Source organism: Lathyrus oleraceus, chromosome 7, assembly GCF_024323335.1.
Source record: "Lathyrus oleraceus cultivar Zhongwan6 chromosome 7, CAAS_Psat_ZW6_1.0, whole genome shotgun sequence".
Taxonomy (NCBI): Eukaryota; Viridiplantae; Streptophyta; class Magnoliopsida; order Fabales; family Fabaceae; genus Lathyrus; species Lathyrus oleraceus.
In genome coordinates this window covers 34,170,441-34,242,529 of record NC_066585.1, presented here as the reverse complement: position 1 = coordinate 34,242,529, position 72,089 = coordinate 34,170,441, and the positions used below count along the sequence as shown (strand labels likewise).

Here is a 72,089-nt window from a genome sequence, read left to right as displayed (position 1 = left end):
AGCCTCGATTCTATGGTGATGGATCGGGTGCGAGTAGCTAATTATTATTATGAGGGATTAGTGAAGCGTTACATATGTCGATGGTAACGATTTTTGGTGAGCCTCGATCCCGTGGTGATGGATCGAGTGCGAGTAGCTAATTCCTATTATGGGGGATTAGTGAAGCGTTATCTATGGTGATGGTAGCGATTTTGGTGTGCTCCGGTTCCAAGAGGGAATCGATCCTATGATGGGGATCATGGAGTGAGATGAACCTGAGTGTTCATTTTGGTACCATGTGCATGTTGAGTCGGTGTTAAGTACATTGCATAAGTGTTGCATTTGTATTGGTTGTTATTGATGTGTTGTTGGATGAGATGTTGTTGCATATGATGTTAATGATAAATGAGATATGGTTTTGTATGATGTTGTTGATAATTGAGAAGTTATCGTATATGATGCTGATTATGATTTGGATGTAAGAATGTCATATATTGTTGTACATGATTGTGTAGATGTTGTACTCTATTATTCATTCTATATCATTATTATTGAAATGAATTCTCACCCCTTCTGTTTGAATGTTGCCTTTACATGGGCATCGTGCAGACACTCAAGAGTAGTATTGCTGAAGTAAGTGGAAAGTAGCTCTGGATTACTTCTTTATTTTGTCGCTTTTACTAGAAGTACCTTGCTCTGATCATGTAACATCGTGTCATACCCCAAAAATTACCCATCACTTTTCCTAAAAAAAAAAAAAAAAAAAAAATAATTAATTAATTAAATAATTAAAATAAATATATAAATAAAATATAACAAATTATTTTGGACTTGGGTCTCCCTCATTCCAAGCCCATTACCCACGAAATTAGTCTATAAATACTGAAGTTTCAGTAGGGGAGTTAGACTTGGAGTTTACACTGGGAGATTCACTGGAGAAAGAAGGAAGAGAAGCAAAACACTCTGAGGTTTCCTTGGAACAAAACCTTGAGGAAAAAGAAAGAGAGAGAACATAGAAGGACGGATAGAAACTTTGGCATAGGAACCCTGCCTACCCGGAGAATTCAGAGTAAAGAAACCCTGAAGGCAGCCCATCTGCACCGAAGCCATCGCCGTCCAATTCCCGCTGCCTAACTTATTCCGATACTACAAGTGGTCAATCCCTTCAACCTTGAATTGGCAAACAGGTTTGCGTATCTCTATTGTTTATACTTTCAATTGGCCATATCTACATATATAATGCATCATGATTAAATGTTGATATATATAATTTGCTTTCGTATGGGAATTTAAATATGCCTGAATACCCTGAATGTTTGATCATGTTATTCCTGTGATAAAATGCCATAAAATTCAAAGTTCCTAACGTGGGGCTGTTTTCAAATTCAAAATCCGTGGCCTTCGCTAGGCGAGGCAGAGGCGAACGAGATAGTACCTGATTCTTCTAGTCTGTTTTTTTATGTTTTTATCATAGCCGTGCATTATTCATCCTATCCTATTTATTGTTGTGATATTTCTCCGGTGTAATCTTCGATTGCACCCTGATTTGGTGTTCTGACATGTTTCTTTTTTTGAGTTTCATAAAGGTTCACATATCCCAGGAAAAGGTTATTGGCTAGGTATTCCACTTTATTTGTGGGATACCCTTGTGGAGTTTCACCCTAAATTAATTTTTTAATGTATTAATTTCTAATGTATTAATTTTTTTAATATATTATTTTTAATAATTTTAATGTGGAGTTTCATCCTAATTATATAATTAATTGTAAAACTTTGCCTTTGAATAAGTGATCTTGGACCTCTCTTTGTTGCCTTACGATTACGATATTACGGTCATGTCCCGCGAACGTGGGGATACCCTTAGCAAAGACCCTTCGGTTAAATCATCATAAAATAAATTATAGTCCCTCGGATGTTGCCTTCGAATATACAACTTTGTCCCTCGATGACCCTCCGATGTTGCCTACGGTTAAATGATGATAGTCCCTTCGAATGCTAAGGTATCCTCATAACTGTTGCCTTCAATGACCAATCGATGACCCTACGATGACCCTTTTACATCCAAAGGATAAAACTACTTATTTCTCAATAATAAGGACAGTTTTACCCTCATAAGGATAGGAAATGCCCGTAAAGACCTTGGGTCGGTATAACTCTTAATTGCTGGCTCACAACTTAAAACATTTTTTTTGCACCTCACACCTTTCAAAATGCCTTTAGAAAATCACCACTTGGTATACATTCATACTAGAATCATTACCGAGTTATATTTTTCTAAACAATTTTCAAAACTAAAACGGGATAACCACTTTGTATACATTCATACAAGAATCGTTACAAAGTTAAATTCTCTTTTCAAAACAATTTTCCAAACAATTCACAAACACTTTTTTAGACAAAAATAATATAAGTGATCGAGCAATTAAGAGCCCATGGATAACCATGGATACAAAGGGTGCTAACACCTTCCCTTTGTATAATGTACCTCCCGAACCCAAAATCTAAATTAAGGTCTTTCCTGTTCTTTTCCACCTTTCCTTATTGGATAAAAGAAAAGTCGGTGGCGACTCTTGCTAACCGCGACATTGCGATTAAAACCACAAAAAGTCCAGTTCACCGTATGACAGAACTGGCGACTCTGCTGGGGAACCTAAATATTTAAAAAGAGAGGTTACCTTAAAAACAAGATCACTTATTCAATTTGTCTGATTTATTTTTAAGGGATTGCTTGGGTATGTTATGCTTGAGTGAAAGATCCTACACCCGGATCTAGTGTACCTTAGGTAAGTAGCAAGAGATCATCGCGACTGACCGGCGTATACTGGAATGGTCAAAATGATGGCTACGGTTAATGTGGCACTTTGGATGTCCTGATGTTCCTCATGTTAGTTAAGGAAATATTTGGCATTCGCGTGGTGTCATAAAAGCATTAACCAGACCTTTAGAACCCTAATTGACTCATCCTGGCCATTAGAAAGTAGTGAGATAACTGGCTTCGGTTCCGACTGGAGTTGGTTGAGACTCGATACTACACTCTTTGAGATTGGACTTTAGGGAAGCTTCGGTCAACCACTTGGTGTTGCACTGAAGTGGACTTAAGGAAAGGTCAATGATTTGAGATCCTTCTAGAACCCGGTTACTATTCTAAGACAGGTTGAACCAACCAAACTTCAGTGGGGAGGGTATTTACCTATGGAACTCACGCAAGCCTTAAAACCTAGGAATGATTGTTGTGTGACTTGCTTGTGCCTGTTATTTATCTAACAACATGACATCATAACAACATAACATCATAACATCATGGCATTGTACTAACCATTTCAAGGATTTAGGGATTTAACTCTGCTAAAAAAAAAAACAGAAAAAACAAAAACAAAAGCAAAAACAAAAGAGAAAAGAAAAAAAAAGCTCTTTTTGTTAGTTTATGCAAAGTTAAATCCCGAAAGTCCTTGAAAACATTTCATACATTGCATTGCATCGCATAACAGGTATTCTAAAGGATCAGTGTTCTCACGATTTTCCTATCAAACAGATTCCAGCAGATTCAAACAGATTGAACAATGGCTCTCGAACAAACTGTCAAAGATCTCCAGGCCCAGAATGCTCAATTCCAGGAAATGATGCTGAGCTTATCTAAGGGGCAGGAAGAACTGAAAGCTCTTTTGATGGAGAAGAAGAAGGACCAGATACCTGTGGGTTACATCAACCCGGGGAGAAGGCTTAAGGGACAGGTTACAGGAGTCAAGATTAGAATTCCGAAGGATTCAGAAGAAGAGACCGAGAATGATTCGGAAGATGAGAATCCTAATCTCGTCAATTCTGAGGACGACGATGAAGATTATGAACATGAACAGTACTCTCCGAAGGATGATAAGTACAAGTTGCTGGAAGAACGTATGCTAGCTATGGAGGGGCAGAAAGTGCCCGGTCTGGATTTCGAAAACTTGGGTCTGGTCTCTGATGTGGTCATTCCCCGCAAATTCAAGGTTCCCATTTTCACTAAGTATGATGGTGCCTCTTGTCCTCAGATGCATCTAAGGGCTTATGTGAGAAAGATTCAGCCGCACACTACTGATAAGAAACTGTGGATCCATTTCTTCCAAGAGAGTCTGTCTGGCACACAGTTAGAGTGGTATTATCAGCTTGAGAGCTCTAACATCCGCACATGGACTGATTTAGCAACAGCTTTCTACAAGCACTACCAGTATAATTCTGAGTTAGCGCCTACTCGGCTACAGCTACAAAATATGACTATGGGCTCTAAAGAAAGTTTCAAAGAATATGCTCAAAAGTGGAGAGATTTGGCTGGCAGAGTCAAACCCCCTATGACTGATCGAGAGTTAGTGGACATGTTCATGGGTACACTGACTGGCCCATTCTACAGCCATCTACTGGGAAGTTCCTCGTCAGGTTTCACTGAACTTATCTTGACAGGTGAACGGGTTGAAAGCGGCATTCGAAGTGGAAAGATACAGGCAGCTACTTCTGCAAGCACCAAAAAGTCCTATCAGGGAAAGAATGAATCAAATGCTGTGTACAGTGAGAGGAAGCATAACAAGAAGAATCGTGACCATACTGTTGGGGCAGTTACAATTGCCGCACCGCCATCTCAGAACTTCCAACACAGACAAGACAGGTCGAGAAGACAGTTTACCAAGATCAATATGACTTTAACCCAAGCACTGCAGAGTATGTTAAAGGCCAATTTGATTACCCTCAGAGGCCCTCCTGCAAATCCCAACACTACTTCTCCTCGTTATAATCCCAACGCCAGGTGTGCCTATCACTCCAATAGCCCCGGGCATGATACGAATGATTGCTGGTTGTTGAAGAACAAGATTCAGGATATGATCGACGCTGGAGAAATTGAATTTGATCCTCCGGCGACCCCCAATGTCATCACAGCACCTATGCCTAATCATGACCAGAATGTTAATGTTGTGGACGACAATTCTCACGTTACTGACGTTGCTGATTTAGCATCTCCTCTCCTGATCGTTAAGAAGAATTTATTGCAAGCTGGTTTATTTCCAGGTTGTGCTGAAGATTGCGATCTCTGTGTACTCCGACCCAATGATTGTTTGAAGTTGAAGAACGGCATTCAACGGCTGATGGATGATCGTACAATTCTATTTGAAAGGGTTCCTAAGGTGGACAATTCTATTGAAGAGATATATGTGATTGCTAGGTCCAAAGCTCCAGTGAAGATTACCGCTACTAGAGTGCCTGTGAAGATTACCGCTGAGCCCAAAGTGGCTCCCCTGATTATTACCGCACCTGGCCCCGTGCCATATTCCTCCAGCAAAGCTATTCCGTGGAACTATGGAGGCGACGTTTACATCCATGGCATAAAGCAAGTTGGTAGTTCTGCTAATCCTAATGATATTGTGGGGACTAGTAAAGTTACTCGAAGTGGAAGGATCTACTCCCCAGAAATCTCACCTCCCGCTCCCGAAATTCGAGGAAAAAGACCAGTCAATCCTCCTCAGTCAGAGACATCGGTCGAAGTTACTTCTGAAGATGTTGCCAAACAGGAAATGGAAGAGATGCTGAAAATCATCCGTAAGAGCGATTTTGATGTAGTGGAACAATTGGGGCATACTCCGTCCAAAATCTCAATGTTGTCCTTGTTGTTATCCTCTGAATCCCATGCCAATGCATTGATGAAATTCTTGAAGACCGCTCATGTGCCTCAAGAAACATCCGTCGATCAATTCGAACATTATGTTGCTAATTTGACTGTTGACAATGGCCTAGGCTTTTCCGATGCTGACCTGACGCCAGCAGGAAAGAATCACAATAAAGCTCTGCATATCTCCATCGAGTGTGAGGGGATCACCCTGGCTCACGTGTTGATCGACAACGGCTCTTCCTTGAATGTGCTCCCGAAAGCTGTACTCGATAAATTTGACTACAAAGGCATTGAACTGAAACCTAGTGATGTTGTGGTGCGTGCTTACGATGGTGCGAAGAGTGTTGTCTATGGTGAAGTGGTTCTCCCTATCAAGATAGGACCTCAAGTCTTCAACACTACCTTTCACGTGATGGACATTCGTCCCGCCTACTCCTGCTTGTTGGGGCGCCCTTGGATCCATGGGGCAGGTGCGGTAGCTTCGTCGCTTCATCAAAAGCTGAAGTATCCAATAGCAGGCATGGTTGTCACTGTATGTGGAGAAGAAGAGTATATTGTCAGTAGTGTGCAAGCCTTCAAATACGTCGAGATGGATGGTGAATTCTTTGTGACTCCTTCTCAGTCATTTGAAGTGGTTCCTCCACCCAGTCCTGTCCTTAAGCCAACTCCCCTTGTGCCCAAGGTTGTTCGTGCTCCCCCTGTCATGATCTCTCTCAAAGATGCTCAAGCCGCGATTGAAAATGGTGATTGTGCTGGTTGGGGTCAACTGATCAATGTACCGTACAAGTCTGATAAAGCTGGCCTGGGGTTTAACTCTGGAAAGATAGTCAAAAATCAGATTAATGCTGTAGAAGATGCTGATAGCAATTGTGACTTGGATAGCTGGATTTCCCCAACAATTGGTGACGGACCCAATAATTGGAAGGCTGAAGACACTATCCCGATTACCTTTAGTCAGGAGTAATTGTTATTGCTATTTTAGTGTTTCAAAGCATTGTGTCTAGGCCCGGGGCATAATAGCTAATTTTTCAAGGGTTTTGTCATTTTCATAAGCATATTTACATTCAATAAATCAATGGACCTTTTGCATTCAAATATTGCGCTCTTTATCTCTCCTGTCATTTTTCCAAACAAGCTATGTTTTCTTGCACACACTCACGTAACAAATCGCGTATCCATATTCACTCTGGATCCTGTTGGTAATAACTCTGCTACTGTTCATTATGACTTTGAAAATCCGATCTACCGAGCCGAAGATGGAAGTGAGGAAGATTGTGAAGTACCTGAAGAACTTGCCAGACTGTTACTGCAAGAAGAAAGGACTATACAGCCGCATGAGGAGTCAGTTGAGACTGTAAATCTGGGTACCGAGGTGGACAAGAAAGAAGTCAAAATAGGAGCAGGCTTGGAAAGCAGTGTCAAAGGAAGATTGATCCAAATGCTACATGACTATGTGGAGATTTTTGCTTGGTCTTACGAAGACATGCCAGGGCTGGATACCGATATAGTAGTGCATCGTTTGCCGACGAAGGAAGATTGTCGTCCTGTTAAGCAAAAGGTTCGTCGCATGCGTCCTGAAATGTCCGAAAAAATCAAGGCCGAAGTCATGAAACAATTCGATGCTGGTTTTCTGGCGGTTACTTCTTATCCTCAATGGGTTGCTAATGTGGTACCAGTGCCAAAGAAGGATGGTAAGGTGCGAATGTGTGTGGATTACAGAGATTTGAATAGAGCGAGTCCCAAGGATGATTTCCCACTGCCACACATTGATGTTCTGGTAGACAACACCGCTCAACACAAGGTATTCTCCTTCATGGATGGATTCTCGGGTTATAACCAGATCAAAATGGCACCTGAGGACATGGAGAAGACTACGTTTGTGACGCAATGGGGCACCTTCTGTTATAAAGTAATGCCGTTTGGTTTAAAGAACGCAGGAGCAACGTACCAGCGTGCTATGGTGGTTTTGTTCCATGACATGATCCATCATGAAATAGAAGTATATGTGGACGATATGATAGCCAGGTCTCATACTGAAGAAGAACATCTCGATCATTTATACAAACTGTTTGAGAGGCTGAAGAAATACAAGTTGAGATTGAACCCGAACAAATGCACCTTTGGAGTAAGATCTGGTAAACTCTTGGGCTTTATTGTCAGTGGTAAAGGTATTGAGGTCGACCCAGCCAAGGTGAGAGCTATTCAAGAGATGCCAGTTCCCCGTACGGATAAAGAAGTCAGAGGTTTCTTGGGACGTTTGAATTACATTGCCCGATTTATTTCCCATTTGACCGCTACTTGCAAACCCATCTTCAAGTTACTGAGAAAAAATCAAGAGATGATATGGAATGATGAATGTCAAGAAGCTTTCGACAAAATCAAGAAGTACCTCCAAGAACCTCCAATTCTGGTGCCACCAGTTGAGGGAAGACCTCTAATCATGTATTTAACCGTTTTAGAAAACTCAATGGGGTGCGTGTTGGGACAACATGACGAGTCCGGTCGAAAAGAGTATGCCATATACTACCTTAGCAAAAAGTTTACCGACTGTGAAACAAGATACTCACTGCTCGAGAAAACTTGCTGTGCTTTGGCCTGGGCTGCTCGCCGACTAAGACAGTATATGTTGAATCACACCACTTTGTTGATTTCTAAGATGGATCCTATCAAATACATATTTGAGAAACCCGCCCTCTCCGGAAGAATAGCAAGATGGCAGATGATTTTAACAGAGTATGATATCCAGTATACCACCCAAAAAGCAATCAAAGGAAGCGTGCTAGCTGATCATTTGGCTCATCAGGCCGTGAATGATTATCAGTCTATGAATTTTGAGTTCCCAGATGAGGATGTCATGCTTGTTACTGATTATGAAGAACCTGGACCGAATGAAGGACCCGAAGTGGGATCCCGATGGACTATGGTTTTTGATGGATCGTCTAACGCATTGGGCAACGGTATTGGCGTCGTGATCATTTCCCCCAAGGGTGGCCATACGCCTTTCACCGCTAGACTATGTTTTGAGTGTACCAACAATATGGCTGAGTATGAAGCATGTATTTTGGGACTCAGAGCTGCTATAGACCTGAGAATCAAGTTTTTAAGGGTGTATGGAGACTCAGCCTTAGTAATCAGTCAGGTCAAAGGAGAATGGGACACTAAACATCCGAACCTCATCCCCTATCGAGAGCAGGTGTTGACATTAATCCCATACTTTGAAGAGATCACATTCGAACATATTCCCCGAGAGGAGAACCAGTTGGCAGACGCATTGGCTACCATGTCATCTATGTTCAGAGTCAGATGGGACAATGAAGCTCCCCGGATTACCATTGAACGACTAGACGGACCAGCATATTGTTATGAACTTAACGCTGATGAAGTAGAAGAGAAGCCTTGGTACCACGAGATAAAAAGATATTTAGAAGCTCAGGAATACCCTGAAGGGACATCCATCAATGATAGGAAATTTCTGAGGAAGTTCTCCGCTAAATTCTTTTTGAGTAATGGAATATTGTACAAACGTAACCATGATTCGACTTTGCTTCGCTGTGTGGATAGAAAGGAATCAGAGAAGATTATGGAAGACATGCACGACGGTATCTTTGGGACTCATTCTAGTGGACATACAATGGCCAAGAAGATTCTGAGGTCAGGGTATTATTGGTCTACCATGGAAACTGATTGCCACCATCACTCCAGAACTTGTCATAAGTGCCAGATCTATGCGGATAAAGTACATGTGCCTCCTGCTCCATTAAACGTGTTGACCGCGCCGTGGCCCTTTGCAATGTGGGGCATTGATATGATTGGCGAGATTAAACCTACCGCCTCTAATGGACATCGTTTCATCCTTGTTGCTATTGATTACTTCACAAAGTGGGTGGAGACAGCCTCATTTGCTTCTGTTACTAAGAATGTGGTGGCACGATTCATCAAGAACAGCCTCATCTGCCGATACGGCGTCCCTGAGAGAATTATCACTGACAATGGCACTAATTTGAACAACAAGATGATTACTGAACTCTGCACGCAGTTCAAAATAAAACACCATAACTCTTCTCCGTACCGGCCAAAGATGAACGGCGCTGTAGAAGCGGCTAATAAGAATATTAAGAAGATTATACAAAAGATGACGGTAACATACAAAGACTGGCATGAGATGTTACCATTTGCTCTTCATGGTTATCGTACTTCCGTGCGAACTTCGACAGGGGCAACTCCTTTCTCTTTAGTCTACGGAATGGAAGCCGTTTTACCAGTGGAAGTTCAGATTCCCTCTCTAAGGATCATGAAAGAGGCGGGCTTAGACGAGGACGAATGGATTCAGACTCGACTCGATCAGATAAATTTGATGGATGAGAAGAGACTTGCGGCTGTATGTCACGGGCAGATATATCAGAAGCGCATGACCAGGGCATTCAACAAAAAGGTCAAGAGACAAGTGTATCAAATTGGCGACTTGGTAATCAAACGCATCATCCTACCACAAACTGACCCCAGAGGCAAATGGACTCCCACATACGAAGGGCCATTTGTAGTTAAGAAGGTATTCTCAGGTGGAGCCATGATACTCGCTACAATGGATGGCGAAGATTTCCCGCATCCCGTGAACGCGGACATAGTTAAAAAATACTACGCATGAAAGAGACCCGCTAGATCGACGTATCTAGGCAAAAGTAAGGGCATCCCGGCGAACCAAAAGGGTTCGGGCAAAAATTAGGGATATATATAAAAAAATGTACACCCGGCAAGTCGAAAACCTGAAAAGGCGGCTTGGGCAAAAAAGGGTATCCTGGTGGACTGAAAACATGAAAAGGCGGTCCAGGCAAAAATTAGGGATTAAAGCGTATGACTATGTCCCGTTCTCAGTCAACTTTCATCCAAGTTCGAGGGACTGACCAAGCCAATCACTTCTATCCGACAGCAAGGGATGAGATGCTCGAAGACATAATGACAGTAGTAGGCTTAAAATCAATAGGACTTCTTCCACATAGCTTTCTCTTTGTTTTCGACAATTTCCTCTTACTAGGATTTCTGTCTCCTTGTACACAAATTGCCTGTTTATAGGCCTCCTTTCAAAATCAATACAACCCTCTTTCAAAAAAAAGATGCTTTTGTTTTTACTTTTCTGTTTTGGTTGCGTAAATGTCCATTGATTTAATTTGAATTAATATGTGCATTTGAATATGACTGATGTTTACCAAAAATGCATGCATAGAATAGCAATAGCAATTACTACCCGACTTCAAGATCAAGGAAAAGGTCTAATCATGCTTCCAATGAATCCGCTACCAATTCTCTTCCCCAGCAAGCCTTTTTTTTTCCTCAGAAAATGGCAGTATCCCCAGGCACAGCCAGTTACTCCCCAACAGAGGTCGGCGTCACCAGACAGATTGATCATCTCATCCATCCCCAGCCAGGCTCTGTTGAATATTTCCACCATCAGACAGAAATCAAGCATCCCCAGCCGAGAAAGGGTCATCGACACAAATGTCTCAAATCAGTAGATGGGGATTTATTTTCCCCAATAGAGTCCCCAAGCAGAACTTCTCATACGCATAACTCATTCATTACATCCTTTCACAGCATACGCATGCATACAACATTCACATTTATTTTAGCATAACACGAAACATCTCATGCATCATGACATAGCATGAAGCTAACTTTTTCTTTGCAGGTTAATTATCCTCCTGATATAGTCAAAGTAGAAGGTTTATTCAGACAGACACCTTTATCAATCACATTCAAGATTCAGATACATATTTCAAATACAGTTCATGGGAACATTCATTCTGACAACACTTCGATATCCTCCTAACGATGGCATCTTTAAGCCCATCCCAGACATTTATTGCAAGTACAACATATACAGGTTATCAGATACAGCCTAACGTACGGTTCATTCTGATTCAGCCCAACATATGACTTCTTCAGCAACTCCAATGCGGTCTAACGTACGACCCATTTGGACCTTCAAATCCTCAGATGCTGCCTAGCGTACGGTACATTCAGGGGTGTAGTCTAGCGTACGACTACTTTCTTCTTCGGATACAGCCTAACGTACGGCTCATTCTGCAACTCAGATACGATCTAGCGTACGATCCATTCTGAACTCCAGCAACTCCAACGCGGTCTAACGTACGACCCGTTTGGATCTTACAACCCTCAGATGCTACCTAACATACGGTACATTTCTGAACTGTAGTCTGGCGTACGACTACCGCTTTCATCATCAGATGCGGCCTAACAGACGACTCATTCTGCGACGGTCTAACGTACGACCCGTTCGGATGTCCATCCCCTCAGATGCTACCTAACATACGGTACATTTCTGAAGTGTAGTCTAACGTACGACTACCCCTTTCATCATCAGATCCTACCTAACATACGGTACATTTCTGAAGTGTAGTCTAACGTACGACTACCCCTTTCGTCATCAGATTCAGCCTAACGTACGGCTCATTCTGCAACTCAGATACGATCTAGCGTATGGTCCATTCTGATCCTTTATCCCCAACAGCATATGACACACTCCGACTCCCCAGCGAAGTCGACAGCCTAATGGATGACTCATTATTCGGTCTAATGTACGACCCAGTGTGGCACCCATGTCTTCAAATTGGCCTAATGTACGGCTCGATCTGAAGCTTTCGTCATCAAACCTCCCGGATGGCATCTTTAAGCCCATCTCCATCAAGACCAACTGTCGATTCTCAAGTGCAAATTTTTGGGGCATTCTAGTGTTCAATAATCTTCCACCTCCAGACCACGAATGGCATACACGCCATCCTAACTCTCTCGGTTCAAGAATATTGAACAGGGGCAGCTGTCATACCCCAAAAATTACCCATCATTTTTCCTAAAAAAAAAAAAAAAAAAAAAAAAAACGAAAAAAAAAAAAAAACGAAAAAAAAAAAAAATTTAATTAATTAATTAATTAATTAAATAATTAAAATAAATATATAAATAAATATAACAAATTATTTTGGACTTGGGTCTCCCTCATTCCAAGCCCATTACCCACGAAATTAGTCTAAAATTACTGAAGTTTCAGTAGGGGAGTTAGACTTGGAGTTTACACTGGGAGATTCACTGGAGAAAGAAGGAAGAGAAGCAAAACACTCTGAGGTTTCCTTGGAACAAAACCTTGAGGAAAAAGAAAGAGAGAGAACAGAGAAGGACGGATAGAAACTTTGGCATAGGAACCCTGCCTACCCGGAGAATTCAGAGTAAAGAAACCCTGAAGGCAGCCCATCTGCACCGAAGCCATCGCCGTCCAATTCCCGCTGCCTAACTTATTCCGATACTACAAGTGGTCAATCCCTTCAACCTTGAATTGGCAAACAGGTTTGCGTATCTCTATTGTTTATACTTTCAATTGGCCATATCTACATATATAATGCATCATGATTAAATGTTGATATATAATTTGCTTTCGTATGGGAATTTAAATATGCCTGAATACCCTGAATGTTTGATCATGTTATTCCTGTGATAAAATGCCATAAAATTCAAAGTTCCTAACGTGGGGCTGTTTTCAAATTCAAAATCCGTGGCCTTCGCTAGGCGAGGCAGAGGCGAACGAGATAGTACCTGATTCTTCTAGTCTGTTTTTTTATGTTTTTATCATAGCCGTGCATTATTCATCCTATCCTATTTATTGTTGTGATATTTCTCCGGTGTAATCTTCGATTGCACCCTGATTTGGTGTTCTGACATGTTTCTTTTTTTGAGTTTCGTAAAGGTTCACATATCCCAGGAAAAGGTTATTGGCTAGGTATTCCACTTTATTTGTGGGATACCCTTGTGGAGTTTCACCCTAAATTAATTTTTAATGTATTAATTTCTAATGTATTAATTTTTTTAATATATTATTTTTAATAATTTTAATGTGGAGTTTCATCCTAATTATATAATTAATTGTAAAACTTTGCCTTTGAATAAGTGATCTTGGACCTCTCTTTGTTGCCTTACGATTACGATATTACGGTCATGTCCCGCGAACGTGGGGATACCCTTAGCAAAGACCCTTCGGTTAAATCATCATAAAATAAATTATAGTCCCTCGGATGTTGCCTTCGAATATACAACTTTGTCCCTCGATGACCCTCCGATGTTGCCTACGGTTAAATGATGATAGTCCCTTCGAATGCTAAGGTATCCTCATAACTGTTGCCTTCAATGACCAATCGATGACCCTACGATGACCCTTTTACATCCAAAGGATAAAACTACTTATTTCTCAATAATAAGGATAGTTTTACCCTCATAAGGATAGGAAATGCCCGTAAAGACCTTGGGTCGGTATAACTCTTAATTGCTGGCTCACAACTTAAAACATTTTTTTTGCACCTCACACCTTTCAAAATGCCTTTAGAAAATCACCACTTGGTATACATTCATACTAGAATCATTACCGAGTTATATTTTTCTAAACAATTTTCAAAACTAAAACGGGATAACCACTTTGTATACATTCATACAAGAATCGTTACAAAGTTAAATTCTCTTTTCAAAACAATTTTCCAAACAATTCACAAACACTTTTTTAGACAAAAATAATATAAGTGATCGAGCAATTAAGAGCCCATGGATAACCATGGATACAAAGGGTGCTAACACCTTCCCTTTGTATAATGTACCTCCCGAACCCAAAATCTAAATTAAGGTCTTTCCTGTTCTTTTCCACCTTTCCTTATTGGATAAAAGAAAAGTCGGTGGCGACTCTTGCTAACCGCGACATTGCGATTAAAACCACAAAAAGTCCAGTTCACCGTATGACACATCGGGTTAGGTTTGTTTACTGTGGAAATTGGTAAACAACCGATGGTCCTCCCTAGGCCTTAAAACTAAGGGTTACTTGCAGAATCGACTAGTTGATCCTAAGACATGTGCTAGTGCAAATGAGACTTGTCCAATTCGACGAGATAACTTTGTGAGGAACGGCTCCTAACAAAGTGTTGAACAAGCGCAGGATTTTCCACACGAATGGTTTAAACGATGCTACAGCCTATAGGTGACTCGTGACCGAGAGTGCTACATCGTTCAAAAGATGTACACGACGAACACGCTTTTGGTAAACTCTATTATCGTAATAGAATCAGTGTCGACAACGTAAACAACAACATAAAATGATAACTCAAAAGTAAATGAAATTAAGATAAAATGTTCAACGGGAACAATTGAAAATTAAGGAAGTTGCATTAAAATAAATGTGGTGATTCACGTACATAGCACTCTCAAAAACTCTTGCTTCCTCGTGCTGGGAATGGGAAGTTTCTTACAAGTGGTTTGTTATTACAATGTGAACACCCCGAGCCCCTCGTGGGACATTCTATTTATAATAAACTAAAGGAACTTCTCATAAGCTAAAACTCCTAGAAATTAGCAGATGTTATGTCACACGATCTGCAAACCCCTACACCCACGTCTTGCTAACTGCTCCAGATTCTGGCGCTCTTATTCTTCTTGTAACCGCTGGTTATTTTTAAATTTCAAATTTCTCCCGCCCGGACGTTTAGGGTGACGCTATCTTCTACGCATTTGGCATAAAAGAAAATTCTTTAAGTCTCAGACTTCACTTCAGTCGACGGAATCCTGTCGACCAAGCAAGCTTCTCTTGTCGGCTTCATCCCTTGACTTGTGTTTTTTACACTCTTGCTTGCCTCAAACACCTCTTCATCCTTCGATGAGGTATAACCCCCAAATTCACAGAACTCTATCACTAACCATGCTTTCAGCATGCCTTAGAGATTTTTCGTGGTAACAAAATGCCACCCAGAGATGCCATTTTCGACTGTCGAAGTTGGTAAGATGATGGCATCTTTGAAATGTCGACCTACCCCTTACTGCTTCCACTTCTACTTAGTGGGACCTCTGTTTACCCCATGCTGATGACGTCATATAATCATGACGGACGTTTCCTTTTTCCCTCGAGACGCACAAAATCACATCCCCATCACTTCACGTCTTTATGACTGAAACGTGTTTGCTATCACGCTTGCCTTCTCTCCTCCACGTGTCTGCAAACATGGGAACGTGGGCATACATGTCGAAGGTGGAAGATCAAACGCTCAGTCTTCTCTGCTCAGGGTTTAACCCCTATGAAACCCTCATTCTTTCTTCTTCTCCCCTTTTTTCGCCCTTTTGCTTCAGCATACACTCATCTCTTGTGCTCTGCGAAAACTCTTCTTCTCCAAAACAAAATCTTCCATCTTCTCCATGGAAAGCTCCAACAAACCCTCTGCTGCTAAACTCACACATCCCATCACCATTGATGGTAGGAATATGTTCATGAGCCTCCGTTTGCAGAAGAGAATGCAAAAATCAGGCGTTCTCAGGTATTGATTCCTCTTTCTTTGGTTGATGAACCATTAGCGTTCTTAGGTCCTCTTCCAGAAAACCGACACCCGAAGATTACCAAAACAAATTGTTCCCTTTTCCCCTCTAGTCACATCTCTGAACCCATGATTTCTGCTCAAAAACCCTTTTCCCTTCGCTATATCGACAGGAACTTCAGGACTGCTCCTCCCAAAAACTGTCCTAAGTTTTGTGCTTGGATGGATCGGTTGGAATCAGAGAAAATCGACCATTGGAAAAGGACAGGCATCTACAACCTTCTACAGATTGCCCGTTGTGGCCCTCCCCAATCTTGTGGCATGTTATTAGCTGCCCCCCAGTTCTGGGAGAGTTCAACTAATTCTTTCCATACTAAGTGTGGCATGATCACGCCGACACTCCTGGACAGCGCTGCCATCACTGGCTTAAAACCGACTGGTGAAGTCTTCGACTGCGGGGCTGTAGCGCCAATCTCCCTGCGGTTTGACGTTGGTGATTCTCGCAAGCCAACGTACAACAATTTCATTAATCACCATGCCACCTCTGCAGGCCCTGTGACCGACGAGGAACATGTGGCTTTCCTGACCCTCTGGCTATTCCGCTTTGTCTTCTGCTCCAGATCTATGCAGGTAGCCAAGCATTTTGCTCTCCTGGCAACTCAACTGCACCAAGAGTGTGACATCGCCTTAGGCCAACTGATTTTAGCTTCTCTTTATGAGTCTCTGTCTGAGGTCGTCTGCCAAATTAGACTCTTCGACCCTGAGAACTTCAGAAAGAAAAATGTATTGGTCCATGGCCCTTTCTGGTTCTTGCAACTGTGGCTATGAGGCAGGGGGGATGGCTTGAAATTTTGAAGGATTATGATCTTAATTTGAGTTACCATTCGGGTAAAGCTAACATTATAGTTGATGCGATGAGTAAGAAGTTTTTACACAAGTCGATGCTTATGGCTCGAGAGTTAGAACTGATTGAGCAATTCAAAGATATGAGTTAGTGGGTGGAGAAACTCCTAACACTGTGAAGTGGGGTATGTTGAAGTTGACGAGTGGTATCCTTAAAGAGATCAGATAAGGTCAGAGATCTGATTTGAGTTTGATAGATCGTCTCACATTAAACAACCAAGGTAACATATGTGATTTCCGAGTTGATGAAAATGGTGTGATGATGTTCAGAGATAGAATTTGTGTTTCTAATGTACCCGGATTTACTAGGAGTATTCTTGAGGAGGGTCACATAAGTGGATTGAGTATTTATCCTGATGCTAATATGTATCAAGATTTGAAGAAGATGTTTTGATGGCCAAGAATGAAGAAAGAGGATGTCGAATTTGTGTATGCTTGTTTGACCTGTCTGAAGTCAAAGATCGAGCATTAGAAGTCGTTGGGTCTGATGCAACCATTGAATATTCCATAGTGGAAATGGGATAGTATTTTCAGGGATTTTGTAACAGATTTACCGAAGACTTCAAAGGGATGCGATTCAATTTGGGTGATTATGGATAAATTGACCAAATCGGCTCATTTTGTACCAATGAGGACAATTATCCTTTACAGAAGCTGAATGAATTGTATATTGATGATATTGTGAAGTTGAATGGTAATCCTTCAAGTATTGTATCAGATAGAGATCCGAGATTTACATCGAGGTTATGGGAGAGTCTGCGGGCTACTTTGGGTACTAAGCTGAAGTTGAGTTCTTCTTATCTTACGTAGACAAACAGTCAAATAGAGAGGACTATCCAGTCTTTGGAGGACTTGTTGAGGGCTTATGTGCTAGAACAAGGACGTACTTGGGATAGTTACTTGTCGTTGATTGAGTTTATCTATAACAACAGTTTCCATTCTAGTATCAGAATGAACCATATGAGGCTTTTTGTACGTTAGAAGGTGTGGAACTTATTTGTATTGGTATGAGTCAGGAGAGAGTGTTGTGCTCGGACCTGAGATTGTTCACTAGACGACTGAAAAGATCAAGATGATCCAAGAAATGATGAAAGCATCGCAGAGTCATCAGAAAAGTTACCATGACAAGAGGAGGAAAGCACTTGAGTCCTAGGAGGGAGATCACATATTTTTTAGAGTTACGCATGTAACTGGTCTTGGTCGAGCTTTGAAGTCTCAAAAGCTCACGTCGCATTTTGTTGGTCTGTACCAGATTTTACATAGGATAGGAGAGGTTGCCTATCAGATTGCTTTGTCGCCGCCGCTTGCTAATCTTCATGATGTGTTTCATGTGTCTCAGTTGAGGAGATATATTTTGGATCCATCTCATGTGATCCAAGTGGATGATGTGTAGGTGAGAGATAATCTGATTGTTGATGTATCACCCGTGCGGATAAAGGATCGGGAAGTGAAACAGATTCATGGTAAAGAGATTGTCTTAGTGAAGGTAGTTTGGGGTGGACCATCTGGTGGGAGCATGACTTGAGAATGTGAGAAGCAGATGAAGGAGTCGTATCCGACTATATTTTCCTCAAGTAATTTTCGAGGGTGGAAATTTCTTAAGTGGGGGAGAGTTGTAACACCCCGAATTTAATTAATTAATTAATTTGAATTATTTAGATTTTTATATGATTAATGGGTGTTTTAAATTAATTGTGTATGATTGTGGGGGTAGGTATCCTTGAAATAGAAGTATGGAGGGAGTAAGAGTTTGGTATAGTTGTTGATAATTAATTAGAATTTTAATTAGTGATTGAAATAAATAATGTTTTATTCGAATTAATTAAATGAATAATAAAATAACTAGAATATGAGCATCTTAATTAAATAATGAAATTTAGTTATTTTACTTATTTAATGGGGATAATGAGAATTTTTAATAATTAGCTTATAACTATTTTATTTAATTTGTTGGAATAAAATAGAAGAGTAGAAATAATAGGGAGAAAAAGAAGAATATTATTAGTATTATTTTATTAAAAGAAAATTAGAGCCAAGAGGGGTATAGTGGTAAATAAGATGATAGATGGGGGTAATGGTGGAAGTTCCTAATTGAGGGGGATTAGGTTAATGATAAAAATGTTAGTAAGAGAGTTTGGAGGGTTTTACGTAAAAAAGAATTTTGTGGTGATAAGAGGAAAATTTTAGGACTTAAGGAAAACTTCATTCTTAGAGCTTGAAGTATGCATCTTGTTGGAAAATCTAAGGTAAGGGTGAAAACTTGTTCCAATAGTAAAGGATATGACAGAAGGATAAAATGGAGGAACCCTTAACCTCCTTAGGGTTGGGTGTTTTGATTCATAATTTTGAATTTGGATGCTATGGTGATTATTATATGATGATGATATGATGAATTTCATGTGTCTTACATGTGTGTAGTTTCTGTTTTGATGATTAAACTTATATTCACCATTGTTGCAACTTCGAAGGTTTTAGGCATAATCTTAAAGTTGTGATTAAATTATTTAATTGTGTTAAAACTGTAAATTAACTTTATATAATTATAGTATTACATGGGTTGTAATTTTCTAAGCGTTTGGCTTTTTATGGAATCGAAATCGGAGGTCCGAAAGGCCTCCAACGATGAAAAGCGCAGAAAATTCTGCATTTTGTCCGTCACAATCGCGAGCCTTTTTTTATGTTTTTCGTTCGAAATCATTTTGGTCATAACGTTTGATCCGTAAGTCCAAATCGAGTGTCGTTTGAAGCGTTGGATATCTGAAATAGAGGATTATAACTTTGTTTCATGAATAAAATAATTTTGGATATTATTTCATAGACGTTTTTGTGGTTGAAGAAGATGAAAATTATGTTGGAAAATTTAGAAAATAACAACTTTTTAGTAACGCCTTCGTGCACGGTTTTGATCATAACTTTCAACTCGTAAATCATTTTGGGTTGGGGTTTAAAGAATTAGAAAGGTGACTCTAAGAGATATAATGTGATGGTGATACACGAATTGATTGAGTATTATTCCTATGCCTACTATGTTGGTGAAGTTTTTGTTCTTACGTTCGGTTAATGAATTGTTGACACATCCCGACGATTTTGATCATAACTTTCATTTTGTAAGTCCAATTTTGATGGCGTTTGAAGCATTAGAAAGATAACGCTCAGACCTAAAACATGGTAGTGTTTTTTTTATATGTTTTAATATTATTCATATGACTACTGTATTGATAAATATTTTGATTTATACGTTTGGTTGATGAATCGTTGCATTGTTGTAATATCATTGTGTGATAACTATGTTGTTATGTTGATGATATTAAGATGTTGATGAGTTGTTGTTATTTGTTGATATTATTCATGTGGTAACATGAATTGGTTGTTGCATGATGAATGATGTGATGCATAAATGATGAGATGTGTGTGGGGATCCTTTAGGTGAACGTTATTGTGTTAATGCATGTTATTTGAGAGTCATGCATCTTGGTGTACGGGCTTCGGTCCAATTTTGGTGAGCCTCGATTCTATGGTGATGGATTGGGTACGAGTAGCTAATTCTTATTATGAGGGATTAGTGAAGCGTTACATATGTTGATGGTAACGGTTTTTGGTGAGCCTCGATCCCATGATGATGGATCGGGTGCGAGTAGCTAATTCCTATTATGGGGGATTAGTGAAGCGTTACCTATGGTGATGGTAGCGATTTTGGTGTGCTCCGGTTCCAAGAGGGAATCGATCCTATGGTGTGGATCATGGAGTGAGATGAACCTGAGTGTTCATTTTGGTACCATATGCATGTTGAGTCGGTGTTGAGTACATTGCATAAGTGTTGCATTTGTATTGGTTATTATTGATGTGTTATTGGATGAGATGTTGTTGCATATGATGTTAATGGTCAATGAGATGTGGTTTTGTATGATGTTGATGATAATTGAGAAGTTGTCGTGTATGATGTTGATTATACTTTGGATGTAAGAATGTGATATATTATTGTGTATGATAGTGTAGATGTTGTACTATATTATTCTTTCTATATCATTATTATTGAAATAAATTCTCACCCCTTCTGTTTGAATGTTGCCTTTACATGAGCATCGTGCAGAGACTCAAGAGTAGTATTGCTGAAGTAAGTGGAAGGTACCTCTTGGATTACTTCTTTATTTCGTCTCTTTTACTAGTGGTACCTTGCTCTGATTATGTAACATCGAATTGGGTTAAACGCTTATTTTATTCCTTATGTATGATTATGTTAAAGTCATAAGACTAATTTTGTTGAGAATTCTTAAGATGTTGAGTTGATTGATTATAACTCTCTTATTTTGCTATTAAAATTGAAGTTGAGACTAGATGTTATTACTTGCTTTATTTTCCATAATTGTGATGATAATTCCGCTGCGATGATACTTTAAAATGGAAGTGAGCATGCAATGACAAGTTATGAATGTCTTATTATGTGAATATGTAATACCGATCAGATGAGAAGGATGTCGTGTAAACATCCCAGGTATGATTCAAATGAGTGGGATGTCGTGTAAACATCCTTATTACAAATGTGTGTATTGAAATTTACTGTTAAACCCGTGTTACGGAGCAGGTCATGTGTGTTATGAATGTGTGACACCCTACGTGGTTTTATTTTATATTTAATTTACGCGATAAATTATGTGGGGGGTTTAGGGTGTCACAATCTCTCCTAATGCAAACCCAATGAATGATAGGTGAGGAGGACACCAATGTGTGATCCCAATGCCAATGCAAATCTATGAGATAGCATGAGGGATCTTAAGGGTCAAAATCGGGGTCTTACAACTACCCCTATTTAAGGTCATTCTATCTGGGGATGTAAAGGTTAAAATCTTCATATTCGTCTCATAAAAAGTGTCTCATTTGCATTTTTTCTCTGTCTTAAAATAATTGTCCTTTTACAATATCATTGGAACATTTATTATTATTTTTCCACTATCATACCCCTATTTATTACTTTCATTTTATCTAACCATTCTTTTAATGATAATTAATAGGGGTATTCTAGTAAATGATATTAGTTTTATCATCAAAACCAACACATCCAATCATTTCCTTAAGAACCGTGAATTATTCAAATAAGACATATTTTATGAGACGGAGGGTGTATTTTCTTATTATTGCTTTATTTATTTATTTTTGTTATTTCTTTTATTTCCTTTAGTTTTTTTAATTCTTTTACCTCTTGCATTGATAGTGTGTCCCCTCCATTTTATTGTTTCTTTTACCTTTTTTATTGATTTATTTTTTAGTTTATTTTATTGTATTTTTAGTTGATGCATAATTGTTAATCCAAAAAGACAAAATGACCATTAAAATTAACCATTCAAAAATACTAAGATAGAAGGTATTTGATCAACATCAAGTACATCTTTCAAAATCCCGCTAAGCTTTTTTCTTTAATAAGCACCTCATATCATTTCAAACCATTTCACAAACCATTCTCATTAATGCGATAAACCCTCAATCAACATCGAGTTTCTTTTCCGCTTACTTGAAGTGATTAAATCTTTTTGTTAATCAAACTTCGGATGAAAAAGGGAATGGGAGGCGTTCGCCTCACTATCCCTCGAATGATTGAACGATTGACGCTCGCCATATTGCTCTATTTTTTGTCTTCTTATTGAAACGCTCTAAATAAACTTGGATAAAGGAATAGGTGGCGCACGTCTCATTATTCCTCGAATGAGAAAGTGGGATGCGCTCGTCTCACTACCAAGAATATTCGACTTCCGCATACAATTTTCAAATATCAAATTGGAGAAAAAGGAATGGGAGACGCTCACCTCACTATCTCCCGAATAATTGAACAATTGGCACGCACCATATAGCTTGAACTTTCGTCGTCCCTCCTAAAACATATCCAACCAATCAAACCTAACTTTTTTCATCACCGTGCGATCAAAACCATTCAAACCTAACTTCTCTTCCCGTGCGATCGAAATCAATTAAACTTATCTTTTCTCGCACCCGTGCGATTGAAACCATTTTCACAAAAGAACATTGTTTAGCCATTTCTAATGCGTAAACAAAGTAGCGCTTAAGTCACCACCGCGATCGAACAAGTCAATGTTTAACCCTTAGAACGTGATCTAAACACTCGTTCATTAAAAGACACCAACAAAACATAGTTCCCCAAACTACAAGTGCTTTGATTTCCTTATTGTACTATAAGGATACGTAGGCACAAGTTTGCAAGATCTTGGCAAGCACACTAATAAAAAACCTCCATTTTCCCCTTTTGAGGTTCTCATTTCATTTCTCTTCCTAGTCTTATATTCACTCAAAGAAAACAAATAACATTAACTAACATTCAAATTGCAAGTTTAACTAAAAGGTTCCTGTTGAGTACAACGGACATGGAGGGTGCTAATATCTTCCCCTTGCGTAATCGACTCCCGAACCCGAATATGGTTGTGACGACCATCATTCTATTTTTAAAGGTTTTTTTTCGATATTTTCTGATTCCTTCATCGGAATAAATAAAGTTCAGTGGATATTATGTTCGAATCATTTTTTCCACTACCATCCTGAAGGATCGTATTTTTCGAGATGTGACACACCTCTCTTGTCGAAAGTGAACCTAGGAGTTAAACTTCCTCATTTGCTTCTCATGGGATCCTGCATTCTGGTGTCTTCAAGTTTATGTGTTGCCTCCTCGTCGAAAACAACGCTACACCTGGGGCATAACATCGTTTTGGAGTCACTTAACTTTCAGCGCTCCAAGAAGTCAATCAACCCCTCTTCAGTTTGAGGGTACACGAGTTGCATTTCTGATCAGCAACTGTAAAAATCTGGTCAGCTTTCTCGACCTCCATGTCAAAGCCATTAGTAGCTTCCCCCATTAGGATTCGACCAGTTCAGCATAGTGAGTATCTTCAGTTTGAAGTTGGTCAGCATCCACTTGCATCAACGCCTTTGGCTTCGCGCCAAATTTCAACTTGCCTTCTTTCAATGCCTTTTGCACCAAATCCCTGAAAAACACACATTAAGAAATTTTATGACCCAAAAAATTATGGTACTTACAAAAACCTTTCTTTTTCCTTTGTTCTGATGGAGGAGTTTTCAGACCTGAAGGCACTATAATCTGCCCATCAGTGACTAGTAAATCAAATATTTCGTCACATTTTGTTATATCAAAAGTATATGTTTTGTGACGAATTTATCATTCTTGCTGGATTCGACAAGATTCTTCTTGTTCGATAGCTTCAGTAATTTACATACGTAAGGAGGTACTGGCTTAATTTCAACAACATTGACCTTACTGTCTTCAACATGCTCGTCACCTAGGTCTGAGAGATATTTAGTTGTTTTTCCATATGCGACCTTTTCTTATTTTATGATACTTATTTGTTCCGGCTTTTTCAGCTTTTAAGCGTTCAACCTGGAAAACTCTATATGCCAACTGTGCCATTTTCTTCCTAATGGAATAATTCAAGCCACCTGCAGCCATTTCGATTAACTCGTGTTTAGGGACTTGTGTAAAACACATTGCTTTAAGAAGTTTGAACCTATTCAAATAATTGTCAATCGACTTAGGGACTTTTTGCATAACACTAGCCAACTCTTTAAGACTTATCTTCGACTGACCCATGTAGAAATGTTCATGGAACAATCTCTCCAATTGACTCCATGTTTGAACATGGTGTGGAGGGAGTGTGGTAAACCAAGTGAAGGCGGTTTTTGTTAGAGAATTTGGAAAATACTTCATTTTCAAATTCTCATTGTTCGCAATGTCACCAACCTCGATTTGATACCCGACGACATGTTCAACTATCGAATCACTAGTGTCACCAGTAAAATTAGTAAACTTACGGACTTTCCAACCCCTGGCCATCTCCGTTTGTCAAACGTATTCTGACAAAGGAGATGTAAAATTGGGTCTATGGAGTCCCACATTAAGGTCATTTTGGGCCAAAATTTGTTCAACGATATTAATTATGTTGTTATGTCCCCCAAAGTTGTTTTGTTGGACATGTCGAAGAACCTGATCAGCATCTTGGTTTCTCTGGACCACTACAGGCCTAAGATTATGTTAACCTATGTATTCCTTGTATTCCCTATTTTGGGTGGGTTCTTGTGGTTGAAAATCCCGATTTTGGCCTAAATTTACTTGGGCCATCCCATTTTTCAGGCGTTTCGACTTTCTTAACGTTTGAAATTTGAGGAGTTGGTCGAGCCTGAACTTGAGGCGTGCCAAAAAATTCGGCTATTCGACCCATTTAATTGGCTAATAACTTGTAGGTTTGATTTGTACTCGTGACCAAAGGATTAAATATAGTTCCCATTTGTTGGGTCAAAGTATTAACCATTTCTAAGTTGCTTTCATCCATATGTTTCCTAATGGCCATCATACAAGTCGTCTTTAAAGATAATGTTATTTAAGGGATGCAACATATCCCTCCTAGTCGAAGCAGAAGCATTATGTAGATTATATGATGGCCCATTGGTCATTGCATTGTCATTAAAGGTTGACATATTAGTGTGGAGGCCAACCACCATCGACGTTGGCATGTCATAAGAGTATTCCTTATTACTCATTGGAATTGATAACCTAAATAAGGCCTTGCAACGGCAGGATTAACAAGGAAATTTCCTATTTGTGGTGGAGGTATGATCCCTTAGGGTGGTATTAGTTTAACTGGCATTTATGATACCACCAAAGTAGTTGTTCTAACAAGCATTGAAATAACTACTTCTTCAACAGTCGATCCGACTGGTTGTTCTACTACATTTTGAGGATTGTTTTGTGAATTAGGATTATCCGTAGAAGGACACGTCATTTTTGGTAAAGATTTTCCACTTCTTAAACGCATACAAAACATTTAGAACAATTCATGCACACATAATACTCTTATAAGAGATAACTATGATATCTATAAAATTACAAAGAGTTTAGCATAGGTCCCAATGGCCATAGCAATTTGTTTATTGTGAAATTTGGTAAACAAACATTAGTCTCTTATTGAAGCTTACTTACAAGATCGACCAGATAATCCTAGGACATAGTGCTAAAAACTTTCTTATAGTTTTGTGTAGAAAAGTAAAAGATTTCGACTTGATCGAAATCTTTGAGAAAAAGTAATGTAAAAAATAGATTGTTTGGAAATGTAAGTGTCTCCGACAATGTTAAAAGGTAGAACTTTGTAAAAACAAATGTTAAGTGACAATGAAATTAAAAGAGGAATGCAAGCATATTTGCAAAGAAAATAAAATGAAGTAAAAAGCTTTGCATTTGAATAAAATGGTGTTTCAAGATTCATACATTTTCTTAGTGAAACTCGTTTCTCTCTATGATGGATACTTTGAGTCTTTTTGAGTTTTTGCAGTGAAATCAAAATGACCACCCCTAATCCTAACATTAAAACTCTTATTTATACAAGTGTAAAATAAATGTTTTGTAACGTTCTTCTCCTCAACATTCGCCATGTAGATTTTTGCATGCTTCTCGCTTCTAAATGTTTTCCACGTGTTCTCTGGGATAAGACTGAGAAGTAGTTACTCGTTTTAAATAAAACACTTCTTCACGCCCAAATAATTTTTGATTTCCGTGTCTTGCTGACGTCAAAAACCCAAATAATACTATCGTCTAAGTGTTTGATGAAATACTTATAGTTATAAAAAATATGAAGTCCCAGTCATTCATCTCTCATCTTAAGACTTCGACCTCTTTAACATAACCTGTCAAAAAATGTCCATTTAACCCTCAACATTTTCAAGTATTCTCAATATGCTGAGATTTTTGCCCTTGTCGAAATTTCCACCTAATAATGAGAATAAAGTGATTGACTTTCTTGAATTCGCGAAGAAAAAAAATCTTCCTAACGATAATGGGATATTTTAGTGTCCTTGTAAAATTTGCTGAAATACGCAAAAACATCCAAGTGTTGTCATATTCAATCGTTTAGGTTTTGATGGAATTATTCAAAATTACATGAAATTGGTATGACACGGTGAAGTGAAAAAAAAAGACCCATGTCACATAAAGTTGAAGATGATGAATTTATGAATGATACTCTAGAAGACATGATTCGTGATATTGGAGTAGATGCTTTCAACAAAGCTAATGTGGTAGATACTTTAAAAAGAGACATGGAAGAGTTGTTGTATCTAGGATCCAAAAGTTTTACAAGATTGTCAGTTGTGTTAAGACTATTTAATCTTAAGGAAAGAGGTGGGTGGACGGATATAAGTTTCAATTAATTGCTTGAATTGTTAAAAGAAATACTTCTAGAAGACAACATGTTATTAAACTGTAGTTATGAGGCCAAGAAGATATTATGTCTAATGGATTAGGACTATGTCAAAATACATGCATGTCGTAATGATTGCATATTATATAGGAAAGAGTATGAAAGTTTGAAGAAGTGCCCGAGATATGGGGAGTCACGCTACAAACAAAAGGAAAAGGGTGTTGAAGATGATGTCGGTGTTACTAGAAAGGATGTTCCTTCCAAGGTGATGTGTTACCTATCGATAATTCAAATATTCAAGAGATTGTTTGCTAATGTAAATGACGCAAAAAATACTAGGTGGCATGCATATGAAAGTGTGTAATGGAAAAATTCACCATGTAACTGATTCATTGCAATGAAAGAAAATTGATTAATTGTTTCTAGATTTTGCCATTGAACCGAGGAACGTTAGGCTTGGACTTTCCACCGATGGAATAAACCATTTTGGTAAGTTGAGTACTAACCATACATCATGGCATGTTCTTGTCATAATTTACAATCTATCTCCATGTTTGTGCATGAAGCGCTAATATATGATGTTATCGATGATGATTTCGGGTCCAAAATAATCAGGAAATGACATAGATGTTTATTTAACGCCATTGATTGAAGATTTAAGAATTTTGTTGGAGGAAGGTGTTGATGTTGATGATGCATATATATGTGATAACTTTAAGTTGCGCACCATGTTATTTTTCACACTCGATGACTTTCCTGCATACGACAATTTGTCTAGGTACAAAGTCAAGGGACATAAAGCGTGTCCTATATGTGAATTTAATACATGCCACCACTAATTACAAAATGGAAAAAGACTGTTTATCTTGGGCATCGAAAAATTTTAAGACCGAATCATCCACACCATAGATTTACGGAAGACTTTTAATAGGGAGCAGGAGTTTGATATCGCTCCAAAGCCCTTAACTGGGAAGGAAGTTTATAAAGACAACAACACATTAATGTTATATTTGGAAAGAAACAAAAAGGGCATGTGGAGAAAAATATTTAGTAAAAGAGGTCGGTGTTATTTGATCATCCATATTGGTCTAGTATTGATGTATGACATTGTCTTGATGTGATGCATGTGGAGAAAAATGTATCAAAACACTTCTCAACATCAAAAGCTAGACAAAAGATACTAAGAAATATCATGAAGATATGGTGGTGATGTGTATACGATGAGAGTTGTTCCCAAAAGAAATAGGAAATAGAACATATTTGCCCACAACTTGTCACACTCTGTCTAAAAAAGAAAAAAAAGATTTTGTGAATGTTTGCAGGGCATCAAAGTTCCTCAAGGATACTCATCAAATGTTAAAAAAACTTGTGTCAATGAAAGATCTCAAATTAGTTGGCTTAAAATTTCATGATTATCATGTCTTGATGCAAAAACTTATATCAGGGGCTATCAGGAACATTCTACCAAAAAATATAACGGTAACTATAACCAGATTGTGTTTATTCTTCAATGATATATGTAGTAAAGTCATTGATCCTGGAAATATAGATGTGTTAGAACGTGAGGCTGAAACTATCTTGTGTCAATTAGAGATATTTTTCCTCCATCATTCTTTGATATTATGGTTCACTTTATTGTCCATCTAGTAAGGGAGATTAGAACTTATGGTCTAGTTTATTTACGGTGGATGTATCTGGTAGAGCGTTACATGAAGATCTTTAAAGGGTACACAAAGAATCATCACCGCCCGAAGGCTTCGATTATTGAATGGTACATTACAGAAGAAGCTATTGAGTTTTGTAGAAACTAATTATCAGAAGCGAACTCTATAGGAATTTTTGAGTCTCGTCATGATGGAAGATATGATGATAAAGGTACTCAAGGTTTAACTGTTAAGACCTTTGACCGAGATGTAGTTCTTCAAGCAAATTTATATATATTAAATAACATGAATGAAGTTCAACCTTGCTTGACCGCTCACAAAAGTCTTATAAAGAAAAAATTCCTCGGATGAATGAAACATGGTTGTTGACGGAGCATAACAAAACTTTCATAACTTGGTTTAATGAAAGTGTTTTTAAAGTGAGTAGTGCATCAGAGACAAATAAATGGTTGTCAAGTATGCCTAAGTTTAATTTAATTACTTGGAGTGCATACGACATTACTAAATTTTCATTCTATACAAAATCAAAGGATGATTGTAGTACCATGTAAAATAGTGAGGTTATGGTTAAAGTTGAATCCATGTACTTCTCTAGTTCCAAAGATAACAATCATGTACTAGCATCTAGAGCGTACTTTGGAGTCATTAAGGAGATTTTGAAGATTAATTATGTTGTTTTTAAAGTGCCTTTATTTAAGTGCAAGTGGATTAACAGTAACAGTGATGTAGAAACTGATGAATTAGGATTCACACGGGTTGATCTTCGAAAGGCAACTTATAAGAACGAACACTTCATCATGGCAACCCAAGCAAAACAATTTTGTATGTCAATGATCCTTCAAACACTAGATGGTCAATTGTTCTTCACGGAAAATATCTTCCTAATAGTATTGATGAAAATCAAGATTTTAACTATGAGCCCCCTTGTTTTGCAACACATGTACGTCATTCATCGAAAGAAAATCATTCAGATGATGTGCATGTTATTCGTCTTGATCATAAAAAGGGGTTATGGGAAAACTAGTAAGTAAATATTTTATATCACTTAGTAATTTACAATTATTCATTTTACTAATTTTTATTCCTTTTACTAAAGATTTAATGTTGTTGATGATTATCCTAATTGATTTCAAATGTTGTTCAAATTATAGGTGATTAACTACCCGTGGCAAATCTTAGCATAATACTTTTGTACAACCTACAATAGTTTTCATTTTGATTATTATTTTTGTTGGTTAATCATTTATTTTAGTTTTGTTGTAAAATTATAAGGTGTGTGCCATTTTGGCTTTGTATTTGGTGTAAACAATTAATATTTGTGATACGGTACAATATTTCTATTTGAGAAATTAGCAAAATGTACAAGTTTCTATTTTAGAAATCTACAAAATATGGTTCTATATTATGTGATATGGTTATGTAATACAAGTACAAACAAAAGATATATATAATGTATTCAATTGATACCGTAAGGTAGTACTCTTTTACATTCAAATAATTTAATGTCAAAACACTAGGCCAATAAGTTTTTTGATTCAATTGATTTCATAGCAGTAACTATTTGAAAAATGAGTATGAATAGCATCACGCATGTCTTATGCAATGTTATCGTGTGTTCCATGTCGATTTCAATCACTATAAAGTGCAAATGGCGCAAAAGGTAAGTAGCTTAAATCCATGATAAGAATTTTACCCAAGAATGAAAACAATTCGATACTACTAAACTGTCACGACCATATACTTATAATATGCTTATTAATTATGATTGGTAGATAATACTATAAAACTGTCTTGGTAAGGATGTCATTGCCCAATGTCCACTTTAAAAGCAATTGACTTCTTTTGTGATTAGTCATACTTTCATTGACATCAACCATCAAACTAAGAATTGACTACAACACATTTTTTAGAATAATTATGTATAAACTCATTTGTAATTTTCTTTAGTTGCTTGGAACTTTGGAATATGCCAATTTTCATTTTTATACCTTGAAGAAATTCTTTCATAAATTAGCAACATAATTTTATTATATAGGAATTCAATCAATAAAAAATAAATTAGAGTTAAATAAATGTAAGATTTAATCTTTAATGAAAATATTTATTTATATTTATGTTTTAATATAAATAAATTATTGATATTTATAAATGATATATTTTTAAATAGTTTTAATTAAAAAACATGTAATATAGGTATTGTTTTTGTTGTTTTTATCTATCTTAAAAGTTACATTAAATTTCGGCTAATATCGGTTAATTGTAATTTTTTATTAAAAAAAACTCTTATAAAAAGTGTTAAGTACTATTTAAAATGTTTTTGAGATACTAAACTAAGAAAAACATAAAGTAGATCGGATTAATAAATGGGTTTGTAAGAATTTAATTTAATTGATTATGCGTTTAAATTTTGTTTACAAGAACAATATTTATACGTAAATATTAGTTGTTTTTCCTCCCCTCAATCTAAACGGTCGTACCAACGATGTAGCCTCCGACTTTGGTGGCATGATGCCCCTCGGATTGCTTCATCTTTAACCCCGGGGTTGTAGAGTTGTTTACACTACGCCATTGGTCATTTAACACTCATATTTGTTCTGTGCGAAGCTCAAAAGCACCAATGAAGATTGATGGTCTAAGTTTTAACACGATGTGGTCTTGATCTTTCTTATTCTGGTTCGTCAGTGGTTGGATTCCAACGACAATTTTGCTTGTAGGCGTCACTTTGAGTTTAAATGGTTAGAGTAGAGGTTGGGTGTGTTCGTCCCGCACTCAAGGGTTTTGTGGTCTAATTTCTAGGACTTTTGATTTACATGTTTACGAAAAGTACCAGTTCATGGGTTCTTGCTTGGATCCAGAGCTTTGTTTAGGTTTGAGTGGTCTCTTGGATCCAGATCTTATTTTTGATCCTTAATTTGGGCTAATTATGATTGATTAACACCACACTATTGGCTAAAATTGATTGTAGTTGCTCGTTGTGTTCGTGTTTCAATGTAATGCCTTGTTGGTGTGTGAGCATGTTTCCATGTTAGAGGTCAGTTCATTCGCTATTGTTAAGGATCTATATTTAGTTCTTGTTGGATCATTAACTCGGGGGTCAACATGAGGGAGCATTTTTACATTCATTGGGGTATTTTTTTATGAGCAACACACTTTGTGAAAGACACACCACATATTCATCCAAAATTTTAAGGTGGGTATATGTGTGAGTTCTCTCATTTATAAAGTGATAATTCTCCACTTTTCTAATCAATGTGTAACTTCTACCTCACACTTTCTTAACACTTCCAACTCACACTTGTTTTTCTCAATACTCCCCCTCAAGTGTGAGTTTATCCATAGTGCTCCCCCTCAAACGACTGCTTTTTCATCCACATACACTTGTATCACCATTGAAACTTTTTCAACGGGACATGCCTCCTACCCACCGTTATATGGGGAGGACTTTCGATACAAGTAAGTTGGTTCTTCACTCGAACCAATGACTCATGATACCACTGTTGGATCATCAATTCAGGGGTCAACATGAGGGGGTATTTTTACATTCATTTGGGCCTTTTTTTTATAAGTGTCATACCCCAAAATTTACCCCCAATTTTTTCCATCTTTTACCCGGCTTACGACTTTATTCATCTACATACATTTAGGAAGCATTCATTTCATCTACATCTCATTATTTCATCTTCATTTGGAAAATTAGTTCAAAGGCTCTTTGGTGATGATGTTTTGCTTAAATTAGGAAGTATCTTGAATTTTGGAAAATGGAAAGTAAAGAAGTGGTTGACTTTTGATCAACAGGGTCGACATTGTTGACCAGATGTTTGACCATTATCATAGGCATTCCTAAACATATTCATCCTCCTTCTTTAATTCATCACATCATGTTCAAAAAGGATGTACCATGTGCACGGCATATCCATCAAGCACGCATTTCGCATTTTTACATAACATGTATTGTAAGTCATTGAATCTAACTTACATTTTTTATTTTTTGATACATTTTCAATTTCTAAGTAATTCACTAAGTCACTTTTCACTTCATGGGTAAATTCCCTAAGCATTCATTGGAATTCATTTCCATACATACACTTTGATCTATAATTCTTCTTTTATTCATGGTATTTCAATCCATGTACATAAAATTCAAAAGTCACTAAATATTATTTCTACATTTATATGACTTCACTTTGCACCACTTTATCTATTTATTTCTTTTCCCTCATTCTTTTGCGAGTAATCTTTAAATATAATACTTATTCGAGCGAGAACAATCAAAATGATTCACATGGAGTATCATGGATGTTAGAGTGTTAATATCTTCCCCTTGCACAATCGACTTCCTTATCCAACATATCTCTTTTCCCCGGGTCTTATCGATGTTTTCCCTTTCCTTCAGAAATAAATAAAGTTCAATGACAACTCTCTTTTATATTCGAGCGTGTGATACTTTAAAAATCAATGTTATATATATATATATATATATATATATATATATATATATATATATATATATATATATATATATATATATATATATATATATATATATATATATATATATATATATATATATATATATATATATATATATATATATATATATATATATATATTTTGTATTTTCTATGATAAAAAAAGGATGGCAGCAGAAGGAATATTATCCACGAAAAACACATTGTGTAAAGGCAAGAAATAGTAAGGTTTGGTGAGAGTTGAAGAGAATAAAATGGAAAAAGGGAAAAGTAATGTGTTGTAAGATGATTAGGAAAACATGATTATTAATGATTGGAGTCAAATGAAAGGCAAGCAACCTCTATCACCATTTTTTAACTTCTAAGCCCCTTCTAACTTACACACGTCCAATGTATATAAAACTACAAAAACTACAAAACAAAAATATTAATACTTTCATCTAGTACCAACCAACCACATGTGTACACGCACAATAGAAAATCAACTCAACTTTTATTTATTTATTATTCTCTTCAATTTAAATTATACAATATTTTAATTATTTTAAATTAAAATTATTATTCATTTTATACAAGTAACATATATTATATTTAATTTAATAATTTGTTTTCCATTTATAACTTAGGACAATTTTTTTATAAAATAATATTTAATTTGAAACAGTGAAAATAACTTGAGTTAAATGATTAATGCACTTGCTATAATGGATTATTCTCCAAATTAAAATAAATAAATAAGCAGGTGTCAATGTAAATGAATGACACTTAATATTTTAGTTGAATCAAATCACCTTATAAATAAATAAGTATAAAGAAATGAAAAATAAAAATAATTCAATTGAACCAAGTCCAAAAAATGAGCAGGTGTCAATATAACACATCAAAAAGGCTGACTCAACACATATAAAACTCTAGAGCACATTTTAATATGAAGAAAAAGAAGTTTGAACCAACACTTTTTAAAAAATAAAATATTTATTAAAATAAGTTGATTTATTTCCATTTTAATTCAGAATAAATATCAATCTTCTTGACCAAAAGAGAAAAAGTCAAATATTTTTAATATAAAACAAAAAAAAAAAATATATTTTTTATTTAGTATATTGTAAGTGAAATTTATAATTGATTAATAATTTAATGTATATTGCCTATATATAGTTCAGATACTTCAATAATGCAATATCAATTTTAAATATGAAAAAAAAAGGCTGAACCAACATATTTTTAAATACAAAATTATTTATTAAATTAATTTGATTTATTTCATTCTATTTTCTATACTTAATTGATAATAAATGTCAATCATCTTGAACAGAAGAAAAAAAGTTAAATAATTTTAATAAAAAAAACTATATATATGAATGTTACATTTATATATTTAGATACATCAATGATGTAATATTAAAAAAATTAATTTTATCATAATAGTAATATCTAATAATACAATATTATTTTTAAATATAATTTTAGTCTTTTTAATTTAAAAAAGTTATATAGAATGTGCAACTTTTTTTATTAAGTAAATATATATATTTTTACATATATTCAAGACAATTACCTTAACAGCTTTATCATTGAACCGGTTCGGCTAGGCTGTTATAACGAACCGGCCGGTCCAAAAATAATCAAATGAGTTTCGATTTAAACAGAAACGACACCGTTTTAGTACTAGGTTACGGTTAAAAACATAAAAACGGATCAATGTCGTAGGTAAAATTCAGTTGGTACGAGAAGCAGGCGTCGGTGGTTGTTAACCGCAGGTTAAAAAAATTGTCAAGAAAAAAGAAACGAAAGAAAGAGAAAGAAAAAGAATCGAAATTTTGCAATGGCTTCATATATAAGCCATTAAAACCAATTTCATACGAGAAAGAGAGAGAGAGAGAAGAGGTTTATATTTCTTGAATCCTGACACATTAACAACACACACGCACGCACACGAGAAGAAGAAGAGAGAGAAACAAGAGAGAGAAAGAGAATTGGTGGGTGGAGCCTTCTTTCTTTGAAGAATTTCAGAGAGGGGCTTCTTCCATTATTCTTCATCATCATCTTCTTCAAGAGCTACAGCCATGGCAGAATCAAATGATTCCGTTTCAGTTGATATGGAAAAGATCTATCTTGGTGGAAAGGTACAAACTTTATTCTTTCTTTTTCATGGGTTTGGGTTTGGGTTTAAACCTTCAAATTCTCTCACATGGGTTTAACTTCTTTTCTTCTTCTTTCAATTGGGTTTTGTTTTTAGTCATTTAAAGATTGCATTTTTATGTCTTGAGAAGATTTTATTGTGCTGCATTTTCTGTTAATGTGAACAAAAAAAACGTTTTTTTTTTTAACTTGGTTGTGTTGACTCTTGCAAAAATTAATGAGGTTAATTAACCCTTTTTGTTTTCTTTCATTGAATGTGTTTGTCTTATTTTCTTCTCAAGTTTTGAATTTGGGATGTAGTGGATCTGTTTAATCCTTATTTGTCACATATTCTTTTGCACTTCTAAATTTCTCCATTTGTGAATTTTTTCACTTGGTGGTTTTTTTCTCATAGAAGTTGTCAGATTTGGGACTAGTCTTTTTTCTCATCTTTGTGGTTTTTGATGCAATTTAGGTTATGTTGGAAGTTTTTATTTGTTGTACTTTTACTTTTGTTGGTTCATTGGATGAGTTCAAACTCATTCCTTTCCTTTTAAAAGCCTAAGATACTCTCCTCTTTTTAGCTGTTTTCAACCTAATTTTCTTTCTGCAGCATGCAATTATTAGAATTTGGTATCATTGTTTTGTTTAATAGTGATACATTTATTTGATGTTGCTTGTTAGTTTGGGTAAGGGCATATTTAGAAAACAAATAGCCTGGAAAAAGTTTCACTTTAGAATTGTAACCTTAGCCAAATGGAGTACAGATACAATGAAGTATATTCTTTGCTTTTGGAATGCTCCTACTTGAATTTTTTTATGCTTTTATAAGGTGTAGTTTTTCATCTGTTTATGCTATTTGAATTTTCGATTATGGTTTTACCATTTCAGGAGCATCATATTCAAACTGGCTGTGGTTCTGTATCTGTCATAGTCTATGGGGACTACGATAAACCAGCTCTGATCACTTATCCAGATTTAGCGCTAAATTGTAAGTGCATTATCGTCCTGTTAGGACAAATAGCTTAATGACGGTAGCACTTATATAGTATTAAGCGGCTATCGTTTATGAGTTGATGTTTTAATTCTATGAATTGCTACAGATATGTCGTGTTTCCAAGGATTATTTTTCTGTCCAGAAGCTGCTTCTTTGCTGCTTCATAACTTCTGCATATATCATATAAGTCCTCCTGGACACGAGGTCTGCAACTCAACTGATTTGAATCGTTTCTTTATTATATATAGAACTGAATATTATTATTTACATAGTTTCTCCTTTGGAACTTCAACAAGAGTTCTTGCAGTTAGGAGCCGCTGCGATTTCTTCTGATAACCCTGTACCTTCCACCGAAGACTTGGCAGATCAAATAGTGGAGATCCTCAACTATTTTAGGCTTGGTGCCGTGATGTGTATGGGAGTAACCGCTGGTGCTTATATCCTTACTCTTTTTGCGGTACGTACTCTTTAAACTTCGACGGAAAGATATAAAATAGGGAAAGAAATAAACAACTGCGCTATTTAGTTAGTGCTTTGTGGTTCTAATATGAAGTCGACTTAGTATTGATTTGTTCTTTTCTTGTATACTTTTACAGATGAAATATAGGGAGCGCGTTGTTGGTTTAATACTTGTGTCTCCCTTGTGCAAAGCACCTTCTTGGACTGAATGGTTTTATAACAAGGTTCGTTTCAAGTCCTTGCAGATTGTTCTTTTTATGAATTCTTTGATATGATGACAGTAACCTGAAACAACTAGTAATTTTTAGGTGATGTCGAATTTTTTACATTTCTACGGCATGTGCGGTTTGCTAAAGGAGTGTTTGCTTCAGCGGTACTTCAGCAAGGTATTGTGACAAGACGATCTTAGCCTTGTCGTTGTCGTATTCCCTCTTTTATTTTCATAAGTTGAATTTCATTGCTTGACTCTATCAGGAAGTTCGCGGTAATGCTGAAGTTCCAGAGTCAGAGATAGTTCAAGCATGCAGAAAAGTTAGTGCTAAGCTAATTTAGTTTCTTTGCGGTGTAACTCTCTATCGCTTGAACATGTTTTTACTCCTTTTTCACCTTGTTTGGTGTATTCACATGCTTTGCATTGGTTGTTTTTCAGCTTCTGGATGAGAGAAAAAAAACAAACGTGATGCGGTTTCTTCATGCAATTAATCAGTATATTTTCTACACATTTGCTTGATCGATTTTTATTGTGTGCTTGCGTGCACACACTCTTGCATTGAATTCGGAAACTTATGTACTACAACTTTGCTTTGCTAATTTGCAGGAGGCCGGATATTACCGAAGGATTGAAAGGATTAAATTGCCGTACGCTTATTTTCGTCGGGGACAGTTCCCCTTTCCATTCCGAGGCCATCCACATGACTTCAAAAATTGATAGAAAATTTAGCGCCTTGGTTGAGGTATGTAGCACGCAAGTCCGTTTAAGAATGCAGATATATATGTAATCTAGTTATTTGATTGGTTTTGATGAACATATGGAAAAAAATCGGTTATGATGTTTGCAGGTCCAGGCTTGCGGATCGATGGTGACAGAGGAACAACCGCACGCAATGCTGATACCTATGGAGTACTTTCTGATGGGGTATGGTTTATATAGGCCATGCCAGTTCAGCAGCAGCCCAAGAAGCCCTCTTAGCCCATCATGCATCTCTCCCGAGCTTCTTTCTCCGGAAAGCATGGGATTAAAGCTAAAGCCGATAAAGACGCGTGTTTCTCTCGATGTCTGATACCGTATCAGAAGAAGAAACATACTTTTGACTTTTGTAATTGAAACCAGTTTTTCATTTGTTCAAATTTTTTAATTGTTTTAAGAAAGAGGGATAGAGAAAGAAAAGAGGGGGTGTAGATAAGGGAGAATGGAGAGAATACATGAAATATATATATTAATAATATAGAGAGGAGTTGAGATGAGTTGATTTGCCTTGATTAATTTGTAGTGTGTTGTTGAATAAAGGAATCATTGAGGTGTATGTATCTGTAAATCCAATTGGACTCTATCTATATTTATGATATTTATGGCAACCATCAATGATTGACCCCTTAAAAATGGTTATTATTTTAAGATGCACATGTTTTATCCCATAGTTTATGGGAATCTATTTAGTTCTTAACATGTGGATGTTGCTTCTATCTAGAATGATTATATTTGGTTTGGTTTAAACCAGCAGGATCTTAACATAATCTTGTGTTACTTGTGATGGAAGCAAACTCGGATTTGATGGGGATCATACTCAACAAATTTAATATTTTTGGTTATGTGAACTTGGGTTTGTGTAAAAAATTAGGAAAAACTAAGAACGAAAAGTTGTTGATTTCAAATGATGTTTAACAGTGTTGGCAAGATTATGCTTCTGCTTTATAGCACACTACTGCAAGACCCTGTTGTGTACTCAAGACAAGATTGACAGGAGGCAATCATGTACTACTTTTGCATGATTCCTATTCATTCCAATCAAAGGAAAAGTCCAAGACATGAAAAACATTTGGACTCTGACCACTTACAAAAGAATCTGTCATGCTCCACTTTATCAACTTTCATTGGAGTTAGGGACAGTGCAATGCACAATCATCAAACATCTCTATCATCAATTTTACAAGGGTTTACTACCTGTTCCTCTGCAATTTTACAATTATAATTGATACTATTTTAAAAATGAACAAAAAATTTCAAAAAACCAATACTTATAAAGAACTAGAAGCAGTAATTACTTCAATTTTTCGTTGTTTCTATGATTACATTAAGCTTTTCTTTTCATATCATTTAAGCACCAAAGGAAATATTGAAAAGGTGTAGGGTAGAGAGGGAGTTATTTTCTCTGTTTTTTATATAAATAAATAAAAAAAGATGAAAATGACAGCTTTTCAGGTCTAAAGATGCTTGAAGTCAGGCTTTGCTTTCCAATCCATTTTCAACAGTAGTAGATGTCTTCTTGACCGGCCATGGTGCCCCTGCCATCACTGCTTCAATCTCCTGTATTTTTCTGGGACACTTTGTCATATTGTAGCAACCAGTGGCAGTAACAAGCTGAGTACATCAAAAAGGAAATAATAAATTAAGAGAAAAGCTCATTTACAGAATAGCAAAGCACTTTTTAAGCATAATGTGTGTGTTGTTGAAAATATGCATTTTAGAGAAAATATTACATGGCAGAGAAAAAAACATGAATTTCAACTTTTGCTACACAATGGGAAGATAGAAATGATAAACTATAAACTAGTTTATCGTTAATAAGGCTCAGCAAGTGGAATACCAGATCACTCTCAATTCGCACTCCACCAAAGCCGGTAAATCTGTTAATCACTTCCTTGTTAAAGAACTTGGAAGTTTCTGGATTATTCATGGCTGGAATTAACAAAGCTTCAATGAAGTAGCATCCAGGCTCCACCGTGATAACCTAGAAGCATAAAAACAAGTAAGGCTTTCATCAAGTTCATACTTTTAATTTCATATCACAAAAGATAGTAGTATTAACAAGTAGAGATCGAAAGAGAAAAATAAAACTCAACGGTAACAATGGTTCACAAATTATAATAGTCACTTTGAGATTTTAACTTTCAGTGATACCGTGCATAAAATATCGTTAAATGTCACTCCATAGAAGACTTCATCAGGAACTAAATCATTTGCAATATATGGTTCAAAATCAAGAAAGATTGATCAAACACAATAAAATAGGGAGTTTTGGGTGCATCAAATTGTGCCATTTTAAACATGGAATATTCACAAACCTTAACAGAGTCACAAACTAATAAGTTGATGCTTCATTCTAATTACTTCTTATAAAAGGTTTTGTTAATGGAAAAAACTGTAACTAACCATTCCTTCCTGGAGCCCTCGGGCCGCACGCAACGCTTTTAATCCAGGTTCCTTTCTTCTTTCCAGGCCCTGCAAAACAATCCAACATTTCCAAGACATTATATGAAACGAATTTGACAGTTAGTGGTTTGGAAATTTATGGAGAAAACCCGTACAAGCACCGGTAACGAAATTAGTTCCATAGTTTTGAGCCCGCTGAAAAGAGCCTTGGTTGTTTTGTAAAATAAATTATAATTAAGATCCCATTTCTTTTAGAATACTTTATGATTTTTTTAAAAATCTTTTAAGGACTTTCAATGTGTTTGTTTAAGCTTTTGAAAATAATGATAAACTGGAAGAAATAATTTGAATACAATGAGTGTCATACATGAGAATGTTAAAAAATAAAGTTACTTTTATGCTTGTAAATAAGTACAAATTAGCTTATGTTTTACATTAAAATCCCCATCAAGTAATCAATTTCTTATATAATGTAAAAGAAACTTTTTAATCTCAAACATATGCCCGATATAGGGAGGGAACAGTTGAAAATGTTTGCAACAAAAAATCAAAAATACCTCTGGGTAGCCTCCAGGGTCATGAGTATCTAAACCAAGAAAATGCCCCAGACCATGCGGCATGAAAACATGACCCAAGCGTTCAACCATAGTATCATCAACATTGCTACACCAACACAATTAACAAACATGCAATTAACAAAAAAGAACATACAATTTCTGTCCAGATGCAAGTTTGCCTCCGGAAGTGATAAAACAAAATATATATCTTAAGTTACCCCAGAAGAATGTGTCCCTTCTTTAGCGACTCCAGAATCACTTTATGTGATAGTCTACAATATTAGAGAGAGGAAATGAGTAGAAACAATGGCATTTAAATAGAAGTTTCAACAACAACAAAATTTAGTTGGCCATCATCCCAAGGATATTTGGTCGACTCATTCAGACCTTCACGCCATCCTTGTAGAATTCATCATTGTCATACAATATCACAAATACAAATGCACCCATTTCTATAAAATGTTAAAAAAACATAACTCAGCTACAATATTAGACACCAAGTAATTGAATTTAAACATATCTAATGATCTCTATTGATGACTAATTTTAGTTATTTACTTAGTTAGGTTCCCCCCATTCAAGACAGCAAATTCTCAATCAAGCTGTGGTGACAGCTAAAAAAGAATAGTGAGTTGTGACGGAATATGTGAAAATCACTGAGGCTAGAAATCTGTTATTTCCCGGTCCATCTACTTAGTTATATAGTCAGGATTCAGGAATCTTTTCTGGAACAAATTACTGATATAGTTAGAAATTATATATTTTTCCAAATTTTATAATTTGAAACCAAGCATGGAAGATAACGTTTTAGCAACCTAAAAGCAATAACGGTACCCAATCATACATGTGCATATCAACCCAGCTTACTCCAGGTTTCATTGAAGAGATAACAGCATCATGAGCATCAAGGACAGCCTGCAGAACATGAAAAGTAAGAAAAATAAAGAAATGATGAAAGAAATGCTATAAAAAAACCAAGAAACTGAGCTATATGAAATGTTCATTAACTGGGCTATCCAAACAGGCATTTGAATTATAAAATTGGTTGAGTAAAGAGCTTACAAATTGTTTTCCCTTTGACAAAAGAGGTTTTAAAAGAAAGCACTCACATTATATATAAGAGATTGGTCACTGGTAAACTTTCCATTTATCTGCACCAAATAAAAATTAAGTTAAGTCGAGCATAAAAAGATTATTCTAGTAAGTAGATAAAATGATAAATTGTATCTACTAATACGCACACGCACACATGACATGGAAGCATACAGGTAATAACTATTAAAGTAATATGATAAGCAAATGAACAAAGGAAGGAACCATGTGGGTGTCTGATGATTCAGTCACATAGCTCAAAATGGAAACAAGCGGGTAAATCAAGTTTTGAATGTTAATGGAAAGACTCACCGGGTAAGAACATGTTATGTCAGACCCATAGAAGTGGTATTCAGCTCCCATATCAAGCAATGCCATGTCTCCATCTTCCAAAGTCTACAAAAGAGCAATGCTTTTAAAATGTGTCAATCTCTAAAGTACATAAACACTGACCATCCAACTTAGGCTACAAGTTCATTTTGTTTGTCTCTTTCTAAAGGAAGTGATGCAATTTCAACACTTAGTAATTTGATTGGTCATATCCAACGTCAGCAGATATAGTTTTCTTTTCAGTTTTCAAGAATTGCTCATTTGTGTTTTTTTTCTTCCATATTTCTGAACAAACTATTTTCTTCCCACTGATGAAAAAATACTAATGACTAGGCATGGGATTGATAAAATTTGAATGTAGAAAGTTACTAATATGAATACGGCCGACACAAAACCCTTGGAATAGAATAGACCAAAGAACTTAGAAAAGCCATCAATCTTGAAAGGTGCAGGAACACAATTCAGTAGCATTATGATAGCCAATCATCAACCATATGGCATTGGTTGCAATGACAATGGCCTTCAAATTCAAAGGATGAAAAATTACTCTATGATGTACCTTGTCATTAGGAGCTGCTGTATGGCCGTAATGTAGAACCGCACTGCATTAAAAGACGTGTGTTAGCCAGCCCATTTTTATGATGGAGATTGCTTGTATTTAAAATTAAAAGACTATAAAAACCTTATGCATCATATAACGGTTGTACGAAATTGCAAACAACACTCTGGGATGAAGGTTGTTACTATTTAAAAAAGAAAGATACTAAATTTATATATGTCATGTGGTAGCACAGCAGAAAAAGTTTTTAGTAACATTTTAAGAATGCTAATAATAAAGTTGCAAATGCCAAAACAAGTCTGAATAGGAAGAAAAACATCAAATAAGTCATTCAAATTTCACTCGAATGGCCATTGAGCAAAGTTTTATATAATCAAAAAATATCTAATAGTAGCAACATTTATTGTGACAAATATGGTCACATTATTAGGAATGTCAAACGTATACCTATTATCACCAGTAGCACAAATACATGTATAGGAGCAATGCCGACATCCACCATACATGTATGTGTGGTGAAGAAAAATGCTTTCAAGTTGATACTCCTTCATGCCCGCTTTAGCTTTTCTCATAACCTGTTTCATTGTAGTATATAATATATTACAGCTGTAATGTAAGCATTCTCACAAAACATATGGATACAACCATTCACAGTCTCACACTTCATTGATGTCAAAGATCTTTCTATGTACTAACATAACAGATAGTGTATCTATCTCTGTATGGACCCCACCAACTTTGGATATTCCTAACATGACTAAACAAGCACTACAAATTTCTATGGAAAATGTAAGGTAACAAACTAAAGGCAAGTAATACTAGTACTTATTTAGGAATAATTATCAAAAGAAACATGAAAATGAATATTTTTCCATACCACAACTCTTTTTTGTCTGTTTAAGTTTTATATTTTATACTTCTATACTTCAGTAATGTTAACTAGTCTTATTATCTATGAAAAACGACACTGTCAAAATTAAACTATTTTTCTTAGTTTTATACATTAGCCTCATATTATAAAGATAACAAAAATTAAACTAACACAACTAAAGATAAAATAAAAACCAAAGTAGTAAAACTGCAAGATCAAAATACATAAAGTGGATTTCCTCTGACACCATCCCGCCATCCCTTATATACCTTCAAAGAATAGTTCACATATGTCTGAAAAGAAAAAGCAAGAAGCAAGCAAAACTTTGGCATGTTAAGACTGGTTACCTCAATATGAGCTTCAGAGCTTATATCATTGGCATACTGCATAAGTTCAATTTCCAGATCTGACTTGATGACACGACATTCAGTCAATATAGGATGCAAAGTCGTCAGATCCTTATCAAACTTCTCAATGCCCTATAAAATCATTCAAATCATAAATACACAACATCAGTTCTTCTAAGAGAGATGCTAGGAAGGAACAACAACTCAACACAAATAACACAATATGATTAGTAATGCTGAGATTTAATGCAATAGCAGTTCAAATTCCACTACTCTACAATGCTATAGTATTAGTCACTATTTGGGAACAATTTGTACTAAATGGCGCATCACAGAACAAAATCATATTCTTAATAAACCGCTATGCTATAGCACTATAGTGTTGCTATCTATGAAGCACGGACACCTCTATGAGAAGGCGTGTTATGGTGTCTGACACGTGTCAGTGTCCAACACTTGTATGACACGTGTCGAAAAAAAAGTCAAACAAGTGCTGGAAACGTCAGACAAGCGTCCCCCTAAAAAAGGTTTCTCTTTGCTTTGACACATCTTTGATCGGTGTCCGACACTCGTATGAAACTCATACAATACGTGTCAGGACAATTCAGACTAATGTTTCCAAAAGAAATTGTTTTTCTCTATGCTTCAACACACCTTATACAATTCTTGAACAAATCTCACACACATCTAAAAAAGTTACACATCTAAAAAAGTTAAACATGTATTGAAACAATGTTATCAATGAAGAATTAAAGAAATTAATTTTGATTAGAATATTTTTAATTCTTTTATGAATGAATAAATGAAGCTCAAATAGTATCATATATGTGGCGGTGTTGGAGTCCTATATTTTAACATTATTGGTGTCAAAGTGTCCGTATCAGAGTCCGTGCTTCATAGATTGCTATAGCTGCGCTATTTGACATCATTGTCAGAAATAACAAACAATCTACAATTCACAACGGTAAAGGAATGCTTAGAAGAATTGGAAAAAATAATGATAGAAATGATAAGAATTACGAACCTGAAATTCCGCAGGTTTAGCATAATTATTGCTATCTGTGTTAAGGCCATGCAAAAGAAAGAGCAGGGGTTTCCCTGAACCTTGGTAATTTTGTTGCAAAACAGTCACAATCTCATCCGTAAAATAGGCAGTGGTAACCTTGTAGTGTTCCTGCAAAATATGGATGCATAAATGTGAATGCACCATCAAACATATAAATGACATGAAAACTAGGCAGCACCGACACCTCTGAAAAAAGTGAGTCTGAGTGAGTGTCGATTATCCAGTGTCCATGCTTTCATAGCATGAAAATGCATAAAAAAAATCATCATTGAACTAATCACCTTAAAATGGGAAACTGGTTTGATCTTTCCCATCCAAATAGCATACTCATCAGGTAACCTAGGAGCAAATAGGATAGAATCCCCACTTCTAACATCCTTCAACAAAAAAAAACAATTACATGTATACATAAATTTTAAAAAAATCATAATTCCAATAATATAATATGATTGTGATGATATAAATCATAAAAAGAATTGAAATTGAAAGAATAAGAATAGGAATTGAAAGTATACGAACAATAGCTCCATAGAAACCAGGTTCTTTAACTCCAAACAAATACGCGAAGTAACTCTCTTGTCTGCAATTAGTGTTAGTGTCAATAAAATTGAAAAATTGAAGGGAAAAATTGAAAAGATTTAGATTTGAAGGGGAAAGAAAGGCACCTGAAGAGTTCTTCGTGATCGGTGTCGTAACGAGTTTGTTCCTCCCCGCCTTGAAGGAGGACGAAGCCGTGAAGAGGAAGAGAGGATTTGGAGAGGTGTTGGCGAAGGGATTTGAGAAGGTTCTGTCGGTTTTTGGAATGGAGTTCCATGTTTATCTTGAGAGGTGATAGTGAGGACGCCATGGTTGGCGATCGCTTCAACTCGCAACTCAGTTTCTGGGAATGTGTTACACTACTGTTAAAATATATTTTCAAAATGCAACTTGCTCAAAATAATTTCCCAATATGCTAATTTTTTTTCTATATTATTATTATTATTATTATTCAGGTCTTCCATCCTAGATGACGGATAGATGAGGGACGTCTCTAGAGGTGCAGTTGGGTGCGTCATATGAAAGGGAGAATACATTAAATTTATTTTTTTTATTTCAAAAATAATTTTAAATAATTAAAATAATTTTGTAATATAAAAAATTAATTAAAATATTATATTTAATTCAAAAAATTTTTTTTTAATATTAACTAATTTGATATATAATATTTTTCATAATTATTTAATATTAATTAGTTATATTACCTTTAATATATAATTTGTAATAAATATATAATACTAATTAAGAATTATTATTTATAATAATTAATTAATTAAAATTTTGAAATTATATAATTTTTTTTGTAATATTTGTTATAAATATTTAATAATACATAATATTTTGAAATTAATTTTAAAAAAGAAAACTTTAATTTTTTTTTAAGAAATATGAATATTTTTAATGATACTTACAATAAATTTATTAAAAATAAATATACTAATATTTGTAATAAGTATATAATAATAATTTAAAATTAGTATTTATAATAATTAATTAATTAATTGTTTAAAAATAAATTGTTCTAAAATTAAAATAAATAATAAATAGTGACATATTATTAGCAAAATATTTAATAATAATTAATTAAGATTTTGAAATTATATAGCTTTTTTGTAATATTTGGTATAAATATTTAATGTTACATTTATTTTTTTCCGCCCAAATAATATTTTGATATAGACTTTTCCCGCTTAAACCATAGTATAATATTATTTTTTATTTCCAGTAGGTATCCTATAAATATTGGAAGCATATGACAAATGAATATATTAGTTGTGAATGATGTCTGTGTGTTGCATTGTTTTCTTTGAAACAGATAAGCAAATGAGGGTTTGTTTGAATCCACAATGGAAGTTCAGGCAGTTGGTTTCTGCCATCAACGGAAGTTTTGGACAACTAGGTGGTCCGATTCGACGTGTTAGAAAAATTGAATATTATTGTCCTTACATAACTCTTACGGATGCTAGCCCAGATGGGACATACATGCATTATTGGGACCGTGTAGAAAATGATCTGGATGTTACTTGTATGTTTTCTGCGCATAGTGGAGAAGTTAGTCGAGGTGTTGAAGATTCACTTGTCTTAGTTGTTGTCGTTTAAAATGGTAATATGATCAAAGGTGATGTAGTGATTAGTTGTTATAACGTGTTAGAATAGTTGTAGTTTTTTATCTTTAGATGAAGTTGTTATTATGTTGTAATTTGTCTTGTGTTGTAGAAGATAATGTTACGCTCTTAATAAAACTTGTTGTGGGAAAAAGGAAATACACGAAATATAATGAAGATTGAATATACTAAAAATTCAGACATAACTAAGTAGAAGGGTCAGGCCTTGATGGACATTTTCTGCACATATGTCCTATTTCTCGACAAATACCACACCTCCTTTTTTCTTTTTCAGCGTTGTCCATTTCAGTTCTAATCCGACAATTGTTTGGGCGACCTTTCTTGTTTCTCCGCATGCGGTCGTTGTGGCGTAGCGTGTCACCTTCATATTGTGGCCAACTTGTTTCGGTCGGGATCCCGAGGAAACTTTCCTCGTAGATCTTAAATACGTTTACAACTTTGAACACGTCAGCTATATGCACAGAATAGTCTTGTCTTATGCTTGAACACATTGCAATAACATGTGAGCAAGGGACATGAAACGTTTGGAATCTTCCACACTCGCACGTAAGATTCTGAAGGTCGACGTTGTAATGGGTAGTCGGTCTGTCGTCACTATGATGAACAGTTTCCTGGACCAGGAAGCAGAACCTCTCATGATCAAATTGCATAACTGTGTGGCTATTTGATTTGATTACTTCCTCTTCAATTCCCTTCATGTAGTTTTCAGTGAACAGTTGGCCAGAACCCAACATTTTAGTCCAATCATGTCCTCTTTTCCCAAACAGTGTACCCATTCGATAATATGTTGATTTTACCAAAGTGGTAATAAGTAGGTTGCGTGTGGAATTTAAAACTGAGTTCATCGATTCTGCGAGGTTGGTAGTCATATGACCCCAACGTTTCCCTCCATCAAATGATCTCGTCCATTTTTCTCTTGGAATATTGTCTACCCATTCTAACGCTTCTATGTTAACCTTACGTATCTCTCCCCTGTAGTATTCATATGTTGCCTCATTTAATGCATACCCTGAAAATGAAAAGGAAAACTAAATTAGTATGTAGAAGTTAATGTTAGATATGGTAACAAAGATATTTTTTGGAAGATACCCATGTTAATAATTTTTTTTTCGAAGTTCCTTGTCTCTGAATTCCCTCATGAAATTTTGAGTTATATGTATGATGCAATAGACGTGTGAGGAGGGAGGGTGTTTCCAGCCATTATCCGGGTTATTATAGGCACTCTTTATTGACTCATGTCGATCTGATATCAAACATAGGTTGGGTTGTGGTGTCACATACATTCTAAGATTTCTCAAGAAAAAACTTCATGCTTCTCTAGTTTCACCCTCTACCAATGCAAAAGCTATTGGAAATATGTTCCTATTTCCGTCTTGTGCCACAGCCATTAACAAAGTTCCCTTGTAATTTCCATATAACCATGTGCCATCTATTTGAACCACCGGTTTGCAGAATTCAAAACCCTTGATGCATGGTTGGAAAGCCTAAAAAAGGCGGTGAAAAACTCTAGCACCACTGATTTGATTCCCTTCATTTGAAAATATAGGAAGGGTCTCGAGTTCTATTATAGTACCTGGTAGAAATGTTTTCATGACCAACAACCATTGCGGCAGGTCGTTGTATGAAGTCTCCCAGTTTCCATAAATAGCAGTGATAGCCTTATTCTTTGAAATTCATGCCTTTTTGTAAGAGATTGTGTAGTTAAATGTCTCCCAAATATGAGCGATGATGTGTTTCACTTTCAGTGAGGCATCACTGTTGATTAGAGACTTGATACTGTTACATATTAGATTAGAGTCAAGTTTTCTATGATCTTGAGACATTGTGGAAGACATGCATGTGTGCGGACCGCTAACCTTAGTGATCACCCACTTACCACTCCCCTTCCCCACAAATGCTCTGCATTTGAAGGTGCATTCTTCGTTAACACACTTGATTATGAGTCGTTTAGAATCGGACTTATAAACGGAATAATCAAGACAATTTCTGATGTGAAATTGGCGAATGGCGAATACACATCCCTCTTTGCTATTAAATTCCATGCCAAGCAACCCCCCCCCCCCCCCCTTCTATCCGAAGTGGCTCCCTACCATCCTATCTAGATATGACCCTTGTAGATTCCCCATGAACATATCTACAAGACCATGTTCCAATAAAGGAGTTTGTACTCTTGAGGACAACTCTCTCGAATGTTGGGCGTATTCTTTGAAGGTTTCGTCAGACTTTTAGGCGAGGTTTTGAAGTTGGGTGCGATTAGGCGTCATATCTGTGTTATATTAGTAATGCTTTATGTTCTGGACTGGGCCGTGACACTAGGCACGACACGGCCCAATGCTCGCCAAGCCCACGTCCAAACGACCGTGTCCAAGCGACCACGAGGACACGTCAGGTGAACGACCGTCCGCCCGAAGAATGTCTCCCCGGCCCCTTAAATACGTGTCGGACAACGAGCGGGTCCTCCTCATATGATCTTCATCCACTCATCGTCAACCCACGCCGCGGGCACCTAAGTTGTGTCGGGCAGAGCCATAACGGCATCCCACTCACCACGTCACCCAACTCCCCTATATTGTCTCCTTAGGGATAGGGGCAGTTGGACCAGGGGGCAGACCTTGGTCTAGGTCTTAACGCTTCTTACGCGTCCCCTGGCAGCTCCTCCTTGGGCCTAGCTAATCCAGCCCATTAGGAGCCTTGGCCCAGCGCTGGGGGCTCAATATAAATACCCCTTTCATGGCAAAGGGGCAGGTATTCTAACTCACACTCTGATAATCTCATTCTGTACCTTTTCTGACTTAAGCGTTGGAGCACCTTGCAGGTACACCCCCCTCTCATTTCATTCTCCGGCCCATTCACCAAGACCTTGGAAGGCCCTCCTGATCAGGTGAGATCAGTGGCGCCGTCTGTGGGAACTAGCTATCCCCATCTTCATCAAACGAGGATCAAAAGCTCATTTATTTCTGTCCTTCCAACATGGCCGGAGAACAACATAGCGATCACAGCCGTCCCCTCGTCAACTACAATATGGACGACGGCCCGCCATCCCATGAAGCGGACGTTCGGGACGGTCATCCATCCACCCCGTCTCCAGAGCCCCAAAACAACGGAGATGCCCCTCACGCCCACAATTTAGGGGCAGAGACATTTCATCCCATTCCCGTTCCCGTTGAAGGAGACGCCGTAATGATTGCCATGGTGAATGCCCTCAATCAGGCCGGTTCTATGCTCCACCAGCAGCACGAACGAATCATGGCCCTCGAAGCCGAACGACAAGAAGCCCGGCCCCAGCCGGTGAGTAGGATACAACAACGTTCGGAGCCAACGAAGAAGCGAGGACGTCGCTCTCCCGAACCCTACGCCAGCAGGGCACGCGCCCGTCGTGACGGTGGTCGAGCGAGAACATCACCAAGGCGCGGGCACAGCCCCGACAACAACGAACTGTCTCCCTTAAGGAGCGACGAGGAAGATTTGCATTGCCCCCTATCTCGGACAATAATGGAGGCCCCGCTCCCCAAAGGCATGGAGAAACCGCCAAACCTAGCTGTGTACGACGGGACTACAGATCCCGACGATCACGTCGACAACGTCAACGCGATGCTCGACTACCGCAATGATATAACCGGGCACCTCAAATGCCGACTGTTCTCAACGACCCTCAGGAAAGGGGCCATGGCCTGGTACAAAAGCTTGGCCCCTGAGTCCATTACGTCATGGAGAGTCATGAGGTCCATGTTCACCCGGCACTTTACAGCTTCCCGTCGTCACCCCAAGACTGAGGCGACCCTTGAAGCCATAGTGCAGAAGAAGAATGAAACACTGCGCTCATACATCGAGCGATTCAACCAGGAAGCTGTCGAGGTAGATACCACCGAGCACATGAAGAAGTATCTCCTCGAGAGAGGTCTCTTACCCGGCAGTGAACTTAGCAGAGCCGTAGGGATCGAGCCTCCCCGCACCTTAAACGAGCTCCTGCATAAAGCCCAGGCCTACATCAGATACGAGGAAAAGCAGGTGGCACACAATGCCCGCAGCGGACGTAACGCTGGGGAGACCGAGCACTCAAAACGCGAGGACACGAGCATTTCCCGTCGCAACGGAGACAAACGAAGAGAAGAAAGACCTCGCGAGCTCCGGGAAGGAAGAGGCCCCGCGGGCAGATATAGCGAGTACACCTTACTGACAGCTCCTCGAGAGCGTATCCTCGCAGAATGTATCAACTCTGAATTTAAGCAGGGCAGGGTCAGGTTCCCAAAACCGTCTGCACCAAAGCCCCACACCGACAAATCAAAGTACTGCCGGTTCCACAGAAGTCACGGGCACGTGACCGAAGACTGCGTCCACCTGAAAGATGCGATTGAAATTTTAATCCAAGAAGGGCACCTGAAGCAGTACACGAGGAAGAACGAAGCTCCCAGACACGACGAGCCAGAGAAGAAGAGACCCCGGGAAAACACACCCCCTGACAACTCTCCCTATCAAGTGGCCCTCTGCGTGTCACGACCGGAAGATTTCTTCCTCCCCGAACCATTGCCCGAGGGCAAGATCACTGCACTCAGCCCCTGGGAAGACTTCCCTACCACACTGGTGATATCAGGAGGAGGAACTAACGGGGAATCCGCGGCCCTCTCCGTCAAACGTAAGTTCGACGAACTCCTACTGACTGCCCCCGAGCAGAAAGCGACATTGACAAAATACCGGGGAAAATCCAACCCAATATCCTTCTTCCTGGAGGAACTCCCGGGCGGATCCCCGAACTCGGCCATCCCACTATTGATAAGAGCAAAGATGGCCCGATTCGACGTACGACGCATCCTGGTCGACGAAGGCAGCTCAGTGGATATCATGTACGTCCACCTCTTCAAGACTCTGAAGCTAGACAAGACCAACTTAGCCCCCTACGTCGGATCAGATCTCCAAGGATTCAACGGAGCAACAACCAGACCGTGGGGATATGTTGAGCTCCTCGTCACCTTCGGCGAACAAGAAACGGCCAGGGAAGTCAAAATCCAATTCCTGGTCGTAGACTGTCCGTCTCTCTACAATTGCATCTTTGGACGCCCGACACTGGCCGAACTCACTGCGGTCCCATCCACCGTCCACCTGAAGATGAAATACTACACCAAATTGGGACGTGTGGTCACCATCCATGGTGACATCGAAGCAGCCCGACGATGCTACGACGCCGCAGTAAAAGGACAGGCCGTAGTCAGCACGAAGAGCAACTGCAACAACAAAAAACTCAAGACCGAGGATCCTGCCCGAGGAGTCAACGCCATCGACCTCGACTGTCGCATCGGGCTGGACGAGATCGAAGAGGGGAGGTTCCCCAAGGAACGCTCTCTCGAACACCCGGTCCGACCAATCCCCGACGGGGAGTTCGAACTCATTCCTCTTGGGGACGATCCGGAAAGGACGGTGAAGATAGGTAAGGGACTACCCGAGGAAACAAGAGAAGAGCTAGTAGCATGCCTCAAAGAGAACTCCGACCTCTTCGCGTGGAATGCCGCAGAAATGCCCGGGCTGGACCCCGAGATCGCGTGTCATAAGCTAGCTGTAGACCGGGCAGCCAAGCCCATAGCGCAGCGTAGACGCAAGCAATCGCCCGAAAAGGCAGAGGCTGCCGAGCGAGCTGTAAAAGACCTCTTAGAGGCAAATTTTATTTCTGAAGCCCAGTACACAACCTGGCTCTCTAATGTAGTCCTCGTTAAGAAAAATAATGGAAAATGGCGTATGTGTGTTGATTATACTGATCTTAATAGGGCTTGCCCGAAAGATGCTTTCCCCCTCCCTAATATAGACTCGCTCGTTGACAACTCTGCAGGTTTTAAACTCTTGTCCTTCATGGACGCATATAGTGGATACAACCAGATCCCTATGTCGCCCGCTGACAAGAAACACACAGCGTTCATGACCCCAACGGGCAATTACTATTACAACGTGATGCCGTTCGGGCTCAAGAACGCTGGCGCTACATACCAACGCATGATGAACAAAGTCTTCAAGGACGAAATAGGGGACATGCTCGAAGTATACATGGACGACATGATCGTCAAATCACACGAGGAGATAACCCATGCTCGACACCTTACGAAGGTATTCGAGCAGGCGAGACAGTGTAAAATGAGGTTCAACCCCGAGAAATGCACGTTCGGAGTCCGGGCAGGCAAGTTCCTCGGTTTCTATCTCACCGAAAGAGGGATCGAGGCCAACCCCGACAAATGCCGGGCATTCTCGGAGTTTCCGACCCCGAAAACCAAAAAATCGATCCAGTCACTCAATGGAGTGCTCGCCTCACTCTCCCGTTTCATCGCCAAGTCCGCCCAGCACGCATTGCCATTCTTCAGACTCCTTCGCAAAGAGGCTACCTTCGACTGGACCGATGAATGCGAGCAAGCGCTACTCCATCTAAAGAAGGTTCTGTCCCAACCCCCGGTCTTATCACGGCCATCAGAAAAGGAAACCCTATACTTATACCTATCCGTGGCGACCGAGGCCGTCAGCGCCGTCCTAATAAGAGAAACCGACGAAGGACAAAAGCCCATCTATTTTACGAGTAAAGCACTCCAAGGTCCCGAGCTCCGATATCAGCAAATCGAAAAGGTCGCCCTGGCCCTCATCAGCACAGCGAGGAAACTACGATATTACTTCCTCGCACACACGATAAAGGTGAGGACCGACCAGCCAATCAAACAGCTGCTCGGGCGCCCGGATATGGCCGGGAGGATGCTCAAGTGGTCACTAGAACTCTCCGAATTCGACATACAATACGAAAGTAGGAAAGCCTTGAAAGCTCAGGCGCTGGTCGACTTCGTCGCGGAGATGACCCACTGCCCGACTCCAGCAGAAAGCGCCCACAAATGGACGATCTTCGTCGATGGCGCCTCTAGCACATCAGGCAGCGGGGCCGGGATCATCCTCGAAAATGAAGAAGGGATCCTGATAGAGGTATCGTTAGCGCTAGCGTTCCCAACATCAAACAACCAAGCCGAATACGAAGCCTTCCTCGCAGGCCTGAGGTTAGCCGAGGACCTGGGAGCAAAAGAGGTAAAAATATCCACCGACTCCCAGCTCGTGGCCTCACAAGTGCGAGGAGAATACCAAACCAAGAACGACAACCTCCTCGGGTACTTGTCCCTCGTCAAAGAAAAACTTGATAGATTTGAAAAATGGGAAGTTCAACACATACCCCGCGAGCACAACACACGGGCAGACGTTCTCTCGAAACTAGCCAGCACGAGGAAAAAGGGTGGGAATAAATCAGTAATCCAAGAAATTCTCCCGCGGCCCAGCATCGACAAACTACCGCCTCCACTCGAGGTCAACGCTATTGGAGATGCCCACTGTTGGATGACACCCATCTACAATTACCTCACACGAGACGAACTCCCGGCTGACCCGAAAGAGGCGACCACCGTCAAACGACGCGCATGCTCGTACGTACTCCTCGAAGGCAAACTCTACCGGAGAGGATTCTCCATCCCACTACTCAAATGCGTCGAGGAAGAGAAAGTCCCCGACATACTTGGAGAGATACACCGGGGAATTAACGCTCAACACCTCGGCGGACGATCGCTCGCACGAAAAGCCCTTCGAGCAGGCTACTACTGGCCGACCATGCAAAACGATTCGAAAGAGCACGTCAAAAGATGTGACAAATGCCAACGACATGCCGACATGCACCTCGCACCCCCGAACGACCTCAAATCATTGTCTTCCCCATGGCCCTTCGCGTGGTGGGGCATGGACATCCTCGGACCCTTCGTCACCGGATCATATCAGAATAAATACCTCATCGTCGGGGTGGATTACTTCACCAAATGGATCGAGGCGGAGGCACTGGCTAAAATAACCGCGCAGAACATTCTCCGGTTCTTCAAACGCAACATCCTCGCTCGGTTCGGTATACCCCAGGCACTTGTCACAGACAACGGGACACAATTCACGGACGGAGGATTCCAGGACTTCATCGCCAGCCTGGGCACCACACAGCATTTCACGTCTGTCGAGCATCCGCAGACGAACGGGCAGGCAGAGGCGGCCAACAGGGTAATCTTACGTGGCCTCAAACGCAGACTCGGCGAGGCAAAGAGGGCATGGGTCGAGGAGCTACATAGCGTCCTATGGGCCTACCGCACGACACCACATTCTACCACCGGGGAAACCCCGTTCCGACTAACTTACGGCACCGAGGCAGTCATCCCGGTGGAGATACGGACGCCAACGAGGAGGACAGAGGAGCCCCTAGACGAGGAAATGAACGATGAAACCCTTAGAGCCGAGCTCGACCTAGTCGAGGAGATACGTTCCGAAGCAGCTCTCCGGGAAACAACCCTCAAACAAAAGATAGCACTACGCCATGACGCGAAAGTCATAAAAAGAGAGTTCCAGGTCGGCACCCTGGTCCTCAGAAGAAACCAGAAAAACCCGAGAGAGGGCAAACTGGCGGCCAACTGGGAAGGCCCTTACCGCGTCCGCGACAAAACGAGCAACGAGGCCTATTACCTAGAAAACCTACAAGGAGAACAACTCGCTCGACCATGGAACGCAGAAAAACTTAGACAATATTACAGCTAAATACACCACGGGGAGACGTGGCAGGTACGACCACGCTCTTCGTCCCCAAAACCCCAGGGAGGAACCACGAGACCCGGGAACGATCCGGGGTCACATAACAAACACAACCCTCCCCGACGGTTGGGATCTTGACCAAGGCTCAACGTCGAAGTACCAAGACTGGCAGGGCACCCAGCTCGCGATGGGAGGACCCAAGCCTCGGGACCAGGGTTCGAACAACGAACCCGGGCTTCGATACCCACGGGCACAAAGCCCGACACTTCGTCGGTTCCCTAAACCGAGGAGATTAACAAAGTCGAGCAGAGTACGAATTCATACAAACAAGTATCAGACACAAACGAGCACAATGAATGATAACGAAAATATTCATACATTAAAAACGATAACAGTAGCCGAAGCCAAGTACGCCCGAAGGCCATATTACAACGCCCGAAGGCCAAAATACATAAGGCACGCAGGCCATGATAACTAGAATCAAAGAAAAACAGATAAACTAAGACTCCGCTCGGAGCACCTCTTCATCCTCTTCTTCTTCTTCTTCTTCTCCCCCCAGCTCCTCCTCCACTTCAAACGGGCAGACAATCTCACCATCCCGGACGCAGTAGTTATAGGCCGACCCTGCTGTCACCAACTCAGGGTTCAGAAGCCCGAGCTGCTCGACAGCATTGTCGAAACCCTCTTTGAAGCAGGCCACGAGATCTTGGTTGAGAGTCCGAATATGCCCTAGCAACTCACCGCGCGAACCAAGGGCGCGTTCCTCCTCGGTCTCATCTGCCAGAGGACGGACCTTTCCCTCGAGAGACGCAACCTGAGCCCGTAGGCCAGCGTTGTCCTCGGTCAGCTTCTGATGGTCGGCCACCTGCTCTTCCAAGCTCGCCGTCGCAGCCTTCAACTGGTCCCTCTCCTTCTCCACCTCCTCCAGCTTCCGGCTCAGCCCTTCCTGCAGCTGATGCTCTTCTTTGTAGTCCGACAGATCTTTAGATAATTTTTCCTTCTCCGCCCGGACCTGCAAAAGGGCACCCTCCAGCGAGGCAGTGGAGACCGAAGTGTCGGTCAAAACCATGGCCGTCTCCATCACCCGGATGACAGCAGCAATATCCCTGGCCAGATCTTTTCTCCGAGCGGCAGCATCCTGGTCCAGAATAGCCTTGGCCTCAGGCGCGGGCACAACAATCGACTCCTCGGCCTTGAAGAACGACCGTTCCACATAGCAGGGAGGTAGAAGATAGCTCCCCGGTCCGTTCGGACTTCCTGGAGACGACCTGGTAAGGGCCCCAGCCGGACGCTTCCGTTTATGGAGGGGAGAAGCCGCTGGCGACGGACTGCTATCAGGAATGTTGATCGGGTTAGACCGAGGAGGAGAGGAAGGAATCACGCTCGCCGCCTGCGAGGGACCGACCCCGGCATCGCCAGCAGTCTCCGAGACACGGGCCGCAGTTTTCTTCTTCTTCTTGGGCACCCGGTCAGGAGCGCCGACCTGATTCGCTAGCTTCAGCACCCGATCACGAGCATTGGGCATGGCACCTGCAAATAAATTACACACAAACATTAGCGACCGAAGTCATAAACAGAAATAAAAAGCTAAACAAAGTCTGCCTACTCAATAACGCCAGAGCTTCCTCCTCGGTATCACACTCGAGCAGAGCCTTCGTATTGATATAACGCGTCTCGGTGATTAGCTCCCCGGCCTCATCCAGGTAGGGCACGCCCTGTCGATTCGCCCAGAACGCCAAGCTGAAGCTCTGCACGTAATCGACCAGCTTCTTGTACGCGAGCCTATCCTCCTCGCCGAGCATCGCGTACTTGACCCGGTAATGCGCCGTGGAGAGATCGAAATGATCACGCTGCCACCTCAGCGGTATCTTCGACATCAGCGTCTCCTCCCCGTTGGGTTCCCGTTGATAGTAGTATAGAGAGTGAAGGGCAGCCCGGGTAATCGGCATCACCACGTACCACCGGCTTTTGAAATGGCGAACAGAATCCTCGTACGTCTTGAACAGACGCACGGGCTGCTTGAAAGAAACCCAACTGTGGCGACCACGGGAACCGGACCTCTGGAGATGGAAAACGTGGAAGAAGAGAGCCCGGGTGCAACCAATGCCGAGGAACTGGCAAACTAACTCGAATGCCCGCATAAATGCGAGGGCATTAGGATGTAGTTGGGACGGCGCCAGCCGGAGCCACTTGAAGACCGACATCTGGAAGGAGTTGAAGGGCAGTCTAATCCCCGCCTCACGAAAAGCAAATTCATACATGGTGAACTGCTTCCCCGGGAAATGATGACAAATGCGGTCTTCTTCCTTGGGGGCGCAGCAATACCAGTTTGGTGGATCCTCCCGGCTTATGGTCTCGACCATAGCGTGAGCAGTGATGGCCTCGTCACAGAAGTCTGATTCCTCCTCCAAGGGCTCGTCCGCAACCCAGGAGAAGTCGACCTGCCCGGAAGAGGAGGCGTGTTCGGTACCATCTCGGACACTCCCATCCCCGACAGGGAGACGAGCGATTGTCGCGTCTTCGGTGGAGGACCCAGAATCTTCCTTCCTCGGTCGTAAGCGCCCGGTAGCACCTGAAACGCAGACAGAAAGAGTGAATTCGACGTCATATCAAATCCACCCTTCCACCGCAGGTCAAGTGAAAGGGCGTAGCGGCGACGGACACTAACCGCGCTCAACTCGGTGGCGCGCGCATTCTATGGAGACCGGGCACAAACTTCATACAGCCTATGCAAGTATTGCCCAGCATATGAAGTTTGTGCCCGGTACAGTAGGATCCCAACCCTATTTTCTACCATCTAATATACACCTACAGTCCACTACACTGTTCCCAAGTTAAACCTAACCACATTTCTACAAAAATAGCATGCATTTGACAGAAAACAACAAGGAAAAAGAATGGGTCACAGTGGGAAATCATACCTGACATAGTTAAGTTGAAAGGGGTACGGTGGTGTCCGAGCAGAAGACGGTGGTTCAGATAGGAGGACGGGCGGAGACGGCGGTCCAGACGGTTGAGCAAGCAAACGAGAGAGAAGGTGGAGAACTCCGGTGAACGTATGAGCGAGAAAAAAAGGTAGAAATGAAGTTACTCAACCCCTTTTTATAGGGCTTGGCACGTAGACCAACACGCTAGGTCATCATTGCCTAGCCTGCCTACGCCGTCTTTGCGCGCGAAACGAAGCGACGCCACTAATCGTGAGACACGTCTATCAAAGATAAGAAACTGAAACGACCCGAGCACCTATCCGTCTCCTCGACTCACCAAGACGCCACCTCCCCGCGTCGTACCCACGTTTACTACAAGGAAGGTGCAGACCAACCGATCACCTCCATCCCCGACATTCCCGGAGAAAATGTCAGTCATGAATAGGTCTGTTACAACCTCACCTGTCTAACGATCAAGCTTCCCCATCGTCCCGGGGAACCCTTAGTTGAAACATAAGTCATCTCTCTGGCTCAGAGACTCGACTTGGGGGGCTCCTGTTCTGGACTGGGCCGTGACACTAGGCACGGCACGGCCCAATGCTCGCCAAGCCCACGTCCAAACGACCGTGTCCAAGCGACCACGAGGACACGTCAGGTGAACGACCGTCCGCCCGAAGAATGTCTCCCCGGCCCCTTAAATACGTGTCGGACAACGAGCGGGTCCTCCTCATATGATCTCCATCCACTCATCGTCAACCCACGCCGCGGGCACCTAAGTTGTGTCGGGCAGAGCCATAACGGCATCCCACTCACCACGTCACCCAACTCCCCTATATTGTCTCCTTAGGGATAGGGGCAGTTGGACCAGGGGGCAGACCTTGGTCTAGGTCTTAACGCTTCTTACGCGTCCCCTGGCAGCTCCTCCTTGGGCCTAGCTAATCCAGCCCATTAGGAGCCTTGGCCCAGCGCTGGGGGCTCAATATAAATACCCCTTTCATGGCAAAGGGGCAGGTATTCTAACTCACACTCTGATAATCTCATTCTGTACCTTTTCTGACTTAAGCGTTGGAGCACCTTGCAGGTACACCCCCCTCTCATTTCATTCTCCGGCCCATTCACCAAGACCTTGGAAGGCCCTCCTGATCAGGTGAGATCACTTTAAGAAAGCCTCGACCACATCCCTCTGTGAACGGATGTTGGTACCATATAGTTGCATGTACCATTCAAGTGACACACCATTCAAACTGTCTTGAAAGAAGTGCATGAGCAATCTATCATCGTCTGAATAGGTAGCCATCTTACGATAATAGGCTCTAATGTGCGTTCTAGGGTCACTTGTGCCTTTATATTTTTCAAAGTCGAGGACTTTGAACTTAGCAGGGATCCTCACACCAGGGACCAAGCACATTTCAGCTGTATCCAACCCTATAGCATTGGAGCCTTCCATCGCCTTCAACTTTTCTTTGATAGCATGGACTTTCTTCTCCACCTCAGTCGTAGGTAGGCCAAAAGCATCATATACAGAGTCGGCTCTTGGACTGAAGAATGCATCTTGTTGGTCATCTATATCAATAACATGAGGGTTGATGACTGGTGGAGGGACACCGTCGAGTGTCATTGTAGGGATTTGCATCGGATGGTTGCATGGTGGCATAAGGTTCTAAATAGTAGCAGGATTGGAAGTAGCAACAATAACATTGTTAGTTCTTTGTTGTATTTCCTCTTGAATTCTTGCCATAACTTCTTGTCCTCGAGGGGCAACCTGAATTATCTCCATCAACTGTCCCATTTGTGCGCGTACTTGGGACACCTCTTCTCTCAAAGCAACTTGGCTTTGTTCGAGTTAATCCATGATAGCTTGCTGATTGGTGCGGGTGTAATAGGAATGTCGAGAAGTCAACTTGATGTAGTGGGTTCTGGTCGGAATCGGTTTCAGTTGGTGGTTCTGATGAATTTTATTGGTTTTGCTTTAAAAAAATGCAAAATGATGCATGAATGTGTTTTTTGTTTTTGTTCTTTATTAATGCAAAGCTCTTAGTTATCGTGTCACTATTGCAAGGAACATTCAAACACTTCAACATTGTAATTAGAATATGAAAGCACGCAAAAGGTGGATCATGAAAACCTCATTCATTCATTTCTTTTTGAACCAACAAATACAAGGGAATTGAAAGATACAAGTTTCTTGAACTGGAAAAAAACATATAAAATTACAAATCGACCCTAAAAGTAACCCCTTGAGTCTTCCGGAGAGCTTTAATGTCGGTAATGAGCTCGACCATAGTCTACTTGCAGAATTTTACAAAGTTAAAGACTTCTTCAGGGGTATTTTCGGGGTACATGACCAAATCTGCCTCCTTTAATTTCTCAGGAAATTCTTGGAGAGCATAATTGGTCAACACAACCATGTTTGCACACTTGTCCTTCCATTCGTTGTAGAGAGCTTGCATATTCTTGATGATTACATCCATTTGAGCCATTGTAGCTTCTTCCCCAAGGCATGTCTCTTCTCAATACGCGTGGTTCTATTGCAGATCTAGGTAAGCTTGTTCATAGATCCCCTTCTTCAAAATTTTGATTTGCTCACAAGCTCTTCTAAGTTGGAATTTCTCATGTAAAAAACTTTGGTAGGTCTTTTCCTTCTCCAATTGTTCATGTGTTAAGAGATCTTTTCACTCTTTAACAATGTTCGTCAACTCTAGGATTTGGGCCTCATAGTCTTCTCTGGCCGCTTTCTTCATAGCATTTGATAATTCAACAGTTTTCTCAAGATCCTTGATAGTTCAAAAATCTTGACCCAACTTGTTATTTCTGAAGTCCAGCTCAAAGTTAGCTCCTAGTAGAGCACCACCAACCCATTCCTTCTAACCTTCAACCTCCCTCAACCTCTTCTTGTTGTTCTCAAACCTCTCTTTGACTTGCTTACCCTCATCTTCCAATTCTTTGTTTCTTTACTTAGTACGATTAAGCTAAATTCATAACTGAGTGTTTTCCAACTCGAGCTCTTTGATTATGTCAGTAAGTTTGTCAAAGTCTTCTTGTAAGATAGGCTCAAGTTCGGGCATCAGAGGAAATCATGAGGACTCAGAGAAGAATGGTATCTTGACAATTCGAGCTCACTCTTTTACCCAAAGGATGTATGGTTCCTTCACTATGATGTTTCTATTTCCCCATTCTTGGTCAATTCTAACAATTTTTATCCAAGCTCTCCTCACTCTTCTCACAACTAGAGAACCCCATGTCATTGGTGTGAATCCCTTGACAATACCTTTGGGTGCCCAATTGGCCAACAACTCATTTACACTAAGTCTTAAGACAAAGGCTAGCTTCGACATAGAGAAATCTTCTTCCAACTTGGGGAAAAGATTATAGTCTTTGATAGATTAGTTCAAAAGTCTTTCAAATTCTTCCAAGGTTTGAGCTATTTGAAAATCAGGGAAAGTAAAGCATCGTAACATGATGTCATAATATTGAACTAAGGTGGTGAGTGCCCCACAGTCAACTCTCTCTGTTAAGAGGTCCAAGATGTTCCCATAGTTTGCATGAAACTTGTTGTCTTTGATGGACATAACCATAGAGCTTAAGGTTTTAGACTGTCACACAGAGGTTCTTTGTAGAGAAAGGAGAATGTGTTTTTCCTAGAAGGAGTATTCATGATTACTTTGAAAAAATGTCCTATATTCCTGCAATGAACACAAGAGACTAAGAGCTTTGTTTTTGTGTTTATGATTATGATTTATGAGTGCATGTATGAATGGATGAATGGGTGAACAAATTAATGGGTAAATAGGTTACCAGGTGAACGGATAAATGGTACTCAAGGCATGTGTTCATAATTTGAGATCTTTGAGATGAGGAATGGAGTTTAGTACTGACTGCTTTTCAAATCAAGGTTCTCACTATGCAATATCTAAGGATCTTTAGAAACATATACCCCCAAAGTCATGGATTCATCTGACTGTTTTCCACTTATGGAAAAAGCATTTTGGTTGACAACTTCATAAATAAATCTATTTTAGGTTAGGTTTTCGTATCGACCCTCGTGAGAAAAGCTACTCGGGGACCCATACTACGTGACCATTTGATTTTATTTACAGAGTCGCTACCAGATTTTATTTATTTCAAAGGAAAGGGAAAATAACGATGAAACCCTAAATGAGAGAGATGTTCTCGCAACCAAGAGTGGATTCGGAAGTCGGTTATGCAAGGGGAAGGTATTAACAGCCCTCACATCCATGGTACTCCATGGGAACCACTTGTTTATATCAAATACGTATGGATGTTGTTTATCTTTAAATTGCTTGCTATCGGAAATGAGATGAAATAATAAGATGGGAGAAAAAATAAGTTTTAAGTTAGTGTGCTCGCCAAGGATTTGGGCCCTTGTGCCTACGTATCCTCATACGTGCAATGAGAAAATCAGAGCTCCGTAGTTCGACTCACAAACAGAACATTTGTTGGTTGTTTTTACTAAATAGTATTGACGTTCGCGTGCTACTGTTCACTTGCTTGTATACTCTGTCATGGGAGCGGGAAGTATTTTCTTATTTGCGGTAAAGTGGATACGCTTGGATCACACTCTAGCAGTTAAACATTACTTGCTCACACATGGAGGCTTAAATATCGTTCACGGTAGAACGAAAGTAATACGTTCTTTCTGAAAGGTTTTGAAGAGAATGCACTAAGGCAAAAGATGATTTGATTTATTGGGGTTGGTTTTATGTACGGAGACAAGCATCAGACCCTTGACTATATACAGTCAACAATCCAAGAACTCGGGAGTTGAGAGGATAATGTTATCCTAACCACTATTTCTCATCCAAAAAAGAGATTTGAATTGTGAAAATATTTTGGCAAGTCTAATCATTGGAACTTAGAAGGCGACTAGTATCTAACCCTTGACTAAGTACGGTCAACAATCAGAGTACTTGGGAATTGAGAGGACAATAGAGTCCTAGCTACTCTTTTTCTCCTCCTCATAGCACCTAAATCTAACTTGTTTGGATCATTAGATGTTTTAAGGGGGAAAGTCAAGTGTCGGGTCCTCGGGCTAGGTACGACCGACAACCCAAGTACTTGAATGTTGTGTACAAGCACGTACACCCCATTTTTGCATTCCGATTTGTTATGAAAATGTTTTTGAAAAAGGAACTTGACGTTGGATCGAGTGTTTGATTTTATTATGAAAAAGTGTGTGTGAAGAATGGAGAAGGGAGATAGAATGAGGTTGGGAAAAGAATGGATAAGAGATGTGAATAATGAATCATGGAATGGATGGAGAGTATTTGACGTTGGATCAAGTATTCACATTGCAATGGTGTGAGTTTTATTTGTAAAACAACTTGACATTGAATCAAGTGCCTTTTGTTTCTTTCGAAATACTTTGTTTATCGTTTTGTATTTTATCTTTTTCGATTATCATGCATGGTGAATTAACTATAAAGCAATAAATCTAAGCTATTACATGATCATGGGGTGTAGGGACATTTGACCCACAACGGGGGGATGGATCGACACAATACAACATACATGGGAATGGAAATAATTGTACGAATTACAAACTATCAACTATGTACCATGCCTAAAGTATACAAGCGGCATGGTACTTCACATAATACAAGGCTATTGAATGAAAATGAATTGGTTAGGAGCATGGCTAGCTAGAAGTGTGCTTGAATCTCAAAGTCACATGTGGAAACACAAAACAACAAAAAGATAGCATGAGATCAGGTCAAATGAATGAGAATGATGCAACAATATGTAAACACATTCAATGGTTTAAATCGATTCGAATGACAATTGATTAATCAATGAAAAACAATCAAATATCTATCATGTGATCATGGCAAATGACCTAGGTACGCAAGGCCTTCATCTAAATTGAAATGGAATTTCCAATTTATCAATATGACCATAAGCCAAGTGAATCAATTAAAAGTCATTAAATGAAAATTAATTCTAGAGATGAAAATCTAACTAAACATGAATTAAGATCAAGATTAATCAAATGGAAAATTCACAATCTAAATCATGAATTGAATTCTAAACTACACGAACATAGGAATCATCATACAATATAAGGATCAAATGGTAAAATCATGATAAAATCAACACTAACCATACTAATCATATCAAGTAAATTCTGGAAAATTAAAAAAAATTAAATCTAATCTAATATTTTGATTAAACCTAATTAAAACTAATTACTATAATTGATCTAACTCACATCAATTCCCATCTAAACCTAATCATTCATATGCACTATATTATATCCTAATTGTCGAACTAAGAAAATCCTAATTAACAATAACAATAAAAAGGCATCATCATGATTAACAAAAGAACTGGGATTAATAAATAAATCAACATCATTAAGGACGGATTAAGCAAGATTAATATTGGGCCATGGGGTTAAGAATAGAAAGGAGCTGTGCCAAGAACAAAAAAAAAACAGGATTGGGCCCAAAAGCTCATTGGCGGAAAAAGCCCAAGCTTCTCCATCACCTGCTCCGGCATTCACAAGACTCACGGACGCGACCTCGTCTCAACCAAAACGGGAAACATACTCTTGGATAAAGATTGGAATCCGAAAACTCACCCTCGGGGCGCCGCCAAATCTCCGCCGACGGCCACGGGAATCGACCTGGTCCTCAATCCAATTCCTTCAACCTATGTCGTCGATTGCCACGTTGAGAAGTTTGGTTCTATTATCTCTTTTGGAGAGTGTTTTGGGTTGGTTTCCGCCGGTTGGAAGGTGATAGAGGGTGAAAGGTTAGAGTGGAAGGTTCCTCCTGGAAGGTTGGGTTCTGCGGCGATGGAGAGTTGGAGAGTGAAGAAGATTGGTTCCGTTGGTGGTTGTGGAAGTTATGGTTGTGGTGATGAAAATTCGGCTAGTGTCAGTTAGAAGGGGTTGGAGGTGACAGTTGGAGAATTCAGTTCCTATTGTTGAGTTTCGGTTTTCTGTTATGGAGGTAGTTAGCATTCTGTTTTGATTCTGAACCAAATTATGTTTTGATTGTTGTTAAGAGGTGAAAACAGTTAGGGTGAAGTGAATTCTGTTATGTGGATTCAAGAGGTTTTTTAGGATTTGGTTCTAAGGTGGTTAAAATTCAGTTACGGGATTGGCTGCAATTCTGTTTTTGAAGGCGGTTGAAAAAGTTCTGTTATATGCTTCATGCTTTCTTGTACTTCTGTCTTGAGCTTCATTTGAAGCTTCTTCTTTTTCAGTTTGTATCCTTCTACTTCTGATATTAAGCCTCCTGGTTTTTTTGCCTCTGCAATCACGTGCCAAGCAAGAGTTGTTTTTCCAGAAGCCTCTGGACCGAGTATTTCCACAACATGCCCCTTTGGAAGACCAAAGATACCTACCGATATATCAAGAGCAAAAGAATATGTTGACACCGCAAGTACACTTTTGGGTGAGACAGAGTGACCAAGCCACATGATAGATTCCTTTCCAAATGTAGATGTGATCTGATCCATGGCTTGTTGTAATGCCAAATATTTCTTAGACATGTTCTCTTCATTTGAGCCACTACCATCTGATTTAGAGCGCTTCTTTGTTATTTTCCATGGTGGAAATTTTTTGGTTAGAATGTAATAAGAGAATGTAACAGGATTGAAAATGGAGATGATATGAATGGGTTATATTAGAATTTGGTTTAATGTAATATGCATTTACAAGGTGAAAAATGGTTTTGGTTTAAAGTGGCCTTAAAAACATGAAAATGATTAAAAATGATTTTTCTTTAAAAATATGATGATTAAAAATGGACTTAGAATATGAAGATGATTAAAAATGTATTTTGGTGAGATTGTTTACTTTGGTCAACTGTTTGGTCAAAAATTCAATAGTTGACCAATAGTCAACTTAAGTAAAAGTTGCACATTTTCTTGTGGACCATGATGACAATGCAATGCACAGATGAACTGGAACTATTGTGAATCGACTATCCAAAGAACCAAACATAAGCCAAAGTTTTTACCAACTATGAACATGAATGCACCATGACTGAATGTGGATATCACTAAAAAGCCTGATGCTCTTAAATGAAACATGCCAAGTTCCAAGACTTGGAATCCAACCAAGCAAAACCAACCAAATAATTGCAACACCTTGGATGAATACCCTTTGATCAAAGCATGGGGAACATGAACAAGTAAACCTCTGATGAAATGTTGAACCAACCAATGAGCCTCCATGAATGATCAGATGCACTAGATAAGCCTTAATCTTGAACGCATTCCATAGTCGAAAATTTGGGTTTCAAAGATTCGATTGATTCTGATGATGCTCATAATCCAACACCCCTGAATCAAAGTCATAACCACGACTATGGTCCAAGAATCAAGGCTTCAAGCTATACACCATGATGAAGACAACCAGGATGAAATGCTCACATCCTATTCAATGCCAGGTGCGATAAAAACCCTGGAATCCACGATTATGCTTCTTCAAATGCAAGTGGGATGTATTATGATACAATGGATATGTAGATGAGATGTATACTTATCAGGATATGCAAATGATTAGAGTTAGTAACCTAGATGAACTTGTGAAGGGTAGGGTGAATTTTGGGGTATGACACCCAACAAAGTCGCCAACTATTGATACCGCAAAAAAGCCGACTGACTGAACTTATCAAAAGAAGAAATGACAAAGATTCGCCACCGAATTTTATTTATTCCTATATGGGAGGAAAGGGAAAATAGTCGACAAAACCTTTCTTAAAAGAATATACGGATAAGGATTGGTATCGCAACCAAATATGGGTTCGAAAGTCGATTACACAAGGGGAAAGTATTAACACCCCTCACGTCCATAGTAATCCATGGGAACATTTTAAGTTGTTTGCGTGCGTGGGTGTTTATCTTTTAATATTTTATCTTATTATTGGGAAAAGTGGGAAAAGAATGAGATCGAGGTTTTGTATTATTGTGCTCACCAAGGATTGAGGTCCTTGTGCCTATGTATCGTTCACCACAGGATGAAGAATCAGAGGTCTGTAGTTTGGAGTAGAAAATATTTGTGTGTTGGTTGATTTTATCTTGAAAAAAGGTTTTCAGAGTGATGCCCTAAAGCGCAAAAATAAAGTTTGATGAGTTGATGTTGTTTTTATGTATTTGAAAAGAGATGTTTTTATTAGAATTGCACTAAATACTATGGGTGGAGGTGAATATTTCAAACAAACAAGTCAAGCATCTTGCATCTAAAATATTCAGAGTAAGGGTAGGAAAGCTCCATTCTTACTCATTCCCCACCACTTAAGGCTCGTGGCGTACAATTCTAATGACATTTTTATAGTGTTTTTGACTTTGATTAAGATAATGCCACTTGATGTTGGTTCAAGGGTTTATCTTATTGTTTTTAAATGGTGATATACATGGATATTTACATAGTAACAGAGCAAGAAATTAAGGGTCTCATTGTAAGGTAGCCAAAGAGAAAGCCTTGTGTGTGTAAAGTGAGCTATGTTAACAAGTGGATAATGGTCTTACAGGGCATGTCCCCCTAGGTTAGTTCCATGTATGCCACTCTTACAATAAAAGATTTCAAGTTGCAGATGAAAATCACAGTTAGTCATTTGATCAAGAGTTAGGGCAAGGTTCACATGCAAGGGTCCTAATGAAAACCTCTAAGTCCAACAGTTGGTTACAGATGAATGTATCTTTTTGGTCTTTTGATTTTATCATGTTTTTGTTCTTTTTGATTATGCAACGACAATAAGTAAATGACAAATGATAAATATGAATGAGAGTTATATGTACAATGATGACAAGTATGATGATGAGTACTTGAAAGTAAATTACAATACAATAAGTTGACTAGAAAATAAATCACAAGATGATAAATTAAGTCAATAATATCAAGGGTTAATGATGAATAATTAGTGGTTAGTAATTAATTTACACAAGGTAACTACCCATGGATTATCTACCCACAAGTCAAAGGACTCAAAGTATGACGCATCAAGGGATAACTTATCGTTGATGCAAAGTATTGAAGATGATACATGATCATCTATCAATAGATTTGAACCAAAGAAAGTTATACAACCCCAAGTCCACCTATCAATAACTTGAATAATGGAATATTGTATCACCCAAATAATTACAAGTTAAAAGGTCAATCACTATACAAGTTAGAGGTCAAATAATGTACAAGTTATAAGTCAAATACAAGTGTTAATGGTTAGTGGTTAATGGACACGACACAATCAACTAGAATCAACAAGTAAGGATCATATAAGTAAGGGTCTCATATATGCATCAAATGGTTTAAACATGTTCAAATAGGGGCAATCTATCAACATCTCAAAGTGTCATGAATGATATATGGATCATTCATTAACATGTTTGAAATGTTGAAGATTAGGTCAACCCAAAATCCATTACCACGATCAGTATATCTCATCAACCATCATCAAGAACAAGGATATAAATGTCCAATTAAAATTGATAAAACATAAAATGATTAATGGAAAAAATAAAACACAAGATTTTTGATTAAGTATGTACAAACATATTAGGTTAAAAAGAAATAAATGGGAAAAGAAATGAAGTTAAAATGGAAAGAAAATAAATAAAATAAATAAAATGAAATGAAAATAAGGAGAAAAAAAGGAAAATGAAGTAAAAGAAAAGAAGTGGGGGCTAGGGGTTGAATCCATATCCATGACCTTGGGGTCATGGGTCAACCCCTTTACCAACTGAGCTAAGCACTCTTGGTGTTCAATAGTGCGCCTCATAAAAATAAATAATAAAATCCAATCAGAAATAAATAATGAGTCAATCCTAGCCCTTTAATCTAGTCACTAATGATTAGTAAGCGCGTTGAATGGTTCAAATTATGAAACACGCGTTGACTAGGGGACACACACACACACACACATAAGGAGACACATCACTCACAACAACCAATGAGAACATGATAACATATTTTTTCGAATTCAAAAGCTGAAGAACACGCGCGAAGCAACTATATGAACATCATCTTCAACCTTGGGATTTCTTAATTTTGAACTCTTGCAACTCGAGTTTTTTGGTGGAATCAAACATGGATTCCACTCAAACTCAGGTTATCGTTGCCTTCTCCATACTCATGAGCCATCGATTGGCTATACGTATGGAGTATTTCACATGAACACGAACAATAAGACAACCCTAAATCAAAAATTAAATCATAGATACTCAACAATTGAAACTCATATCATGGGGCTTAACTTCAAGGAATCACAAGGAGTGGAATTGTAACTTGTTTGGATGGAAAAAATGAGGCTAACTACCTAGTCAGAATCAATTTTAGTTGGTGGTTCCGATGAGTATGGAGAGCTCAGTTGAGGTTGTTTTAGATGGTTCCAATGTCTCAGGTAGCTTCAGGAATGTTAGATGAAGGTGTTTGAGTGCTTAAGTTGTGCTGGAAATGGCTAAAAATTCAAACACGATAACTATATTTTTGAAGAGGAAGTGGTGAGTTTGCAACAGAGTTTTAATGGCTATTAAGCTTCGGAAATGAAGGGGAAATCATCCTCTATTTATTGGGATGGTGATGGAATGGTTTGGTGGGAGTTTTGGAGTTGAAATCTCAGAAAATGGTTGAGCCCGAAAAATGCCAAAAAGAAAAACTTGTTGGCTAAGTGTTGTCTTACTTTGGTATGCAATTCATTTCCTTTCAACTTACTTTGTGGTTAACATGCTTTTGGAGAAACATTAGTGGTCCTAACTATGCTGAGGTGGTTTTGGCCTTTTCCCATTTTGGCTAATGTTTTGCTTTTTGGATATTGCTAGGTTTGCTTGCTATGTGCTTTTGTTACACTCAAATTGGCTTGCAAATGTGTCACACAATGTTATAACATGTGTTTGGGATCAGAAGGAAGTGAAAAAAACGAGGATTGGAGGCTTGGGACATGAATTGGTATGATCTGGCTGGTTTGGTCTGATGTATGTAGCATGATGAAACCTCAATTTTGCACTTGGGCCAATTAAAATTGGCTTGTGAATTTTGAGTGAAACTTAGGCCAATTAATCCTTTCCATATCTTTAACATATTGCAAAAAGAACCAGGTCAAAAGGAGTTGTGATTTGGAAATTCCAATGGTTCAAAGTGGTGGTAATGAACATGTTTTTAGGCTTGACTAAGCAACCTGACCAGCTTGTCAAATCCATAATTTGAGGTCCTTAAGCCTTGAAACAAAGTTGAATAAGGATTCATTTAGGAAATTTAGCTCAAAGAAGATCCTTAAAGGGTTGAAAGATGAAAAAGTTATGGGGTTTGGACAAAATGGTAGGCCAAACTTGCCAAAGCATGACCAACCAATATGCCCTAAATGTGCAATTTTGATATTTCTGGAATTCCAAGGCACCATTATGATGGTTTGAAGCTCAAATGACAAGATCTTTATATGAACCAAACCTTTATGCTTTGTGAGATGATTATAGGCCATGCTTATGGATGAAAACAAAGATTCAAAAGTTCAAAGTTCACAACAAAACCTTCACTTGTATCATGGATGAAATGGATGTATACTTGATGAATGAGGATTAAAATTGGCTTGAATTGGATGTGAATGGACCAAAGGATGATGATGTGTTCAAATGAAAAGGCAAGCCATAGAACGAAAGGGGAACAATTAGGGTTTCTTGGACAAAAAGTATCCTTAAAGACCAAGGTCACACAAGCTAGAGTTTGGGGTGGATGAAATGTCTTGAAGTAGCTTCACAAGATTAATGCATAACCCATGTTTGGATATTAGGGTTCCTTAAGATCAAGTCCAAGGAACAAAGTGAAATGATGACTAGTACAAGTCACAATGGATCAAGGGACTATGGTTGAGGTCATTGGATGACCAGATGGACAAGTCAAACTCCCAATCAATGCTCACCACCCCAAGTAGGGTTCTAGAGATGAATAGAATGACTTGTGTAGTCTCACAAGGTCAAGGAGTGCTTGAAGAAGCAATTAGGGTTTAAGGTGGCTTGGTCACACCTCATCATGATCAATGGATCTTGGATGGTCCTTAGATATGAACGTTATGCCTTAAGTTTATGTTTCCTTTTATTATGAGTGTAAATGCACATGAGATTATGAATGATGCATGTATGTTGATGAATTATGGTTATGAAGATGGTATAAGAGGTAGGGTAAATTTGGGTATAACACCCATGTGATGGGTAATGTATGGAAAGTTTGTTTTGCAGCAAATCTTCTTTATCAAAAGGAAAAAGTTATTTGATGGGGTGATAGCGTGATTCCCCGACATTCGTCTTGAACTCAGTGGTTGTTAACATGTGGAAAAGCTTGAAGGCATGGAGAAGACTTTCCCCATTATGGCTCATCTAGCCCTAGTCTGGGTGTTTGAAGGATTCCTCCTCATATGGAGTTTGGAAGCAGCTTGAAGGATGGAGAGAACTTGCCCCTCTATGGCTCATTTTCCCCAGTCTGTTGGGTCTTTGAAGAGGTTTGCCTCGAAAG

General features: G+C 39.0%; 3 protein-coding genes across 3 annotated transcripts; 2 read left to right on the top strand and 1 right to left on the bottom strand.

Moving 5' to 3' along the window:
- The first annotated feature begins 34,928 nt into the window (after window positions 1-34,928).
- Window positions 34,929-38,347, top strand: LOC127106174 (protein NDL1). Its single transcript, XM_051043461.1, has 10 exons — window positions 34,929-35,321; window positions 36,208-36,307; window positions 36,420-36,517; window positions 36,621-36,770; window positions 36,910-36,996; window positions 37,081-37,158; window positions 37,247-37,303; window positions 37,422-37,477; window positions 37,590-37,725; window positions 37,831-38,347. Exons 1-10 carry the CDS (start codon window positions 35,262-35,264, stop codon window positions 38,050-38,052), a joined length of 1,044 nt encoding a protein of 347 aa, XP_050899418.1. The 5' UTR covers window positions 34,929-35,261; the 3' UTR covers window positions 38,053-38,347.
- Window positions 38,348-38,990: 643 nt separating this feature from the next.
- LOC127106173 (uncharacterized) lies at window positions 38,991-45,917 on the bottom strand. The gene is made up of 15 exons (XM_051043460.1): window positions 45,630-45,917; window positions 45,484-45,544; window positions 45,246-45,341; window positions 44,923-45,072; window positions 43,899-44,030; window positions 43,128-43,255; window positions 42,681-42,723; window positions 42,104-42,187; window positions 41,809-41,850; window positions 41,544-41,614; window positions 40,918-40,971; window positions 40,700-40,805; window positions 40,143-40,211; window positions 39,577-39,720; window positions 38,991-39,350 (listed from the first exon to the last, which is right to left on the bottom strand). The coding sequence occupies exons 1-15, from the start codon at window positions 45,809-45,811 to the stop codon at window positions 39,210-39,212; spliced, it is 1,503 nt and encodes a 500-aa protein (XP_050899417.1). The 5' UTR covers window positions 45,812-45,917; the 3' UTR covers window positions 38,991-39,209.
- A 4,179-nt stretch (window positions 45,918-50,096) lies between these two features.
- LOC127101871 (uncharacterized) lies at window positions 50,097-55,697 on the top strand. Its single transcript, XM_051039304.1, has 2 exons — window positions 50,097-53,789; window positions 55,035-55,697. The coding sequence occupies exons 1-2, from the start codon at window positions 50,097-50,099 to the stop codon at window positions 55,695-55,697; spliced, it is 4,356 nt and encodes a 1,451-aa protein (XP_050895261.1).
- Window positions 55,698-72,089: the final 16,392 nt, after the last annotated feature.

Excerpts from the sequence above, each read along its gene's own strand:
- LOC127106173 (XM_051043460.1), bottom strand. The coding sequence starts at position 45,811 with ATGGCGTCCTCACTATCACCTCTCAAGATAAACATGGAACTCCATTCC. Across the intron at positions 43,256-43,898 it reads GCTCTGAAGCTCATATTGAG|GTTATGAGAAAAGCTAAAGC; the intron begins GTAACCAGTCTT and ends ACAATGAAACAG. Across the intron at positions 40,212-40,699 it reads ACCCTGGAGGCTACCCAGAG|GGCCTGGAAAGAAGAAAGGA; the intron begins GTATTTTTGATT and ends ATTGTTTTGCAG.
- LOC127101871 (XM_051039304.1), top strand. The coding sequence starts at position 50,097 with ATGGCCGGAGAACAACATAGCGATCACAGCCGTCCCCTCGTCAACTAC. Across the intron at positions 53,790-55,034 it reads TCCTCGCACACACGATAAAG|GCACTTGTCACAGACAACGG; the intron begins GTGAGGACCGAC and ends GGTATACCCCAG.
- LOC127106174 (XM_051043461.1), top strand. The coding sequence starts at position 35,262 with ATGGCAGAATCAAATGATTCCGTTTCAGTTGATATGGAAAAGATCTAT. Across the intron at positions 37,304-37,421 it reads TAGTTCAAGCATGCAGAAAA|CTTCTGGATGAGAGAAAAAA; the intron begins GTTAGTGCTAAG and ends GTTGTTTTTCAG. Across the intron at positions 37,478-37,589 it reads TTTCTTCATGCAATTAATCA|GAGGCCGGATATTACCGAAG; the intron begins GTATATTTTCTA and ends GCTAATTTGCAG.